The 72089-nt window shown below is 33.3% G+C and overlaps 6 protein-coding genes, 1 long non-coding RNA gene and 1 other non-coding gene across 8 annotated transcripts; 2 read left to right on the top strand and 6 right to left on the bottom strand.

The window, feature by feature from the left end:
• Nucleotides 1-2153: 2153 nt before the first annotated feature.
• Nucleotides 2154-4522, top strand: LOC112012110 (UDP-glucuronate 4-epimerase 4). Its single transcript, XM_065772103.1, has 2 exons — nt 2154-3389; nt 4379-4522. Exons 1-2 carry the CDS (start codon nt 2154-2156, stop codon nt 4520-4522), a joined length of 1380 nt encoding a protein of 459 aa, XP_065628175.1.
• Nucleotides 4523-18254: 13732 nt separating this feature from the next.
• LOC136066961 (uncharacterized) lies at nt 18255-20230 on the bottom strand. The gene is made up of 2 exons (XR_010628486.1): nt 19515-20230; nt 18255-18605 (listed from the first exon to the last, which is right to left on the bottom strand). It is a non-coding gene; the product is annotated as an uncharacterized LOC136066961 (long non-coding RNA).
• A 209-nt stretch (nt 20231-20439) lies between these two features.
• LOC112033422 (uncharacterized) lies at nt 20440-21514 on the bottom strand. The gene is made up of 3 exons (XR_010628485.1): nt 21391-21514; nt 21139-21270; nt 20440-20512 (listed from the first exon to the last, which is right to left on the bottom strand). It is a non-coding gene; the product is annotated as an uncharacterized LOC112033422 (transcript).
• A 2771-nt stretch (nt 21515-24285) lies between these two features.
• Nucleotides 24286-26636, bottom strand: LOC112033410 (small ribosomal subunit protein uS10y). The gene is made up of 4 exons (XM_024066180.2): nt 26507-26636; nt 26276-26417; nt 25688-25801; nt 24286-24595 (listed from the first exon to the last, which is right to left on the bottom strand). The coding sequence occupies exons 2-4, from the start codon at nt 26394-26396 to the stop codon at nt 24453-24455; spliced, it is 378 nt and encodes a 125-aa protein (XP_023921948.1). The 5' UTR covers nt 26397-26417; nt 26507-26636; the 3' UTR covers nt 24286-24452.
• A 15249-nt stretch (nt 26637-41885) lies between these two features.
• Nucleotides 41886-42221, top strand: LOC112033411 (21 kDa protein). The gene has a single exon (XM_024066181.1). The coding sequence runs from the start codon at nt 41886-41888 to the stop codon at nt 42219-42221; it is 336 nt and encodes a 111-aa protein (XP_023921949.1).
• A 1535-nt stretch (nt 42222-43756) lies between these two features.
• LOC112033421 (uncharacterized) lies at nt 43757-47983 on the bottom strand. Its single transcript, XM_024066192.2, has 6 exons — nt 47834-47983; nt 47555-47610; nt 46764-46884; nt 46564-46670; nt 44099-44168; nt 43757-44005 (listed from the first exon to the last, which is right to left on the bottom strand). The coding sequence occupies exons 1-6, from the start codon at nt 47913-47915 to the stop codon at nt 43926-43928; spliced, it is 516 nt and encodes a 171-aa protein (XP_023921960.1). The 5' UTR covers nt 47916-47983; the 3' UTR covers nt 43757-43925.
• Nucleotides 47984-51179: 3196 nt separating this feature from the next.
• On the bottom strand, nt 51180-57538 carry LOC112033412 (chloride conductance regulatory protein ICln). The gene is made up of 11 exons (XM_065772102.1): nt 57228-57538; nt 56321-56444; nt 54882-54996; nt 54656-54715; nt 54450-54509; nt 54225-54367; nt 52714-52849; nt 52488-52547; nt 52282-52341; nt 52114-52199; nt 51180-51422 (listed from the first exon to the last, which is right to left on the bottom strand). The coding sequence occupies exons 1-11, from the start codon at nt 57392-57394 to the stop codon at nt 51351-51353; spliced, it is 1083 nt and encodes a 360-aa protein (XP_065628174.1). The 5' UTR covers nt 57395-57538; the 3' UTR covers nt 51180-51350.
• Nucleotides 57539-60058: 2520 nt separating this feature from the next.
• On the bottom strand, nt 60059-63072 carry LOC112033409 (small ribosomal subunit protein uS15). The gene is made up of 5 exons (XM_065772056.1): nt 62933-63072; nt 62723-62795; nt 62482-62620; nt 61182-61368; nt 60059-60388 (listed from the first exon to the last, which is right to left on the bottom strand). The coding sequence occupies exons 1-5, from the start codon at nt 62953-62955 to the stop codon at nt 60355-60357; spliced, it is 456 nt and encodes a 151-aa protein (XP_065628128.1). The 5' UTR covers nt 62956-63072; the 3' UTR covers nt 60059-60354.
• Nucleotides 63073-72089: the final 9017 nt, after the last annotated feature.

Raw genomic sequence — 72089 nt, 5'->3', positions numbered from 1 at the left:
ATGATGCAGGAAGCATTGGTACTTGAGCAACTTAGTCCCATTGTAGCAGCCACATAGCATAGTTACGATACGGAGACCAAATTGTTACACAATAGTGTATAGACAAGAGTGTAACTGTGCCAAGTACATGAACTAAGCACACAAGAAAGAAAGACCTATTATAATAAATCATGGGTTGTGTTAGCTGCTTGTTAAGAAATTGTTTTATGTTACATTTTTTGGCTTTTAATTTTAAATCTAAAAAGATAGTGCAATTGGTTAAATATTATGTTTCATGAAAATAAATTTCATTGATTCAATTGTACATAGGGGAAAAAAAATTGTACATAGGATGGAAAAGTGTAAATGTCATTAATTTAATTGGAATCAATAGTCTGTTTGGGAACAACTTATTTTGTTGAAACTGAAAACTTTTTACTAAAAGTAATATAGATAAATCTAAAAAGTAGCTGAAATAGTATAGTGAGACATATAAATAGTACCAAAAAGTGAAGATGAATAGTTGCAAAAATAAACTAAATAGTAAAAAAAAGTTGACTTTTTAAGTCAATGCCAAGCATAACTCAAGTATGTAGAGTGGAAAACTATAAGAGCAAGTATGGATTATTATTATTATTATTATTTATTTTTGGGGAAATTACAGTTTTCCCACCTGTAGTTTGCCCGAAAAATACTTTGCCAACCCGTAGTTTAAAAATTAGCACTTTACCCACCTAAGGTTAGCTTGATTTGTCTCCAATTACCCACCTCTGTTAAAAACAGGAGTAAATTTATATTTTTACTAACCTTTTATGTCTCTCTCCTCTCAAAACATAAAAAATTAAAAATTCATGAGAAAAAAAGATCTAAAAGTTAGGTTTTAATTTATAAAATTAAAAATTTTCTGAAGAAATTGGTCGACTCAATAACGTTCTTGAGCTTCTTGAGATATGTATAAACTATAAATGTCTGACGCATTGAGCTAAGGGAAGAGACAAGCTTGGTAGTTGGCTTGGAAGAAGACACACATGAAGTGATCTTACGACTGACCAACCACGGTGAGAATTGCTCTACTGTTTGCATTGTTGGGATGAAGGGCATAGGGTGAGAGCTGGGATTTGTTTACACAAGTGGTGTGCCTTCCTCAACCTGAAATCTCTCCGGACGTTAAAATACAAAAATTGAAAAAAAAAAATTGCAGAAAAAGAGAGAAAAAATCGTTAGTATGAGTTTGCCCTTTAATTTGTCTCTTTTTTTCCCCTTAAGATAAAGAGAAAATGAATCATTTTATAAAGGAATTAGAAGATAATAGAATGGAAGTATTCGGTCATAACCATTTCATTCATTTATACTAAACTTTCAACCAAGTGATAGATGGAATATCCATTCAAACATCTTTTGTTATTCCAAACGGAGATTTTATTTATGTGGAGAAGAATTAATATTTAATGGGGTTTCATTTCATTGAAAGGTGATTGAAAAAAAAAAAAAAAAACGGATATAAAGTAGAATTAATGAAAAAAAAGAAAAAAAGAATGGAAGTAGGAGGATGTGGGTCCTTGCCAAAACCTAGCTTTCAGATCTTTTTTTTCTCTTGATTTTTTAGTTTTTTTATGTTTTGAGATGAGAGATATATAAAATAGTAGCAAAAATACAAATTTATCCCTGTTTTTAATAGAGGTAGGTAATTGGAGACAAATAGGGCTTACCTTAAGTAGGTAAAGTGCCAATTTTTAAACTACAAGTAGGCAAAGTGTTTTTTGAGAAAACCACAGGCGGGCAAAGTGTAATTTCTCCCTTATTTTTTAAAATTTTTTGAGAACGAAGTATGGATCAAATTGATAGTGCCAAATATAAAGCCTTTTAATTCTCCCTCTTAGAAAACTAAGGAATTTCATACTAATCCCAACTCTACACCTTCTTCCTCATCTTCAAGATGAATACCAAAACATAAATATCTCTAAGAGATAAATATAAACACAACACTCAATTATCCCAACACAAATAATGATGATCGGTACAACACTTTTTTTTTAAGTATATCTCTACACCTTCTTCCTGCGCATATATTTTCACCTCCACTGTCGCATACCAAGAAAAACACACAAAACATGGAAAAAGAAAACAAACGCAAACCCAAATTATGGCACCGCTTCTCTGCCAAAAAAGTTACTATGAGTTGTTCAATCCTCGTCGTTTTCATCCTCCTCTTCATCTTTCTCCACAAACCTTCATCTCCCGCCTCCAAGTCCCCAATCCAAAGCATCGTCAAAGAAACTCATTCCACCATTCACTCCAAGCCCTCATCTGCCCCACCCGCGAGCCTAGAGCGTGTTGTTTTCAATACCGAACACATCTGGAAAAACGACGTACTCAACTCCGTCACTCCCAGAGGTTCCATCAGCGACCACCACAAAGTTGTTCTGGTCACCGGTGCAGCTGGTTTCGTTGGCACCCACGTGTCCCTCGCGCTAAAACGGCGCGGAGATAGTGTCGTAGGCCTTGACAACTTCAACAGATACTACGACCCTAAACTCAAACGCAGTCGCCAAGATCTCCTCCTAAACGAAGGCGTTTATGTGGTCGAAGGCGACATAAACGACATGGAGCTCCTTAATCGGCTTTTCGATACTGTTCGGTTCACTCATGTGATGCACCTGGCGGCTCAAGCTGGAGTTCGTTACGCTATGAAAAACCCAAGTTCCTATATTCACAGCAACATTGCTGGGTTCGTTAGTTTACTCGAAGTGTGTAAATCTTTGAATCCAAAACCTGCCATCGTGTGGGCTTCGTCTAGTTCTGTCTATGGTTTAAACACCAAATTGCCGTTTTCAGAAGAAGACCGTACTGACCAACCAGCGAGTGTCTATGCTGCTACAAAGAAAGCTGACGAAGAAATAGCACACAGTTACAATCATATCTACGGGCTTTCATTGACGGGGTTGAGATTTTTCACTGTGTACGGACCATGGGGGAGGCCAGACATGGCATACTTTGAATTCACTAAGAATATATTGAAAGGGAAAAAGATAACTGTGTTTCAAGGGCCTGGAGGTGTTTCTGTAGGCAGAGATTTTACGTACATTGATGATGTTGTGAAGGGTTGCGTGGCTGCATTGGATACCGCTGGGAAAAGCATTGGGAGGGAAGGAAAAAGAAAGGGTTTAAAGGCGCCTTTGAGAGTTTTCAATATAGGGAATACTTCGCCGGAGAGTGTTGAGAAGCTTGTGGGGATTTTGGAGAGGTTGTTGAAGAAAAAAGCGATGAGGGATGTACAAGAAATGCCTAAGAATGGAGATGTGATGTTTACACATGCTAATATAAGCTTGGCAGCAAGGGAGCTTGGCTATATGCCTACTACAGATTTGGAGACCGGGTTGAAAAAATTTGTGGAGTGGTATGTTGATTGGATCCAAAAAGATTAGATATGGTTCTTTATTTACTATTGATTAGGTTTATTAATTAAATTCAAATACATTATTGTATTGACGACACTTTCTATGTTGTATTTGTCAATGCAACTGTGTTTTTTGAATCTAATTGAGAAATCTAAGGTATAGTTTTTAAAGAATCCGTAAAATTTTAATTTTTTTTAATTTTAATTTTATTGGTAATTGAATATTTGGAGGTCGGGGATTTGAACCTTGTACTTACCTTTTGTTGAAAACATAGCTTAAATTTTTTAGGTTTTCTTTATGTGTGGTAGGTTCATTTGGATTGTATTTTTATTAAAATTTTTAATAACAATTTTTATTGAATTTGATGTTCGAGTTTCTTGGATTTATAGAGTTGTTGGAAAAACCTATGCTTGTATAAAACCAGGAATTTATGTTGTTCACAGGTTCTAATGTTGCTCTTTCTCCGGTAAATTAAACACTGATATTGGCAGATATAAATTACGTTTTTATGCTGGCTATTTCTGTAGCATTGGTGCATAAGGAATGCATGAGTATATGGCCACTCAAAATTGGTTTGTGAATCTTACAGATTCAAAGAAGGCCATAGTGGACAAGCGCCAATGACATTAATCGGCTTTAGTTCTATATATGGTTTGGGGTGTATAAGTTTGTTTTTATACTACAGAGTATGTTTAAAGCTGTTTGAGAATATTAATTCCCTATATTAGCATTTTTAGCATTTCAAAACGTATCTAGCAGATCCACTCTTACTGTTTGCCTTTATTTGAGTATTGGATATTGCAGATAGTCTTGGACACCAAAGTTCCAAAGCCATTTGTCATGTCCACAATCATATTGCATTAGATGCTATTTTGTCAAACTTGTTTACATGAGTTGTGATGGAACATTTTATGTTGTCTAATGTTATAATGTATCAATTAAGATTATTACCACTCATCAGAGTTAATGGAATGATTTCTTCTACAAGCAGCCAAGGTGACTTTGGCATTGACTCTCTCTTGCAATGTAGCCCAAAGTCGTTCAATCCACTTTGGTGCACTTTAGAATTGGAACAACACCACATTAATCAACCTGAACGTGAAATAGTTTCAAATGGTGAAACCATTTTTCTCCCCAACAAATGACTAAGGAAGCTCTGAAATTGACATACATTAAACCTGTAAAAACAATCACTTGTCACCACATCAATTTCTTCCAAGAGAAAGAACATCTCAACTTAATAACAAATGGATAAAGTTTAGCTACAAAATTGGTTGTAACCTTAGGCTACAATTGAACTCATTCTCTTTTTATTGGATGTGAATTTTGACAAACCTACCACTGGATTATGTGCCCATTTGTTTGTACTTTCAAATAGCAAAAAACACTTTTTACTTCAAAGTTCAAAATGCTAGGTATTTGGTGGATATTAAAAAGCTGCTTTAGCAAAAAAGTTGCTTTTTAAAAAAGTGCAAGACCCCCAAAAAGTCAAAGGACCTTTAGCTAGATTTTGCAAAAAAACCACTTCAACTTTCAGATCTCATCAGAGTTAATGGAATGATTTCTTCTACAAGCAGCCAAGGTGACTTTGGCATTGACTCTCTCTTGCAATGTAGCCCAAAGTCGTTCAATCCACTTTGGTGCACTTTAGAATTGGAACAACACCACATTAATCAACCTGAACGTGAAATAGTTTCAAATGGTGAAACCATTTTTCTCCCCAACAAATGACTAAGGAAGCTCTGAAATTGACATACATTAAACCTGTAAAAACAATCACTTGTCACCACATCAATTTCTTCCAAGAGAAAGAACATCTCAACTTAATAACAAATGGATAAAGTTTAGCTACAAAATCGGTTGTAACCTTAGGCTACAATTGAACTCATTATCTTTTTATTGGATGTGAATTTTGACAAACCTACCACTGGATTATGTGCCCATTTGTTTGTACTTTCAAATAGCAAAAAACACTTTTTACTTCAAAGTTCAAAATGCTAGGTATTTGGTGGATATTAAAAAGCTGCTTTAGCAAAAAAGTTACTTTTTAAAAAAGTGCAAGACCCCAAAAAAGTCAAAGGACCTTTAGCTAGATTTTGCAAAAAAACCACTTCAACTTTCAGAAATTGTTGGTTCAATTACCAAATTGTCCACCTGTTTTATTAAAAACCTAACTTTACCCTTTGAAACCCTTTTAGACAATCATGCCAAAACATATAACATCATATTCAATAAGACAAAAACATTATTAAAATAGTGATATTGATATTATTGAAAATAGATAACATTAGTAAAGTAAGACAGATAACATACTTGGTTCAAAATTTTTAGAATAACAAATAATTGATGCTAAAAAAAACTAACATTATTAAAATAATACCAATATATAATAGTAATAGTAATAACAAATAATTATCACAATAATATATTTATTATTATTATTGAGTAGCTTTTTTTTTAGTAAGTATTATGAAGTAGTCAATTTGAAAATGAAATAAACTCCTTTATATATACATTATTATTTTTGGTAATTTATCACTCAAACCACCACTTTTATAAGTGTTAGTCAAATACTCAATTTTTTTCAAAAAGCATTTTTTAACAGTTTTTACCAAACATTCAACTTTTTCAAAAAGCTCAGTTTCATACTGCACTTTTTGAAAATTTCACTTTTTGAAAAAACCCAGTTTTAAAAAGCTGAACCAAACTCATCTTACACATTCTTCTTATATACTCTATGCTTACAAAATTTCTAAAAAATTAAAAATAAATAGCTATGTCATTAGTAAATTGTTTAAATTGCAACTTTTTGTAGTTTAAAATTATGCGTAAAATATAAACTTATAAATCATATAGTAAATAATATTCAATTAATACAAAATTTGATACGTGTATTAAAAATGTAAAGAACATGTAATTCAATAATTAAATTTTCAAAATTTGTAGTAATATTTATTTTATTGAATAAGGTTGTAGCTTAAAACTATAATCAGTTTTATAACTAAATTTTGTCCATAACAAATTGTCATTTAAACATCTCAACTACGTGCAACTTCAGAACAAACCCCAAAATCCCTCTTCCCCGATGTCTTTTGATTCAAGAAAATGCAGGAAAAACACACTGCTTTAACACTACAATGTTAATCAAGCTTGGGGTATGTTCCAAGACAACATAAAGTAAATATTTCTAATTAACTAAGGAGATCAGAAAAAGTGATATTTTTAGAATAGGCCACGTTCAAGACTCAAGAGTCGGCAATTGTAACTTCGAGTTCCACGCCAGGTTCAATAATGATGGAGGTAATCTGCTTGACAACATCAGGGGAGCTGAAGAGGTCAATAACTCGTTTGTGGACACACCAAATCTATCCCAAGTGTTGGTACCTGCAAACCCAAAACCAAAACAGTTGAAAATAGTTTTCAATTGAGCAAAATAGACTTTAACAAAAAACATGTTATACAATAAACCTATGATAATTTTTTTTTGACAAGTACATATTAGTTGACCTATGACCATGGTTGTCAAAATCCTGATCTGGATCCTACGATTCTACGATTTTACGATCTCATCTGTCCAAAACGATCTAAGTCTTTCAAGGATCTTAGCAATCGTTCAGAATCGTACGATTCTGACGATTCCAAACAATTTTGGTTTCTTGTAATCTTCTTTAACTTAACAGAAGGTTCAGTTGGACCCAAATGAAAAATAATATTCCAATAGATTAAATTTTGCTATTCTAATGTAGCGAGATAGAGTGTTAGTTGAAAACAAATAAAAAATTACATTCCAATAGAGTGTTACGTTTTGAGATTTTTGACATCTTAAATGATGCTTACAAATTGATGTAATGATGCATGGTAATTACATCAAATGGATGCAAATTTTTGATTTTTTATGAATGTATAATTTTTGTGATTATTTAACATACCAATTTGTTTTTTTTTTTTTTTTCCCTCAAATAATGTAAGATCTTACGATTCACGATCCGATCCTATGATCCATGATCCCACCTACTTTCAACGATCTTATATAGGATCCCGATTTTGACAACCATGCCTATGACAATGAAATTGTTTATTCTATTTTTCTGGGCCACAGTGAAACAAGGTATGGGCTATGGTATGATCAACTATGATATGAAAGCAACAAATACCCATGGAACATACATTTTAGCCACTAGCTCTTCCCTTTCAAAGTATAAATTGAGTTGCTAATCAAACCCAATTCTACAGGTTAACTTCAATTAGTGGTTCAAAACAGAGTGATTCTAATTAGGCTTTCATGATAAATAAGGCTATAGCATCAAAGTTTGTTTTCAATATTCTATGACCTCAACATCAAAGACAAAACAATAAGGGTTCACCATTTTAATGTTATTGAGACAACTGAACCTCAACGCAAACCCTGGATCTCTCCCTGCTGTCTTTGTATTATGATACAAAGGACCCAGAGGATATACAGGTAATAGCAGGCTAAGTAATAAACCAATAGAGAAATACTTAAAATGAATAGAATAGGATTATTATCAAATGAATATTGAAGAATAATGAGGAATATAGCGATTTTTTTTTTTTTATGAAGCCCAGCATCTGAACCCAAAAACAGTAGGATAAAAAGAAATATACCTTCACCACAAGGGGACTTCCCGGTGGTGATGTGCAGAACCTTGGTGGGCAATGCCCACTGGGCATACACTCAGGCTCATAGATACAAGATAGCATGAGAGTTTAAACCCTAAATAAAATCAGAGATTACTCCGAAAACCCATAAAATTAATAAAAAAATACAAAAACAAAGTCATAGTCCCAAAATTTTGGGGTCAATTGTGAATCCTCAACGAACTAGTCAAAGTTCGCCATATGTATTCTTTTTTGCCATTCTATTTTATTAAAAGTTACTCTTTAGTCTCTACCTAAAAATTGTTACTAACATATAACATTGAAAAACCATAAATAAAAATAAAAATAATAAAACCAACAACAAAACTGGTTTTAAACCATAAAATTCACAAATGGGTCATCTCCAGTAGATAAGATAAACCTTAAATTCAAACTCAAACTAACTAAACCCAAATCAATCCTCAGATAAAACTAAAGGAGTGTCTGTCTAATCTCTGAACTTAAATCAAAACAAACTTTGTGGTGGATCATCTCTAACTCTAATAGGGATGATAAACCTTAACTCAAACTGCCAAATCAATCCTAATATCAGAAATTAAATCATTACAAACTTCATCAAATTGGCCATGCTGATTAGAAGTGAAAGATAACAAAAGCAAGAAACAAACTTTGTGGTGGGTCATCTCTAATAGAAAAGATAAACCTTAACTCAAACCAACAAAACCCAAAGATAAACATTCAATGTAGGACAAAGAAACCCAAAAAAAAAAAAAAAAGGGGGAACATAATGATAAAGTTGCATTTGGATTTAAAATTAAAGAATTTGAAAAAAAATTCGAAATGTAAATTGTCTAATATGAATTTAACAGCATATAATGGGTTTAAGTTTTAAGTTTTACGATTTTCCTTTAACGAAAATACTACATTTCAAAATGTCTTCTTACACTTGATAATTTCACATATATGTATTAATAAAATATAAATTTATCTATGAATTTCAATAATAGAAAAAAAATCATTATTTCATAATTTATTCTATTAATTTTTGATAAAATAAAATTGTATGCATTCTCTTTAAATATTTCCATTCACATGATCAAAAATTTTGTAAAAAAGAGAAGCGCATTCAGTTGTTAATAATGGTGACTCAAAATTCATATACTTCTACTTTTACGGTAATGTAGATAACTTTTCCAAACATGTTTGATGAAATGATGGTAGATGTGAAGCTCAACCCTATCTTTTTTTGACAAAATTTAATTAAAAAATTAGTTGTAACCTAAGGTCATGACCTTATTCAACATCATTAACATTACTGCATATTTCGAAAATTTAATCGTTGGATTACATATTCTTTACACTCTTAATACACATGTCAAATTTTGTATTAATCAAATATTATTTACATAGTTATTAATCTTTAATTTTCTAGAAGATATAAGAAAAAAATGTAATCTAATGGTGAATTTATCAAAATTCATCTTCAATAAAAAGATATTGAGTAAGGTTGTAATCTTAAGCTACGATCAATTTTGTAACTAAACTTTGTCCTTTTTTATTGGTTCCCTACCTGTCAAAATATTACTAAATTGCATTACATAATTTAGTTTGCTGATTTTAACAAGAGGTGGTGCCATTTGACATACAATTAAAATAATTTTGAGGGCTTAATTGATTGGAATAATCCATGTACAAAAATGTCAAAGGAACCTTGTCATGCCTTAAAAGAAAAATAAGAATTAAGTAATGAGTAAAATAGTATGTCAAGGCTTCAAATGTTTACAGTTTGACAGTTTTTTATACCTTTTTTTTTTCTTCTCGATAAAAACCAACTTTCATTAAGAGAATACAAGATCTTTCTTACGGTTCAACCCACAGCTAGTATCAAAGATTCAAAACAGTATTTGACATGAGCATGAACTATACCATTTAACTCTCTTCTAACCCAATTAAAAGAGCAAATAGTATTTGTAGAAAGGGAAAATTAAAAAAAAAAAAAAAAAAAAAACCAATCACGCATCAGCATGTGTAAGCGATGACATAAGTAGCCCTACCGTGTAAGCGATGACACAGGCAATCCAATTGGGTGCTAACATGTGTCACCTTGAAAATCAAAATATTTCGGCCAATCAAAAGATGCCACGTGTCTTGGAGAAAAAGTCTTAAAGCTACTCCAATGACAGGCTAATGCTTTAGCTAATTTGGCTACTGCCTTAACATTATCGCAAGAAGAGACAACCAAAGTTTCTATTTCCCAATGGTGGGTGGTACCTCTAGTGGTTGAAGAAGAAGAAGAAGAAGAAGAAGAAGAAGAGCAGGCCAACATTATTTCTGTATGCCTTGTTGAAAAAGAAGATTGGCGACAAGTGATCATTGAGTACCTTCAACATGGAAGACTCTTGGATGATATACGCCACAAGACCGAAATTCGGCGAAGGGCTGCTCAATTAATAATTTCAAAAGAGTGTTCCATTGTATTTGAAATGGGTCAGTGGGACAAAAAGTCATTTGCAAGTATTTGAAATGAATCATATCGGCAGGGGTTAAGTTGAAAGAATTTCAGAGGAGTATTTTGGATCGTTAGCGGCAATCATAGGGTGTAGAAGATGGTGATGAGGTGAGGATGTTGGCTAGATACAGCATACAGACTACAGGGTTAGCCTCGTGTTTTTAAGAACTCCTGGTGAAGTTATATCAGAAGGATATACTTCGAATTACGGAGATGACATATGAGAAAGTGATTGAGTGTGCTTGCGTCATTGTATTGCTCAAGTTAAGTTGAGGTAATTTCAGAAGCTTATGGATTCTGGGTCTACTGGTGGTGGTTGTGAAGAAGATAGAGATGAAGCAAAGTGAATGGGTGAAACATACAACACCATGGAGCTGGCCTTGTACGACGGAGACTTTTTGGTGTAGATGTTTATAAGGACTACACTTTGGAATATGGGAGCGATTGCATGCTGAATGAGGTCTGATGGCAAGTCATCGAATGTGCTTGTGTGATAGGACCATATCGACGAACGTTAAGTTGAAGTAATTTTAGAAGAGTACTTTCTGAATTACTTCAAGCAAAATTTAAGTTGGAGTAATTCCAGAAACATGTGTTTTGGAGTACCAGCAATGATGACCTTTGTGTCCTATTGGGCGTGCCAAAATTTGTAGTCGACTAAATTCCTAGTTTGAGATAAATCAAACAAGTAAAATAGTTATACAAATGCAAATTTGTATTGATGAATATGTGGTACAATTCTCAAAAATTACAAAAGAGTAATCCTCTGATTCGATCTCCTTGAAAGACTTGTTAATTGGAATTGTAATAATGTGATTTTGACTCGAACACCAAAAATCCTTCAATTTGATTGAAGGTTGGATCGAAGACCCTCGAAACAGAATTACAATGAATCTCTGGCTATGAGCTTGTTATAAATTCTTTGCTCTTCGTGTTCTTGGTATGTGGTGGAAGTTCTTCGGTGTTTTAGAGGTTTGAATCCGTAGAGCTTCGTTGATTTATGGTTTGTTGAGGTTTCTAAAAACTTTTGAGCTTGATTCCAGCAAACTTCAAGATCTAGGTTGATAGTTTGAATGGTTTTGTTTCGAATGTTCTTCGGTTTTGAGGTTGAAGTTCTTGAAGGCTTAGAGGCTTGATTCTTGCAAAGTTTTTGTACTTATGAGTGCTTCTGAATCCTCTAGATGGCTTGGTGTGTTGAAATGCATTAGGAATGCTTCTATTTATAGGAGTTTGGGGGTGGGTGAGCGACATGTGGTGAAGCTTGATTGGTGACATGTCTCACAGTTTGATTAGAGGAGCTTTAAGACTTTTTCTCCAACACACGTGGCATCTTTTGATTGGCCGAAATATTTTTAATTTCAAGGTGACACATGTTAGCACCCGATTGGACTGCCTATGTCATTGCTTACAAGCGCAAGGCTGCTTATGCCATCGCTTACACATGCTGATGCGTGATTTTTTTTTTTTTTTGCATGCATGCATGCATGCATTTTATGCCCCTATTTCAATGACACTTGGCAAATTTCTATTGGTTTTTGAGTAGTGTAGCAAAACCTAGTAGCAGTACGTGGCACTTTGTAATTGGCCATATTTTGTGGACTTGGTAGTACGATGTGTTAGCTTGTGATAGGTCGGAAATTTTCTCTTTCTACAAATGCCCCTTCAAGACTCGTTCAAGCACTCAGTTTAGGAGTGTGTTGCAGGAATGAGTTTCAAAAACTGATTTTTACACCTACCTCTTCAAGTGAAGAAGTTGAAGGTGGTGAAACTTTCAGCAGGATGAAGTAATTTTAGAAGGGTAGACCCACCCATATGAAAGGTTCTGATGAGACTGAAAAGTGGTCAGCAATTAGTTGAATGTACCTGCGTGACTGAGCCTTCTCAACAGAGGTTAAGTTGAAGTAATTTTAAAGGAGTGTTCCATGATATTTGAAATGGGTCAATGGGACAAAAGGTCATTTGCAAGTAGTTGAATGTACTTGTGATTGAATCATCTCGGCAGGGGTTAAGTTGAAATAATTTCAGAGGAGTATTTTGGATCTTTGGCGGCGATCACAGGGTGTAGAAGATCGTGATGAGGCGAGGATGCTAGCTGAGTATAGCATGCAGAGCTATGGGGCTAGCCTCATGTTTTTAAGAACTCCCGGTGAAGTTATATTAGAAGGATATACTTCGGATTACGGAGAGGACATGTGGGAAAGTGGTTGAATGTGCTTGCGTCATTGTATTGCTCAAGTTAAGTTGAGGTAATTTCAGAAGCTTATGGATTTTGGGTCTACTAGTGGTGGTTGTGAAGAAGATGGAGATGAAGCAAAGTGAATGGGTGAAACATATAACACCATGGAGTTGGCCTTGTACGTCGAGGACTTTTTGGTGTAGATGTTTCTAGGGAGTATACTTTGGAATATGGGACTAACTACATGCTTAATGAGGTCCCGCAACAAGTCATCAAATGTGCTTGTGTGATGGGACCATACTGATAGACGTTAAGTTGAAGTAATTTCAGAAGAGTACTTTTGGAAATACTTCAAGCAGAATTTAAGTTGGAGTAATTCCAGAAACATGTGTTTTGAAGTACCAGCAACGATGACCTTTATGTCCCGAGCTAGTGGCAACATGGAATATGGCTTTGGTGGAAACACATTCTTAATTGACTGACACCAGATGCTGATTTCTAATGAGATGGGACCTTGGAGATTGTTCTGAGTGTTAGATGGGAGAAAATTTGTAGGACGCCCTAATACCTTTTGTCCCTTAACCAACGAAACTTGTTGAAAGATATGAACAAATCGGGAGGTCGATTGAGAGATATGGAGTTGTGGTCTTGCGACGTGTTGGAAAAGCACAAAAAAATGAAAGATGGAGCTAATTTGTGATCCTAGTTTTAGAAACTAGCCAAGTTGCTATTTGTCTGAACCTCTGCTTATGCTGTAAGACCAAGCAATTAGAGAGAGACTATGGGGTCCTCAAAGCAATTAGGAGGCTCCTTGAGCTTAGAAAATAGGTGATTCAGTTGGCCTTAGATCTCCTTACTAGGTAGATTTGAGACTATAAGGAACAATGATGTGGGCTATGTTACGTGAAATTTTATGGACAAATGTGGTCGTTAAGTAGAGAAATAAAGCTTGTTTGGATCTTAAAATTACAATGATGTTGTGAGGAGGGTTTCTACTGAACCATGAGAAGGTTGAGTTCAAGCTGATTACAAAGCAATATTGGTTGCTAGGTATTGAGAATGATTAAGCTATAGTGAGAAATGGCTCTGAGAATGAGGACTTGAAAATTTGAAAGAAGCAAATCTTCATTTCATGATTTAGTGTGTTTTTCTTGATGAGTTTTCAATGAATTCAACCCTTCTATTTATAGCGGAGAGATGAAGAACGGTAGATGGGTAGTTGAGAATGATGGATGATAATTTTTGGTGAGAATGGTAGGCACTAAGCGAGAATGGTAGGTTGAAGATCGGTAGGCACCGAATAGAAATGGTAGGCTGAAGTAGTGACCCAATGTAATTTCAAGTTTAAGACACACTTGTGAGATTTTATCTGTTCTTTGAAAGGGAAGCTTTGATGAAGTTTGGAGGATAACCTTGAGGGAATCCAAACTAAATGGATGAATCTCAAAATTTGATTTCGGGAGCTTGAGTTTTGGACACTGCTAGTACTTCGGAGAAGTGGGTTAGATTGGTGGTTTCCAAGTCCTAAACAAATAAACAGATTTCAAAATCTAAATCTTCGCGAAAATCTGAGTGGGACAAGTTTTGCTCAGACATCTTGATTCTTAGTCAAAGTTCACATCAAAGTCAACAACTGTAGAATCACATTATCTGAGCACTTTTGGATTCTCAAATGAAGAAATAGATCCCAAAATTGGAATCTATGCGAAAAATTGAGCAAGACAGGTCCTTCTTGAAAATTTTGACTTTTGGTCAAAATTTATGCAAAAGTAAACTTTCTGGAAATCGAACGTTTGTGCAATTTCCGAGTTTTGAATGAAGAAATGGATCCCAAAATCAGAATGTACTCAAAAAACCGAGTGGGATAGGTCCGCTTTGAAAATTTTGACTTTTTGGTCAAAGTCAACCATGCTCAAGGCCTTTTTTCTTTTCTTTTTTTTCTTTTTTTGGAGGTTCGAATTCGAGTCAGGATGAGCAGGTCAAACCGGGTCGGATCTGGACAGGTGGTTTAAACCAAGCCAGGTGACGTCATAAAACTGAGGAGCGTGACAAAGTATGGCGTGTGGATGCGCATAGCGCGTGGGAGCTCGTGATTTGGTGGGGTGGCGCGTGGAGGAGTGTGATACTAGGTTGTGAACGCATGCTTTTTTGGGGGCGCATGGAGGAGCGTGGCTGTTCTCCTTGACCTGAAATTTTCAGGTTTTGTAGATCTTGGGCCGATGGATCTATTGGTGGCATTGGTTTTGTAAAATTTTTTCTCAAATTTGCACAGATTTGAATGAAAAATCTGCTGGTCGTTGGGAATTTGTTGCCACGCGTGGCGGAGCGTTATGCTCCACTACGGACAGCTATTTCGAGTACTGTAGTTCGAAGTCCTTAGAAGATTTTTGTGGGTTGAGTTTTGTGAAATCTTGTCAGAAGTTTTAGAAATCCAGAAGAGAAGACCACAGGCATTGTTGGACTTATTGCCATCTTAGTCTACTTTTGCGGTGGCCATTCTAAGAAGACGGTGCCAGGATTTAGACTTGTGAGGTAGGTAGTGAGTCATCATCTTCTGTCTCCATGGCTGAATATCATCTTTTATTTCAAAATTCGGTGCAGTCTTCTTTGACTTTGAGTGCTGTGAGTTTGCAAAATCTCACTTTGAGCTCTAGTCGTTTTCTGAAATGTGAATATAGTTTTTTTCACTGGCTGGTTGGTGGAACCATTTAATGGTTTGCAGACTTTTTTCATTTTTCTTGTCTAGTTATTTTAGAAGTTTTTTTTATATAAAGGCATGCTATTGCCCTCCTTCATGCTCAACCTTCAGCTTTCTTCTCCTACTTTCAAGATTAACTCATTTGATCTATCACTATAGTGTCGCTCGTTATATTATCAGATAATGGCAAACCATTCTACAATAGATTAATGATAGAGCTATGCGAGAAGTTTCGATTTAAACAATAAAACTCCCCCATGTCTAATGCCCCGTCAAATGGATTAGCTGAAGCATTTAACAAAACACTTGGCAGTTTGTTGAAGAATGTGATATCCAAGACAAAGCGAGACTGGCACGAAAAAATCATAAAAGAATGCACTTGAAAGACGAGCTTGATAACACTCAAGGCCTTGTTGGGCCTCGAGCATTTTCTCATCAAGTGCCTCTAATTCTTGCAATTTGAGCTTGGCATTTTCTTCTTCAGTCAATCCTTCTTGAATGGCAATTCGTAATGATGGGATTTGGCGTTCTAAGGGAAGAACGGCTTCCACTCCATAACAAAAGAATATGGTGTCGCTTGGGTAGGCGTTTGAAATGTTGTTCGATGTGCCCATAATGCTTCTCCAATTCTTTCATGCCAGTCTTGCTTTGTCTTGGATACTACCTTCTTCAACAAATTGCTAAGTGTTTTGTTAAATGCTTCAGCTAGTCTATTTTCCAGGGCATTATACATGGTGGAGTTGTATTGTTTAAATTGAAACTTCTCGCATAGCTCTGTCATCAGCCTATTGTAGAATAGTTTGCCATTATCAGTTATGATATAAAAAGAGACACCATTGTGATAGATCAAATGAGTTCAAATGAAATTGACCACCGTTTTCAAACTAGAAATTTAGTTGTCTACAGAATTATGAACTCTAAAGCATTGCTTAGTAAGTTTGAAATTCACCAAAAGCTCTCTCTGTTAAGGTTGCTCAAGGGTTCAATGCACAACTTTTTGTTTAGCTTAAGCTTATAAGCTTAACTTTTAGCTTTTAGCTTTTACGTACAACTTTTTAAAACCTCATTATTTCTTACTTTTTTTTTTTCATTCTTTTCAAAGTACTAGTATACTTTAGCACACTTTGAGCAAAAATCTAAATAAGTTGTTACCTAACGAACATAGTCTCCTTCCATCACTGGCTCTATAATTTTCTAACAGTGCCAATTACAAAGCCCAGAGAATGGCACTTGTTTATGCCACTAGTGAGTCACTCACAAGAATGCAAATCCTTGCGCATGAATCATTTAACAGCAACATTAACATTTAGCTTAATCATACCTAGAGGGGGCGTTGCTAATGTACATGTTTGATTCGGCCTTGCTCTTGCTTTGGCTCAATTCAATTGACTTGCTCCTCTATCCTCCATTTCAAGTTGTTGATGGTTGAAGCATATTATTCACTTTGGTGCTGTCATGAGCAGTTGCCAATGTACAATTTGCAATACTCAGCTTTTTTTAAAAGGCATAAATGAATTATTTTTTTTTTCTTTTTTCTTTTTAGAATCAGACACATATGTAATTGATGTCACCTCAACAACAAAAACACCAAATGTAAAATGGGTCTACCAAAAACTTTGCTGCAAAAGATATTTATTTATTTAAGTGGGGAGGGGGAATTTAATCCCAAATTCTTCAATATAGGAGAACCGGACAATGCCTTGTATAATTCTTAATATGATATAAAATCCGTATCAAAGGTAAATTATTATTATTATTAAGTGTTGTTTCTTAGGTGTTCTTTTTAATATTCTGCCATGTGAATTTTTTCTCATAAGATTGAAGTGTATTTTTTAGTTAAGTAGCCACATAACTAAATCTTAAAAAATGAATATAAGAATCAGCACCTAAAGTACTGTACCTAAATTTTATCCATAATAATAAAAGTTTTAGCACAATCCAACAAATAATCATTGAAAAATAAAAAGTGTATCTTATTGCTTTGACAATACCTTCATCATCCACAAAATTTCTTGTGTGCGTGTGTGTATATATATATACACCTTCTATAGTAACACATGGCCCGTTCCTAATAATTAAGTTGGTTTTAAAAATGTCCCTAAAAATGAATAAATGTGACCTCACCCCTTAAAATGAAAAAAGAAAAAGAAAAAGTGGGGTTATCGCATAGAACGTGTCAATCACCTTAAGTAGTGTCGTCAACTTGCCTACGAACCACCAATAAATTTATTTGTTTGTTTTGGGGGGTTGATAAAACTAAGATAGAAAATAAATTATATTCTTGGTCCTACATGTTGTGAATGAGATAATGCATATACTAGATCTTACAGATGTACAAACTCCTAATGCAATCTTCCAAGATAATCTTTCTGCGAACTTATGCCCTAGGGGTTTACATCCAGATTCTCAATATGTAAGCTTGAGAAAAGTTTGCACCCAAGGGATCGTGCCATTTTCCCAAACCAATCTCATCTATCATTTGGGGTCTGTTGATTTTTATCCTCAAGTTCAGGGCTATGGCAGTGTCAAATTTACCTGGTGGGAGACATCCAGTGAAAATTTCCTCAAGGTTTGTATGGAGTGACTTTGGAAGTGGAATGGCTTCAATGACGTTCTTTTATAGAGGTGGACAACATCAACTACAAGATAAAGTAAAAGAAAATAAAATCAAAAGAAGCCCATCAAGAAAATAGAGTTGGGATTCTCAAGTATTGTTGGCTACACTCATACAGCCGGATGGATATGGCATTCAATGATTCAAGAAAAAGTTGCAGTGAAACGCTAACATAAAGAGTTAAAACACCACCTGTCAGTGTCACCACATCAATTTCTTACAGATTAGAGATTACTTCCATGCAAATGTAAGACAGCGTCTACTTGAAAAATAAGACTGGATAACATGGAAATAAGTATTCATTCAAATTAATCCACAACTGAAGAATTCTTTCCAACAAAAAAAACAATTAAAATCCTTCCTCTCTCACTTAAAAAATGCGCTAAAAACACACATACTACCACCTAAAGCAAATATTCTGATAAACTAAAGAGTACAGGGATTCAATATTATGAGAGCAGCGCATTTTCAATTATCCGCAATGGTAACCTCAACCTCCACGCCAGGTTCAATTGTAATGGAGGTAATCTGCTTAACAACTTCTGGGGAGCTGAAGAGGTCAATAACTCGCTTGTGGATACGAAGTTCAAATCTATCCCAAGTGTTGGTACCTGCAAAATCAAAACAAAGAGTTAACAATAATTTCAAAAAAAGAATTAAACTTCACCACTAAACATCTTTCTTAATAGCTATGTGACTACGTCTATAATAGCAACTAGCAAATAGGATTCCATCATGAGCACAAGATAGCTGGCCTACAAGGCTACACCTATAAAACAAAATAATTATTTTATTTTCCAGGCAACAATGAAATAAGGTATAGGATTGATCAGAAGCAATAATCCATGGCAAATATATTTGAGCCCCTAGGTCTTTCCTATCAAACTATATATAAAAAGATTATATGATGGGAAAATGTTAAAACGGGTCATAGGTGTGATATAGAGATACTGAAGAGTACAATAAGTTGCACAAAATCCAGCTGAAGATCAGTCTAGGGTTGAGTCACAAGGAACCATAAGCAGCATTTGAATCACATGCTAATTTTATAGGTAAACTTCAATTAGTTTCATGGAGAAAGTATTAATGGTATAGCTTCAAAGCTTGTCACCAGTTTGTTCTCTACAAGCCTCAAAATCAAAGGCAAAAAAATAAGGATCATTTTTTTTGGATAAGTAGTAAGGATTATTATTATTATTTTTATTTTTTACATACATCATGAGACACACTACTCAACCCAAACCTTACAAGGGTTAACCTTTGGATCTCTACCTGATGCCTTTTGATTTTGATACAAAACCCCTATGGAATGCCACTAACAATTTCACCCTTCTTTCAATTCTAATGCCCACCTTCCTTAAAAGTTCTTGCAAGGGGCACTAGCTAATATACCAACTTAAAATATAAGAATGCTTAAAATTGAATTACATAGGATTATCAAATGAATATTGGTAAACAATGGCGATGATATATTTGTCAAGGCAATCAACTGAATACTACAGTAAGATATAGAAATATACCTTCACCGCAAGGGGACTTCCTGGTGGTGATGTGCAGAACCTTAGTGGGGATTCTCACTGGGCCCTTAACCCTCAACATCTTGTCCTTGGCACCACGAACCAAATCCGTACAAACTATCAATAAAAAAATAAAATAGAATAAAAGGTCATACCATCAGCTTAGTACTCTTGTTCCAACTTCAAACATACCCAAGATGCTAAACAGGTTTAAACTCTCACATAAAAACCAAACAAAATCAGCTTAGAACTGACTCAAAAGTTAAACCCAAATAAAAAAAATCATGGCCAAAAACAGATACTAACATACAAGGTATTAAAATTACAAGGACTGATAACATTCAATAATAAAATGCCAAATGGGTCATATCAGTATAACAATTACAAAACAAATTCATTTCAAAACACATACTACATGAAACTAAACCAATCAAATAAAACAGAATTAACTCAGAAAACCCAATTAAAAAAAAAATTAAAAAATTAAAAAAGCTAAAACCTGATACTAACATATAAGATCATAAAAACTCAAATATATCATATATCAGTACAAGAATTATAAACATATTCATCTCAAAACACTAAGAATGTTTCATCTCTGAAACTAAACCGTTGCCATAACCATATTAGTATTATTATTATTGTCTAATCACCATTTTCATCATATGGGTCAAAGCAGATTAGAACTAAAAAAACAAAAACAAAATAAATGCAAAAAAAAAAAAAAATAGTTCTTGCAAGGGGCACTAGCTAATATACCAACTTAAAATATAAGAATGCTTAAAATTGAATTACATAGGATTATCAAATGAATATTGGTAAACAATGGCGATGATATATTTGTCAAGGCAATCAACTGAATACTACAGTAAGATATAGAAATATACCTTCACCGCAAGGGGACTTCCTGGTGGTGATGTGCAGAACCTTAGTGGGGATTCTCACTGGGCCCTTAACCCTCAACATCTTGTCCTTGGCACCACGAACCAAATCCGTACAAACTATCAATAAAAAAATAAAATAGAATAAAAGGTCATACCATCAGCTTAGTACTCTTGTTCCAACTTCAAACATACCCAAGATGCTAAACAGGTTTAAACTCTCACATAAAAACCAAACAAAATCAGCTTAGAACTGACTCAAAAGTTAAACCCAAATAAAAAAAATCATGGCCAAAAACAGATACTAACATACAAGGTATTAAAATTACAAGGACTGATAACATTCAATAATAAAATGCCAAATGGGTCATATCAGTATAACAATTACAAAACAAATTCATTTCAAAACACATACTACATGAAACTAAACCAATCAAATAAAACAGAATTAACTCAGAAAACCCAATTAAAAAAAAAATTAAAAAATTAAAAAAGCTAAAACCTGATACTAACATATAAGATCATAAAAACTCAAATATATCATATATCAGTACAAGAATTATAAACATATTCATCTCAAAACACTAAGAATGTTTCATCTCTGAAACTAAACCGTTGCCATAACCATATTAGTATTATTATTATTGTCTAATCACCATTTTCATCATATGGGTCAAAGCAGATTAGAACTAAAAAAACAAAAACAAAATAAATGCAAAAAAAAAAAAAAAGGTTTTTTGGGGTACCCTTCTCGAGATTCTTGACACTTTTTGAGGTCAGGGTTATCCTGATCTTGTGAATTTGTTCCGGACCTTCATCCGCACCCAACTGCTTCGCCGGCTTCAATGCGTACGCCATTGTTTCTTTGCTTCCTTTCCCTGAAAAACAAATACCAATAAAAAAAAAAGACTTATTTCTCATCATCTTTCATCGATTCAAAAGCATCATCATCGCATCACGGTAGAAATAAATCTAACCCAAGAGGCTCTTTTTGATACCTTGAGCTGAGCGTGGAGGCTGGAAGTAGGGGCGGCCGGCCTCTATAGCTCTTTCTCAGAGAACAGGAACAGGAAGGAAGTGGAAATCGATGTGTAACTCTTTCTTATAAGCGGGTTAGGTTCAATGGGCTTTTTAACCCAGCCCAAAGGCAAATTTTTAATGGTTAGATTTTTTTTTTTTTTAGATGATTTAAACATTAAAGGTCTAAATTAAAAATAACAAAAAATGTCACTTTAGGTACAAACCTCTTGCAGTTTTCTAATGGATTTGCAAGAGGTTTAGAGGTTGTTTGGATTTGTGGGTTTTTATCACTTGTCTACCAAAATAAGTGGGTCCCATGGAGAAGGTCTTGTTTGGATGGGTTTTGAGGTTTTGTTTCCATCATTCAATTCTCTCCAAACTGGGTAATGAATTATTAAAAACAAAAACAAGTTTTAGGTGTTTTTGAGTTACAAAAACAAAGTAATGGGTGGCAATTTCTTAAATACCCTTACATCAGCAAGCTCCACAGTCAAAGAAGAGTCAAATTCGCAACTCCTTTTCGTACTCCCCACGATCATTTATTCTTTCTTTCTTTCTTTTGATAATCTAGGTGATGTGTGATGCTCAAAGAGCTATTTATTTTAATTTATTAGTATTTAATTTTGCAAGGTAATTGTATTTTTGGTCAATTGTATATTGTTTTTAGGTCCTAGTATTTAAGTAGGTTTATTATCAGTATTTTTGTTAAAATCAGGGTTATTTTTTGTAATTCATTAAGTAATATTTCGTTCAGTTTGAATTAAGGTTTTGTAGTCTATACGAGCACAATAATGTACTCCTATCAAAGGAATATTATTTTGATAAATAAAATTTATGTTGAAATTGTCTTTATGGTCTAGTGTCAATTCTAACCTTAGGTGGTGTGTTTTTTTTTTTTTTTGCTTGGTGATTTATTTTCCTATTACAAAATTCTGGCTTGTCCTACATCAAATTTTGTACCCCAGTAAAAATTGGGTCCATTTGAAGCTATTGAAGCATTGCTGGTCAAGCCAAAACCAGAAAAGATTAAAAGTAAAAAAAAAAAACCCTTTGCCCCATTGTTTTTCTACCACAAAAACAACAGAGAGAGAGAAGAGCCTGCCACTGTCATTCACACCACACTGCCGCCAGCAACCCATCAACAACCTGCACAGCCTGATCCACCAAAAGGTCAGGTCGCTTACCTCTGATGACCTTAGTTGAAAATTTCAAGCTCCTCAAAGCCACCGCCACACACTGCTGTTGTACAAGCGTCCATAGTGAGGCCAATTGACACAAAAAAGTCCTTCAGTTCCCATTGTCCCTTCTCGATGCTGTGCCACAGACTTGCCCCCTGTTGTGCCACTGCAATCCCACTAGCAGCTTTTGGTCTTGCACAACACCGCCAAGCCATGGAGGAAATCTCAGAAGGAAATTGATAGCACACCCCATTTGAGTGCCTCCTGCCTCTTTAGCATATGACGAGTTCTGGTTTTGTACCGGCGTAATTTAAATTTTAGGAGTAAAGCTTTAATTTATTTATTATATAAGTGTATTTATTATGAGAGAATTAAATTTGTAGTTAAAAGAGCTGCTTGGAGGTATGCATGATTGTTCAATCTAGGTTGGGTCAATCTAGGTTGGGTCCTATCCTCTTGACAATCCATATCACACAGTTTTCTTCTATGAGTTAGTACACTATCATTTTTTGTTAGTTATGAATTCATGTAAAAGTGTGATTGCAATTATCATATTATTAATTATTTTAAAATATTTATTATTTATTAAAATTTTAAATTTATTAAAAAAAAAAAAAAAAAAGCTTCGATTTTTTTTTAACCATTTCATTTTTCTTATCCATTCAACTAGGTATTAGTATGGTACACATACTATACGTACACAAACGTTAAATCAAAAGACTTGCTGCTATTGATTTCCCTAGATTTCACATTAAGAACCAAACAGGATTCCATCTAATAACACCTAGAGCGAAATTTTCAGATATATTTCTAGTAGCACCTAGCAAACTTTGCAGATATATTTCTAGTAATACACTAATACCTAGTAAACAATATATATTTCGGTATTCATTAGAGGGAAAGAATTAGATGGTCCCCTAATGAAACCTAGCGAACCTCACAGCGAACTTTGCAGGATTCCCCCTTATTAGCAAGATATATTTCAGCTGCAAAGTTTGCTTTAGGTTATAATTTAAACTGCAACAACCATAGTTACCAATGGATACTGAGAGCACCCACACTAGATGTGGGATATGTGCCAAATGCTAAATATTTGGCACATATCCCACACCAAACTCAATTTTAGCCCATTTAATAGACGTGAAATATGTTATTTTTTTTGCAACATTAAACAATACCGTGGCAAAGGTACGGAATGCATGGGGTAAAATTTTTTTTCTTTTAATGTGTAGATTGTGTTGATGAGTTGTAATAAATATTATTTTAATATATAATAAATATTATTTTAATGTATATAATTGAATTATAAAATATCTGATAAATGAGATGTTATAAAATGATGTGGTAAAATAATAAAGTAAGCCATTGGTGTGGTAAAATAGCATAATTTTTAGTAGAACATCTGCTTCGAATGCTCTGATATCTGATTCTGACGTGAGCAAAACTATAAAAATTATAACAGCAAAATATTGGGAAGGAATCACAGCCTCTGCAACAAAACAAAACATACTTAGGACAAGGTAAGGTTCTTACGCATCTCAAATTGGACAACTCTTTCAAAATAACCCCATTTTCAAACGCTGAAAAATAAGTTATATATCAAACGGGCACATATATATAAAGTTATAGCACACAAGCTAAATGGTATTTAGAATCAAATATGTCAATAAACATTCAAACATCACAACTGAATAATGACAATAAAAAACCCCTCTTCTCTTTTACTTCAAAATTGTGCTAAAAAACAGACTGCCACCAATCAAAGTTGAGGCATATGTTCTGGGATAACAGTGCAACATAAGACAAATATTTCTACCAAACTAACGATATTAGAAAAGCAATAACATTGAAGTATGCCATGTTTAAGAGTCGGCAATAGTTACTTCCACCTCCACACCAGGCTCAATCGTAATGGAGGTAATCTGCTTAACAACATCTGGGGAGCTAAACAGGTCGATAACACGCTTGTGGATACGAAGTTCAAATCTATCCCAAGTGTTGGTACCTACAAACCAGAAACGAAAAGAATTCACAATAATATTCATACAAGGAAATGAACGCCACAAAAACATCTTTCATAATAGATACATTTCTAATAACACCTAGCAAACAAGATTCCATCTGCTATTCAGATTTATTATGCATGTGCACGACATATCAGGCCTACAGCCATTAAATTGTTCATTTAATTCATTCAGGCAACAATGAAACAAGGTATAGTATGATTGAAACGCAACAACCCATGGCATTCTTAAGGGAAAGCATTAAAAGGGGTGATAAGTGTGATATACAGACACTGAAGAATACAATGAGTTGGCGCAAAATCCAACTGAAGATTAATCCAGAATTAAGTCACAAGGAACCTTGGCATACCACTTAAACATAAATATAACCAACACCTGTAGATCAATGACATAAATTGTTAAATTACAGACTAATTTTATAGGTTGACTTCAATTTTTAGTTCAAAATGAAAACAACAATTAGGGGCATTCAGTTGTGTGGCATGCTGAGTATTGAGGCTATAGCTTCAAACTTTCGAAGTATGTTTTTTCAGTTTATTCTATACAAGATTCAAAATCAAAGAGATAAGGACAGACAAACACATTTTATGTACATCAAGAGAATACTCAACCCAAACCCCACAAGAGTTAACTTTCCAACCTCTCCCTGCTGCCTTAAGATTCTGGTACAAAACCAATATGGGACACCACTAACAATTTCATTTTCTTTCGATTCCAATGCTCACATTCATTACAGGTTCACTAAGGAACTAGCTAAAACATAGGATTATCAATTGAATAAAAGTACAGTAAGAAATTAAAAATTGGGATCATTTTTTTATTTTTACGTACATCTTGAGACAGACAACTCAACCCAAACCATACAAAGGTTAACTTTTGGATCTCTACCTGCTCCCTTTTGATTGTGACATAAAACCCCTATGGAACACCACTAGCTAATATACCAACCTAAAATATAGGCATGCTTAAAATTGAATTGGATAGGATTATCAAATGAATATTGGTAAACAATGGTGATGATATATTTGTGAAGGCAATCAATTGAATCCTACATTAAGACATAGAAAATATACCTTCACCACAAGGGGACTTCCTGGTGGTGATGTGCAGAACCTTGGTGGGGATTCTCACTGGGCCCTTAACCCTCAACATCTTATCCTTGGCGCCGCGAACCAAATCAGCACAAACTATCAATAAAACATAAAAAATAAAAACCATCAGTCAAAATGTTGCGTTATTATTCTTGTTCTAAACAGATCTAAGATGCTAAAAAGGTTTAAAACCTCATATATAAACCAATTAAAATCAAATCAGAACTGACTAAGAAAAAAAATCATAGCTAAAAACTGATACAAACATATAACACTGAAAATCATTAATAATACCATTTGTGAAACTAAACCATTTCCATAAACAACTAAACAAATCAGATTTGACTCAGAAAACGCACGCTAAAAAAATGAAAATACCTGATACTAACATACAAGATTTAACAAAAATTCACACATACTCTAAGAATGTTTCATCTCTGAAACTAAACCATACTCAGATCCACATTATAATTGTTTAATCACCATTTTCATCATATGGGTCTACGCAGATTAGAACCAAAAATCCAAAACAAAAAAACAAAAGCAAGAAAGAAAGTAATTTGGAGGTACCCTTTTCAATGTTTTTAACATTCTTTGAAGTGAGAGTGATCCTGATTTTGTGAATTTGTTCCTCGCCACCATCTGGACCCAGCTGCTTCGCGGGTTTCACAGCATAAGGAGGAGCAGCCATCTTTCAGAGCTTTTTTTTTCTCTGCAAAATACCAATCACAAATAAACAAAAAGAGCTAAACCCATATTTGATATTGCACAGAGAGAGAGAGAGAGAGAGAGAGAGCGAACTTGAGAGTTGAGAGAGCTGGAGATGGCGGCGGCTCTTTTCACAGAGAATGCAAAATGGGGATTCGAAGAAACATACGGTTATACTTATATATGTGTGTGAGAGTTTGTTAGGTTTAGGGTTTTAAGGTTTTTTTTTTTTTTTTTGGGTGGGTTGGGTTTTTAGAAGGCTGGGCTGTTTTTAGCTAGCTAGCTAGCCCAAATAATTGATGAGGTGGGTTTAAAACATAAATTGGATTTTTTTTTTCCTTTTTTTTTTTTTTTTTTTTTTTGGAGGGAGGAAAATAAATTTGTTTTGAGAAAGCAAAAATGTTTCGGAAAACCTATAAATAAAGGTAAGATTTCGAAATGAAGTTGTTGTAATTAGTAGTATTTTTTGAAACTTTTTATTGTTGGTAAAGATATTTCAAAATTTCTTTAGGAAAGCATAAATGAGCATGTTATGAAAGTGTAAGTAATATGCAATGCATGTATACAAATATTTTATTACAAATATATATACTTTATCAAACACAAACTTGATGCTTCAGTTTTGAGTTGTTGGTGTTACAGCATGTAAGCTATCAATGATAGTTCATTTGAGTTGATAGAGGCTGTTAGAAATAAAAACTTGCAGCGGAATATAAGTAATCAGTTTTTTGGCATACCTCTTTTGGCCTAAACCGATAATTACACAAGAGTTTTAAGATTGTTCTACGTTGTCTAGAGCTAGCCTCCACGCAAACCAACTATTCAAACATGTTCTAAATTTCAATTTGTATAATCCACAAACCAAAAACATTTCTTCAACGGTGTTACACACTGCTAGAGTGATGCAAACATAACCCACAACCTAAGAGCCTCACAACACTCTGTAAACACAATGAGAAATGTAGAATTCGTTCACTGTTCAATGGGTATCACTCTTGGTGTTTATATACACACTACTCCATTAATACTGAGTGGGATAGTCGACTTAGTGAGATAGAGTAACGGTCCAAACCATTACTCCACAACTCTTGAATGTTACAATTGTCCTAAAGTATACAGAAGGACATGCCCACTTTAGGTGTCCATCCATATTCTTTTCAATTTCTAACATCTCCCACTCATCCACTGTAGGCATAGCCCTATTATACATCTCTCAATATGTTTCTCAGTGCATTCATACTGGCAAATAGGTTGTGCGACCGTCGAGCACACCTGAAAAAACATATTTGGGAGTACTATACTAAATCTTATACCAAGACCAGCTTAGCAACATCCCTAAAGTGTCTCGTTATGCCCTAGACATATATTAACACATCAAATCAAGCGTCTCTTACCCCTTTTGAGTTTAATACTCAGACTTCTGCTTGATCATCATAACTATCTAGATGTACTCACGATTATTTCGCTACCTTAAGCACTATAACCTATCGACAATGAGTACAAATATAAGGATGTGTTAAAAAAAAAAATAGTCTTCCCTTTGCACTTATGTCCTTTAACTTTGGTCTAATCGCTTTCCCAGCAATGTTCCTTTAGACCGAATCCAACATGGCCACAGGTAACATGCCAAAGTAGTAGACATCAAAACCTCAGGTTCATGACATAGTCAAAAGTAACAATGGCATAAGTATGATCTTAATGAAAGATCTATAGGACTCACACAGTGAAGAAGCAAGGATTTATTCTCTCACCTCTACTTTTGGTCAAGCAAGCACATATAGTATGAAATATATGCTACAGGGGAGTTCTCTTAAGTAAGAGCATATGTCTTAACTCAATACACTGTACAAATCTTAGTATAGTCGCTACTCAAGTGCCTAATTCGAGTCCTTTATTTGCTTGCCACCTTAAGCATCAAATTAAGATCTCACATTTGGCTAACCACAGGCTACATGGATCATGGGCTTTCCATGTACAGTCTAATTAAAATAAATATATTCTATACCTCATCTTAGTTCCAACTAAGGCAACATATGTTTGTTTCAACCATCTATATATGTTAAAAAAATAGTCTTCCCTTTGCACTTATGTCCTTTAACTTTGGTCCAATCGCTTTCCCAGCAATGTCCCTTTAGACAAAATCCAACATGGCCATAGGTAACATGCCAAAGTAGTAGACATCAAAACCTCAGGTTCATGACATAGTCAAAAGTAACAAGGGCATAAGTAGGATCTTAATGAAAGATTTGTAGGACTCACACGGTGAAGAAGCAAGGATTTATTCTCTCACCTCTACTTTTGGTTGAGCAAGCACATGTAGTATGAAATACATGCTACGGGGGAGTTCTCTTAAGTAAGAGCGTATGTTTTAACTCAATACACCATACAAATCTTAGTATAGTCGCTACTCAAGTGCCTAATTCGAGTCCTTTATTTGCTTGCCATCTTAAGCATCAAATTAAGGTCTCGCATCTAGCTAACCACAAGCTACATGGATCATAGGCTTTCCATGTACAGTCTAATTAAAATAAATATATTCTATACCTCATCTTAGTTCCAACTAAGGCGACATCTGTTTGTTTCAACCATCTATATATGCTACGTATGTTAAGATTAGTGCCCTTAAATCCTATTGTATGATGTTATATATGTTATTATATATGACTTAATGTTATGATTAATAAGTTGCTTTATTAATATCTAAAATGATGGTAATATGAATATTTTGACATTATCATATAGTCCATGAGATGCATAGTATGTGATTTATGTGAAAAATCACAAAAGATATAAATCACAAGTTCTTTGTAAACTTAGAATTTTAATTCATAGTCAGTGATAAAATTGGGTATTTCTTTTGTGAAGACTATAACATATCAATTAAGATGATTTGTCTTGATCATGGAAGTGGAAACTTCTAGTTGATATGTTGATATGTTTTAAGAGTTAAGACATATTGAACTGGACCACTGTGAGATTTATTATTCTCCTAACAACTGTCAATTGAATAATAAATCTCACGACTTATATTTACATGAACTCTTAATACTGAGAGAATAATTGACCTGATCATGAAGTGTAGGTTACTTTGATATATCAGGAGAGAGATCTAAAGTAACGGTCAAAACTTTAGTATGTTGGGCAGCCACATTTAGTATTAATAGAACATATATTCTCAAGATGGAATTCATAATATCTTAACGGAGATACAAAATATTCCCTTAAGATAAGTTTAATGAGTTTGTTATTCAAAATGTTAGGCCTAACTACTTTAGTAAATAGTTACTAAAGTATATATTTATGAAATTAGATTTCATAAATATATGATGAATAACTTAAAGGATTAAACCAAGTACTCAAGGATTAAGATGTAATAATCTACAGAATGGTAGTCTACATTTATGACTTTGTGTTACTACGAATATTTTATGAAAGGGTTGCATGTACAATAAAGTTATGGGATATAATTTATTAATAAGGCTTAGAGTACAATTATATTTATATAGTGGTATTAAATATAATTAATGGTAACTTTGGACTTGTCAAGAGTTAAGAGAAAAGTCCAAGGCTCATTGGAGCTAGTATTTTATTTGTTTCCTTTTGGTCCCACTCCAAGCCACATATTAGAGCCCAATTAAAAAGGTCTAAAAGACTAGTCCAATTAGATAATCAGTTATAAGGAGAAAAAAACATATAGAATTTAGAAAAGAACATGAAATAGTATGTATGTGAGGGTTAGACACTTTCTCATTCTCTCTTGAACAAATTCATATAACTGATTGAGAGATCACACTTCTTGGGCATTGGTGGAATTGAAGTGAAAATTAAAAGTATTCCTAAGTACTTCTAATATTTGTTTTGAAATTCATCACACTAAGGTACACTATTTTATTCTTGTATTCTAAAATTTACATAGTACAAGTTATCAATGGCAAACGAAGTAAATCCATTAATTTTTCACTGCGTATGTTTTGTATGCGATACAAACATGTATTTTTCCATCAACATAAGTATTAAATGACACAATGTCTCATCTCTGCTCACTACTCAAGTGCCAAAGGCGATCACTTGTGTAAGTGAGCTGACCTAAGTCTGCCGACATACCTTTCATATCACAGAACTCATCATATGGTATATGTGTGTGTAAATATACATATAATTAAATAAATAACATCATATGTATTTAAAACAAAATATCCCAAAAAGTACAATAAATGGTAACTAAAAACAACATATCATCATATTCTACGTAGCCCTAAACTCCTAACATGAGCCTGAAAGACATCCATTCCTATAGGCTTTGTTAGTGGATTAGCAATCATGAGGCTTGTAAAAATGTGTTTTAGAATCACTTTATTATGAGAAACCATGTCTCAAATGTAATGATATCGTATATCAATATGTTTGGTTCTACCATGATACTTAGAGTTTTTAGCATAGGCAAGTGCTGTCATGCTATTACAATGTACCGTAACGGGATCCGAGGCATCCTTCACAACCTCAAGATTCTAAAAGAACCTCCTCAACCAAACTGCTTCTTGAACAGCTACTAAACATGCTACATACTTTGCTTCCATAGTTGATAATGCTATATAGGGTTGTTTCTTGCTACTCCAAGTGATGGCGCCATTATTTAGCAAGAAAGCATACCCAGATGTAGATTTGCGTTCATCTAGGTTACTACCTCAATCAGTAACAAGATCACATTGGTGTTGTTCAGTGCTTCCCTCATTGGGTTTACTCAACGAATGAGTTAGAGTTTCTAGGACTTCTTGCTCATTCAGCACATACTAGATTTTGTGGTGCCAAATATTGTAATTTTCACTATCCAGTTTCTCTCATTTATTGAGATCAGCAACTATATCTTTGGAAGCTATTTCACTACAAAATTTCACAAATGGGACATTACACACACATTTCAAAAATTTTGGCGTTCGATCTAAAATAAACTTAGATAATCAGCACATGTTGCAAGATCGAAAATTTACTAAGCTTCTTAATCATCTCTTGCGCCACTAATGTTTATTACTAAGCTTAATTTTAATCTATTCGTGCAAAATTATGTATGGGAGATAACGCAACTCAACCATACTCCCACTATTCTATATTTCATATTTACAAAAAATATGTATTAAAAACAATTCACCAATTTTATCATTAACTATTAAGCCAAACATGCTATTACAATTTAAACTCATGAGAACAATTCATATAGGCATCTCATTATTTCACTAAGAAATAATTATTTCTTTGTCGCGTTAAATATAATATTTAACGTTGTGTAAATATACCATATTTCACTAAGAAATAATAATGGAATTAAATAATTTACAAAATTAAATCAATTCCATATCATTGAAGCATATACCTTTTATGTTTCATGAGAAATAAATGCTAGGCTTGTATAGTATACGTTTCAATGAAATGGGTTGTACTCTACCCGTAGTGGATACCACCGGTTGGTTGGTATAGAGAGAAATTTGAATCCATCCTACTCAAATCCATAGATTACACACAGATTATGGAAGAGTATTTGGGGATTACAAACTCCTCAAAAGGTCAAGCATTTGATATGGAGCGCAACACATGATGCTATACCTACTTTATGTAATTTATGGAAAAGAAAGGGGGTGAACTTTACTCAATGCCTAAGGTGTCAAACAGACAGTGAAGATACAGTGCATGCCCTATGGAGTTGCCCAGCTTTGTATGCCTTATGGGAGGGTAGTACGATTCTGAGGTACAAGTTCAACTCTTTCAGTGACTTAATAGGGATGCTGTGTATGTTGAAAGAATAGGTAGATTTGAATTTATTGGCAATAATGTTCTGGCTGATTTGGTGTAAAAGAAATGCAGATAGATGTGGAGAAAAATCTTTGGAGACTTTAGGCATTAGGGACTGAGCTAATACTATTTTGCTGGAGTTCTTGGCAGCACAACGCCCTTAGAATGGCCCCAACACGGCCTCAGCCAGAGCAGTGAGATGGATACTACCCATTCTGCATCACTATAAAACTAATTTTGATGGAGCTTACTTTAAGGCCGAAGGAACAGCGGGTCTCGGAGTGGTGATCTAGGATAATGCAGGTGCAGTCCTACATGCTTTAGCACAAAGAATAGATATGCCCATCTCAGTAGCAACAGTGGAGGCAATGGCATGTCGTCGAGCTATGATCTTTGCCAAAGAAGTAGGTGTTCTGAACTGCATTTTTGAGGGAGACACAGAGGTAATCATTAGAGCAATTCAAACTTCAGATTCATCACATCCGGAGAATGGACATGTGATTGAAGTCATCCTCTAGCTATTTGATGATTTTTATTCTTGTATTTTCTCTCATGTAAAGCGAATAGGCAATTCAGTTGCCCATTATCTTGCTAGATCATCAAAGATAGGTAGTGAAGTGCAGGTTTGGCACTATTCAATTCCTGATGATATAGCCCCCCTGGTTACACGAGACTCTTTGTAGTTTTTTGCCTTCTTATTCAATAGTACAAGACCTCATGGTCTATTTCCTCCAAAAAAAAAAAAAAAAATGAAATAATTGGATGGATTAAATACAATTTTAATCCAAATAAATTATTGCAAATATATCACTGACCATGATATGGAATTGGTCATGTACTTACGTGTTTTTTTTTTTTTTTAATAAATAATGGTGAAACAGATGCAGTAGGATTAGGCATAAAACAAAAAAATTCACAGGAAACAAGGATCCCAAAAGTGGCACATGGACCCATTGTACAGTGCATGCTAAAAGTAACTGAGTAAATACAAACAATATTTAGGTAATAAACTATTGCGGGACCCCTTTTTGTTTTTATTTTATTTGCTACCACTCTAGCTCTTTCGGCAAGAGAAAGACACGTGATGTGTAGGTTGTCTTCAACCTTCATCCTTTCGACTTCTTTCAGTAAAAAACAAGTTTTAGACTGAAACGTTAAAAATTTATATCTTTTTTCATTTCAAATCCGTTTTTGACATACCATATACCGAATTAAAGCTTATAACATATAGATTCATAATATGAAATCATATTTTTCAAATAAAAAACATATAAGAGCAGTTTTGTCCTTAAAGTTTCAGTGTTCTAAGTTTTGTTAAACTATATCTCATGGCACACTTAGAGATTTGCTATGAAACTTAAGGTAAACAACATATATTAATTTCAAGGCATGAAATGCTCAAAGTCAAAACTTGCCATTGAAGACCATGTGAAGTGCATAGAAATTCATAGCATATCTCAGAAGAATAAAATGCATTAAGAACTAATCATATATGCCTATGACATCGAGAACAACAACAAATGCTCTGATACCAATGTTAGAAATAGAAACTTGCAACGGAATATAAGTAATCAGTTTTTCGGCATACCTTTCTTGGCCTAAACCGATGATCACACAAGAGATTTGAGATTGTTCTACGCTGTCTAGAGCCAGCCTCCACGCAAACCAGTTATTCAAACACATTCTAAATTCCAGTTTGTATAATCCACAAACCAAAAACGTTTCTCCGACAGTATTGCACACTACTAGAGTGATGCAAACATAACTCACAACCTTAAGAGCCTCACAGCACTCTGTAAACACTATGAGAAATGTAGAATTCGATCACTGTTCAATGGGTACCACTCTTGATGTTTATATACACACCACTCCATTAATATTGAGTGGGATAGTGGACTTAGAGGGGTAGAGTAACGGTCCAAACCATTACTCCATAACTCTTGAATGTTACAATTGTTTTGAGGTATATAGAAGGACATGCCCACTTTGGGTGTCTATCCATATTCTTTTCAGTTTCTAACAGAAGCACTACACATTTCACATGAGAGCAAAAGGAGGTTTCTGGAATTATTTAAAATAACAAGTTTATGTAATTGAGTAAATAGACTAATAATAATAATATCAACAACAACGAGGTTATGTTAATTTTTTTATAAAAAAAATTTATCATTGAGTTAAAATATATTAAATATAAACCATGATGTTATAGGTAGAGTTCGACTTTATCAAAAGTGAGCATGAACTATCACCAAATGTTGTAGGTCATCAAAACCAACGTACATAGTAGATTGTTTGGCACCTAATTTTGCGTGTGCGCACACTTATTGGCTTTCCAATATATGTGATCAAAGCTTTATTGAAGAAGGTCCTCAAGAGACTCCTATTTTTTTTTTTTTTTTGACAAAGATGATAGAAGGTCCTCAAGAGACGTGGTCCACCATTCCACTAAGGGCACGCTTGGTAGACTGTAATAGACACTGTAATGTAATAGATATTTCTATGACATAACTATTCGGCTGTTTGGTTATATTTTTATTACAATGAATAGTTATTCCTTATGAATAGCTATTCTTCAAAATGAGGAATAACTATTCTTTATCAAAAGTACTGAATATCTATTCCTTCACCTTATGTAATACTTTTAAATTTTTTTTTTCTTTCTAAAAAGCCATTAGTTGCCACACCTTCAAAATGAAAGAAAATAAAATTTCTTTGTTGTTAATTATTAGCTTTATTTTAAACACCCTAAAATAAGTGTATTTTAGGAAATTTGACTTAAAAATGATTTAATTACACATTCTTTTTATACTCTATTAAATTATGGATGCATATTTGATCGGTGCAAAACTGCAAGTGCACAGTATTGTAGTTTTATAGTAAAGTGATGAGAAGAGTATCGTCCTCAGGGATTGGTAACTTACTTTTGACAAATACCAAAATTATGCTAATCTCGATTTTATCTAGAGAAGTCACTAAGTTTTTTTTTGGTAATTGGAATTTAAAATAAAATCAATTTAAAGAAAATACGCAGAGGAAAAAAAAATGTTGCTCAAAAATCAAATTAATGGGAAGAAAACTTCTAGGAAATCAATTTCACCTAATCCCTCACTATGCTTTACTCATCTAGCTAATTGAATTTAATTCTCTCTGTTTGTTAGCAATCTCTAAACTCATCCAAAAGCCTCTTTCGATAATCAATTGGAAACATTCTTGTTCATCATTATACACAAGAGTATGCACTTTAATAAAGTAAGAAAGCATTAAGACTAACGATTTAAATACTACATAGGTTTATACAAGTCTTTCGATCTCTATATTTACCTATGCTGAAGTATTCAAGATCTATCCTATAATGCCCTCTTTCAACAGCAAATCACAAGATCAAAATCATCTAATTAATGGTCAGTTAGTTAGAAGCAATAAGCTTAGAATAAGTCAGACAAACATGAAGAGAATTAATTCAAATTAACATAGAAAAGCAAGCATAGTTCAGAACTAGATTACATCATTTTCCTAGAATAAAGAAAATTTAGTTCATGCTAAAAATTAAATTCAACATAAACGAATTCACCATAATTTTTCTGAGAAGATTGGAAGGAAAATGAACGCTAAAAATCTCCTTTCAGTCTCCGCACCTTCAACTTCTCCACTTCTTCTTCAACGTCCTTTTTCATGTTTTTTTTCTCCCTGCGTTTTTAAAGGCTAGCCCAAAACTTGTTGCAGCCGAAAAGCCCACTTAATCTCTCCGTTTCGTGCGTGCCTCTGTCAAGATGAAGTCAAACCGCCTGCCTCAAAACCAAGAGGGAGCCGCTTTTCATGCCAATTCTGAAGCCAAAAAGAAATCTTCCTTCAGCCTCCATTCATCCAAAACCCAATATTCTCTCTAGCTGCTTCACGTCTTTTCTATTTGAATAAATCTTCATTTAAATTTGAGAGTTCTTAGATGATATGCTTCTAAAATTTTGGATCTTCATTTTCTTCAAATTTGCAATAAAATTTAAATAACAATAATGAAGTCTAAAATCAGCAAAAATAAATAAAATTTGACTAAAGTTTAAAGTTGAGAAGTGATAAATTATATTAAATTATGCAAGTCATTAATATTCAGAATTCTATTCCTAAATGGTCGCCAAACTAATGAATAGTAATATTTATTATATTCTAACTTAATGTATTCCTTGTAATACTTATTCTCATTCCCGTGTAATAATCATTACAGTGTACCAAACATGCCCTAAAAGACTCCCATCTATTTGAAATTGCTAAGTTAAATTTTTTTTTAAAACATAAATTAACTATTAACTCAGCAATTTTAAACAAATGAGAGCCTTTTAGTAGAATGATAGGCAAATGACATAATCCACCAAAGGACTATATAATTTTTCCCTCAAGAGACTCCTACTACTACTACTACTATTATTATTACTAATCGCTAACCCGTGCGATGCACGAGATAGTTAAATAAAAGAACAATTAACCAACATCACGTTAAGGTAAAAGAATTAGTGAGAGACTGATTTGCCCACTAAGAATTTTAAAGAAAAAAAGATTGATATAATAAAATCTAAGAAATTTAGTAATAGAAAATTGGGTTAATAATATGCATATTATAGACATTTTGCTAGTAAGGGTTTTAAAAAAAAAAAAAATAGATCTATCATAATTAAATAAAATACAATTATATTTTTCTATAGTTTAGAAGTGTTGTCTAACGTAGAATGTTATCGGGTTGTAAAAAAGATTTTTATAAAATGTTAATACCATATATACATATATATATATATATATGCTTATATTGTCAATGTCTCTGCATTGTAGGTGCATAATTACTGAAACCTACAAAGTAATTTACAATTCTTAAATTAATAAAGCAAAATTCTCAAAAGTAATATATATATGCACACACTCAAAACTGATATAAACTACAAAGATATAAACAAATCTTATTTAGTTGTAGTAATAACAATATAAATAATTCAAAACATGGAACATTATTAAATTGATAACACGTAATTCCATTATCTTATCTTTTACATTGAATCCAAACAAATAATTAATTGAAATTAATCCAAACAAATAATTAATCAACCAAAAATCAAAGCTTTAATTAAGAAAACAAAAAATCACATGAACCCAAATAAAAATTCTCAATAAAGTAAAAACATATAAGGTAAAGAATTAAAATCAAACTACTAAGACGCAAATACCAAAAACCCAAAAACATAAAGCTTCCAAATTTTATAGAATCCCCAAATTCTACTTCAGAACCAAACAAAACCCTTCAAATTCAAAAAATTTATATATAATATACCTAATAAAAATTTACCATACCTTGGGCTGGAAAACATAGGTTGCAGCTTTGATTTTTCTTCAAAAAATAGAGATGCTTCCTCTGCCATATACAATACAAAATAATTATTAGAAATTTCAACCCAAAAACTTTTTAAACCCACAAAAACACTATCAAAATATAGAGATTAGCCCAAATACTTAGAAGAAAATAAATTCTAAACATAACAAAATAATAAGATAGAATGAAAAATTCAGGCACATATGAAAGCAAATAAAAAAGACAAAACCTGCGTTTTTTTTTTTTTTTTTTTTTTTTTTTTTTACGTGAGTCTCTCTCCTTCTTATTTATTTATTTTTTTTTAATTTTAAAGTGAAGTTAAATTTAGGGTTTTGAGATGGTAATTGCTAGGGTTTTCAGGAGAGAAGAGAGAGTCCTACCAGGAGTCTTAACAATATAAACAATTCAAAACATGGAATATTATCAAATTTATAACACCAAATTCCATTATCTTTTACGTTGAATCCAAACAAATAATTAATTGAAATTAATCCAAACAAATAATTAATCAACCAAAAATCAAAACTTTAATTAATAAAAAAAAATCACATGAACCCAAATAAAAATTCTTAATAAAGCAAGAACATATAAGGTAAAGAATTAAGATCAATCTACTGAGACGCAAATACCAAAAACCCCAAAACTTGAAACTTCCAAATTTTATAGAATCCCCAAATTCTACTTCAAAACCAAACAAAACCCTTCAAATTCAAAAAATTCATATATAATATACCAAATAAAAATTTACCACAACTTAAGCTGGAAGACATAGGTTGCAGTTTTGATTTTTCTCCAAAAAATAGAGATACTTCATCTGCCATATACAATATAAAATAATTATTAGAAATTTCAACCCAAAACCAAACCCATAAAAACACTATCAAAGTATAGAGATTAACCCAAATACTTAGAAGAAAATCAATTCTAAACATAATAAAACAATAAGATAGAATGAAAATTTCAGGCACATATGAAAGCAAATAAAAAAGTCAAAACTTACGTTTTTTTTTATTTTTTTTATTTTTACGTGAGTCTCTCTCCTTATTTTTTTAATCTTAAAGTGAAGTTAAGTTTAGGATTTTGAGATGGTAATTGCTAGGGTTTTAAGGAGAGAAGAGAGAGTCCTACCAGGAGTCTCTCTCTTTTTTCTTAATTCTAAAGTTTTTTTTTTTTTTTTTTTTTTTTTTTTTATGTGAGTTTTTTTTTTTTTTTTTTTGGGAAACCTAAAGTGAGTCATTTTTTTTAAAAAAAATTCTAACGTGAGGTTCAATTTTAAATTATATATAGATATTAATAATGATGTGATAAGCTTTGGAGAGGCCAACAAAATATATCTAATAGAGTTTTACTTAAACTAAACTATTGTAACACTAATAAATATAAGAAGATATAAAACCTAGAATAAAAAGAATCTAAAATAAAAAGAAAAAGAAAATAATGGTGACGTGAAAAATTGTGGGAGCTTTAAAGGCTTCAATTTTTATATATATATATATATATATTTTTTTTTTAATTCTAACGTGTTATGTGAGTTTTTTTTTTTTTTGAAACCTAAAGTGAGTCATTTTTAAAAAAAAAAAAAATTCTAACTTGAGGTTCAATTTTAAATTATATATAGATAATAATAATGATGTGATAAGCTTTTGAGAGACCAACAAAATATATCTAATAGAGTTTTACTTAAACTAAACTATTGTAACACTAATAAATATAAGAAGATATAAAACCTAGAATAAAAAGAATCTAAAATAAAAAGAAAAAGAAAATAATTGTGACATGAAAAATTGTGAGAGCTTTAAAAGCTTCGGTTTTATATATATATATATTATTATTATTTTGTTTCTTTTATAGTCTTTTCTATGTTTAAATAAAACTTCCATTCAATGCTTTTATGTATTAGATGAGACACTAAACTAATTCATGATTATTTTAAGATACATGTCATACACTAGTGTACATTGAGGCGATACCCTATTATCATTATTATCCAAAATGACAGAAGAGAAGAAAAAAAAATTATCATTGGATACAGCATGTTACTATTCTATTTAAGCACGTTATAATTTAGCATGGAAAAATTAATAACAATTATTAGAAAAATTATAAAATTACATGTGAGTTACCTTGATTTGAAAATTAAGTATTACGCGGATCTCTAGAGATCCGCGTAATAGAGGTACGGTACCCTGCACATAAATGTAAATATTTTAAAATATTCCTATCATTTTTGATTTTTTTTAGTCCTTCGTTATATTATTTTATCATTCGCAAAGCTATTGATAAAAATAAATAAATAATCGTAATCATTAGTTAAAAAAATAAATAAAAAGACATTATTATTACCATTATCATCAAGATTTAATATTCAATGCTTTCTACCTATTCAGTCAAAAAAAAAAAAAAAAATCAATGCCAAAGTCCCCTCTTTAATCCCATTAAATTAAAAAATTAAAAAAGCCAAAATCCCCTCTTCGGACCCAAGAATAATTTATTCCCCCGAAATACAAAAGGAGAAAAAAAAAGAAAAGAAACTCAACATCAAACTATAGCTGTCCTCTTTGATAGTTCTGCTCTCACGATGGCATTGTTAAAACAATGTCATTTTATTATTCAATTAACAAATTTACCAGTCACTCTGAATTTTCAATCAATTATTTTTAAGTAACAAAATCTCATAAAGAGGGGCAATCGCATGAGTGTAAGATTTTAAAAAGATTTTACGTAACCCACATTTAAGTGATAAATAAAAACTTATGTTTTAAAAATTTTATTTGTGAAAGATGTTATGGTGAATAACAATTTTAGGTAACTCTAAATTAATATAATCCATTTGATTAATAAATACCTTGAAGTTACAAGTTTTAAACTCCTTGATAGAAGGAGGGTTATTGAACAAATCTTAATTTAAAAGAATTTCTAGTCTGGCCTATGTATATTGTCTTCATCAAAAGGAAATATGTGAGATAAATGTCATAAACTAGAAGACATCTTTTATAGATACACTATCATACCGTAAGTCTTCTTTTTCCTATACACTTAGACAATTATAGCTGAGGTATATTTATTTTCTTCCATTGCTCTCTAAATTTTATTCTTATATTTGGTATTAGGGCCACCCTTCATGCTATGTTGTTTAGTGATTTTAATTTCAGAAATTTCTATTATTTCCAATTGTCGTATATTTGTACAGTAAAATTTTGTTTGCACTAATTTAATTTTGGGATGAAATTTAAGTTGTCCTCAATGCAAATATAGAGCATATGTACTCTAAATCCTAGAGAACGAATTACCATTGAGTTTAATTTTGAGATTGGAAGTATCAATTTGAAATCCATAGCATTATTATCTATATAGAACTAGATAGGTTCAAAGGTAGATATGTTGTATCTATTTGTTTCTTCATTACTTGTGTGACTCAAGGACTTTGTTTTCTCTAATCTTAAATTGTTCACATATAGTATTTTACAATATGCTAATGTGGACTAGTGGGTAATTCAACTAAAATACATGCCAAGGCACTTAAAGTTTTTGTAAATTTGATTTTGATTTTGATATTGATCAAGTACTCATCCAAGTATTTATGTTTGTTTCCTGGATATAAAATCTTAATTATTTGGAAAATAATTTGTGACAATATGGTGGCTCATATGACAAACATGCCACAATAATTTGTATAATTTTCAATTGTGAATTGCTTTAGAGACTATTTTTGTGGATCAATATATTTGGCATGATAATACAAATGATCCTTATGTTTTGGAAACCATAATGTTTTACAATAAATTATAGGGATAAATGTGTTGTATGTAAGTTTGCAATTATTTCATAAAGTTTATTGTTACGTATGAGATTTGGATCATTGAAGTGAGTAATTTATTTAAGTGCATTTTAGGTTTCTTTGCCCTTATCATGCTATGAAATATTATTTCATATCAATTTTGGGGGTATAATGTCATGATCAACGTAAGGATTTGTCGATCTTTATGATTCTTTTTGAAGTAACGAATATCAAAAATGACATGGGAGTGGCCATACAGGGCCGGCCCTTCCACTAGGCCAATAAGGCCCTTGCCTAAGGCCCCGAAGTGAAAAGGGAGCCCCAAAATTTTGGAAAAAGAAAGGTAGTAGGAAAAAAAAATTAATTTCAAATGAAACTCAAAAAATCTGGTAGATCTAGGGCCGGCCCTTCCACTAGGCCAATTAGGCCATTGCCTAAGGCCCCCAAGTGGAAGGGGGCCCCAAAATTTTGGAAAATGAGTGGTAGGGGGAAAAAAAAAGTTTCAGATGAAACTCAAAAAATCTGGTACATGATCATCAGCTAAATCAACCTCTACCATGATGGTGAATATCTCAAAAAGCCAGGGAATGAATCCTAAAGTTGTTGCTTCTATGAAGGACTGTGTGGAGGAGCTTAGTGATTCAGTGTACGAGCTGAACAAGTCTATAAGAGAGATGAACAATGTTAAGGGCTCTAACTTTCAGCTTATGATAAATGATATACAGACTAGGGTTAGTGCGGCTTTGACGGATGAGACTACGTGCACTGATGGGTTTCAAGGGAAAGCCATGAATGGGAACGTGAAGACCCTTGTGAGGGGTAGAATTGTAAACGTTGCACAATTGACTAGCAATGCCTTGGCTTTGATTAATCGATATGCCTCTCTTCATGGTTAATTAGCTTACCTTAAGTGTGATTATATCATTTTACTTTTGCATAATATAGACCCAAAAAAACAAAAAACCAAAAACCATAGGACTCGATGCCTATGCAATATCATTTTGGTGTTGTACCCACGTATGAAATTGGTTGATGTATAGTGTAAGTTGTGATCCGTGGAGCTAAGAGCTTGAAATTATTTGTGTTAGAAAGTTGCATTAAAATAGTGACTAGTGAGTTCTTCTCTGCTTATTATCTGTGAACAAGTTGCAAATTGCGACTTTTGCTATTGTAAAATGCAAAATCCAGTAATGGAGATTCCTTTGTACAATTGATCATAGAGGACAGGAAAAGCAGACATTTCACATGCTCTGCCCAAGAATATGCAAATGGGGATCTTTTGGCCCAAAAAAAATGGGGATCTTTGGTAATTTATATTTCTTCAATGAAACCATGTAAAATTATCCAAAGGGCTTCACATTTATATTATTTTTCAATTGATTTTTCGTTTGATAAGACCACTCATCTTGACTTGTGCCAAACTGTTTAATTCCCTACTAGGCGTTTACATCTTTTTAAAATAGGTTGAGGAAGGCAAATGTTGGATGTGGCTCTCTTAAAGCAATGCTAATGTACCTTCATTTTCATTTACCATTTAAGTTTATAGCTTGCAAGGATAATGCCAATTATTGATAATAATGTGCCAATTGCAAATTGCTAGTATAGTGTTGATTGGTGCCATGTTCTTATGGTGCAATGCAGTTGCTAATAAATAGACTGACAAAACAATGGTGGCCTAATTGAACCCTTTTCCTAGAATATATTAGGGCTACACACACATCACTAGGAAATATAACAGGAGGTCCCTAATTTATGTTAATCAATACAATGGAGCTAAAGTCATTATTACATTCTGAACCTGAAACATATACATTTTTGTTTCCTAGCTAGCTCTGCTCTTGGTCCCAAAATATTCCAACTTCATTAGTTAAGTAAAATAGTCCTAGCATCATCATGATTATTACTATCAAAGAGCTTTTCAACATTTGACTTGTATTCATGTCGAGATCTCTAGGTAGCAAGTACCACACCCTGCAACAAGGTGCAAACAAGGTTGGTTGCCTGCAATTGCAGTCACTGTCATATTCCCCCTAGGTGCATAACACTTTTAGGATTTTGAATAATAAAGCATTAAATATATCTTAAATTGAAATGTTGACAAAGTCCATAATATATTAATCCTGAACAACAAAGTGTTTTAACTTGACCTTGATGGCTATACTGCCACCACTACTATTTTCCATTAAGCTCTTAGGCCAAAAACAAAATGGAATCAAGGATAAACACAATGAAGAGGAATCAGGCCGCTAGACAAGTTAAGATGTTTTAGCCCATTATCAAGATAGGGGCTACACTTGGCCCGTGGCCTAGGGTACTTAAACCTACTACCATACCCACATGAGTGTATGGCATCACTTATTAAGGGTTTATCCCATTACCTACCAATAGGATTCAGATTAGTTGACTATGCCAATACCTTGAGCATAAGCTATGAAATGAAATATTCATTCTAATTATGGGGCTCAGCAGGCTAATAATCAAGAAAGTAAAATGAAGGAATCAGACTTTCTTAATTTATATAATTTATGAAGCACTTAAAAAAAAAAAAAAAAAATTCTTTTAGCCGTTGACATGGAGAGTTTGTTCTAGGTAAGAAGCGGTTAAGAGGCCCTTTTGGGAGGAGACATGTTACTGATAAGAGAAATTGTTGTTCCAATTGTAAATATTTGTATCAGCAATCCTGTGAAAGTTCAAAGAAAGGAGATTAAACATGCAATCCAAATGTAAAATAAACATCACACTTACAATCAGCGTAAAAAGATAAATAACTCACCAATTAGAATGCGAGCAGTCTCCAAAAGTTCAAACTTATATTTTTCCCAGTTACTTGGATCTTGGATAACCTACTCAGTAATTAAAAATAACAATCAAGAAAATTTCATAGGAATAATATGGAAGCTCCAAGAGTAAGTAATTGGTTCCCACTGCATATATAAAATCCTGTAAGGACACCCATCATTGAGTTCTTGTGCTTAGTAACTATTTTACAAGTGATTTAATGCCTGGACATACGAGAAGGGAAGATTTTACCACAGGATAGACCTGATAAGTCACAAGTCAAGTTTGAATAGATTCTATACAATTACAAAATATTAGCATCTTGGAAACATGACAACATGCAGCACATGTCTTATACATATTTTGTTAATAGTAATACAATCATTAAAGTAAAATTAAATATAAAGTACAACTACTGGAATTTATACACACTAACACATATCTAAGATTCTAAGTAATTAAGTAGTAACTGGCACATTGCAAACAGACATCAAGCATCTAAAATAAGATGAAACAGTCATGTATTCAATTACAAAAAAAGTTATAATGATAAATGAGTTGCAGCAGTTTGAGTTTCTTGCTTTAAGAATTTCATATTTACAGGAGAAATTCAAATAGGAAAGAATTATATTAAGGTAAGAGAGACAGGGCTTGCTCAAGTTATATGGGGTTTGTAGGGCATAACATGGAGAGGATTTATCTACATTATGACCGAGTAGACAACCACTTGGTCGGTGACTGAGGTCAATCAAACTAGAATTACTTTAGTTTAGCTGATTGAAGAAAAGTACAGAAATATGGGGTTATCTACCATTAGCTTCAATTTCCTTTGTTGACCTCAAAAATTCAGATAATGAAACAGTTATTTAGTGTTGACAAGAAGTATATTTGTTTAAACACACACGACAAGGACTTTGACTAAAAGCTAATCCTAAAAAGAAGACTTCCTTCAATCTATAAGTAGATTAAAAATGGAATAGTTGAATTTTTTTTTTTTAATTATTTATAATTCCCCAAGCAAACTTTGAAGACCTACACAACATCACTAACAGCTACATTAAGGCAATGTTTACAGGATGAAAGACTATGACTACGAACACATTCTCCATTATACAAGAAAAGAGGCTGCACAATACTAGCAGGGTCTACTTGCTTCAGCAAACAACCTGTGGGTGGGATCAGCTAGGGTTCTTCCAGCTCAATTGGAGTCCACTCCATTGGGGATTTCCTTTTAATACCTCGCCCCAAAAACAGAGAGTAGGGTTGGGGGAAGAAAAACTATTTGATGCTGCAATATATAGATCAATCATAGGCACTAACAGAAGAAGAGGAAGAGAAGTGAGCCAGTCAAATGACTTGGAAGCATTCAGAATATGAGAAGCTTGAGATAGGTGAAAGTCACATAAACTAAAGAAAAAGTTGATAGGAAGAAAACAAAGAGGTGAAGATGGGGATCATTACAGAATTGGCACTTAAAGAAAAAATTATCATTTTAACTGTATTATGTGTTACATTATAAGCATGAGAGGATGCACAAGTTGAAGCATTCATTTTCTTTTTAATAAGTAAGAGAATTTATTGAGATAGAGGAGATGTTATGCACACAAGGTGTACACATATACTCCTAAAAAATAAAAACAAAATTTGAAGCTTTCATGACCAAAGGATATTTAATAGCTAAGTACTTTAATTAGATTCACTGGCTCAAATCTAAAATCTCCTTGAGCTAAATGGTATTCAGACAGCGTGATGAAGAGCCTGATTTTCAGCAAAGCTCTAATCATTAACACTCAAGTTTAGCAACTAAAATAAGTCATGTAGCTTTTAGTAAATAGAAACAAGAACATCTACCAAATCACTTTGTTCCTATCTAGCACCAACTAGATCTGGTGAAATTATCAACTATAAACACTCAACACAACTATCCTCAGAAATAACAAACTGCAGAAGACTTTCAGCAATATAGGGATTTTTTTTCCTTAAGCGATACTGGGTGAAACGAAAAGGTATAATTTTAGGAAAAAAAAATTCTAAATTTGTTAAACATATATTGTGGAGTCAATTTTAGCAAAGGAATTAATTGTTGTCTGTAGTTCCTCTTCAAACAAGTTCAGTTTTTTGCAACAAGACATGTAAGTATATAATATGTGTTATCTATAAATCCACTATGAACTTGGATTTCTATGCCAATGACTTCAGGAATTATTAACTTTTTTTTTTTTTTATGAATTACTCAAGGTTTTAATTAAAGAACTTCATCAGACCATCAAACACTCGTTTGCAATTTTTTAGGGTGTCTCTATCTTGTTTCTCTAAGCTTATTTTGCTTATTTTTTTAAAATATTATCTTTTTTTTTTTTTTTTTTTTTTTAGAATCAAATATTCTTATTTATCTTCCATGATTGCTTTTGAAGTTCTCAATGATAATCAACATTGAAAAAAAAAATTCAACCATCTTACCTCTAATGCAAAATTGCTCTTAGCTACATAAGCAATCCAGAGAAGTGTTGCTGCAGTAGATCCAACAATGTATACTTTTAAGAAACTCACTCGGCTACGTCTTCGACCTTCAAAACAACAAGGACATAGATACAGTATTTGGAAACAGATGCACAAGTACACAGTAGCTCGAAAAAGATGCATAGAGTTTGATTAGATACCTAATTCCCCTATTATGAAAGAAAGAAAACCAATGACGATAGTTGAAATAGCAAGTCTATCAGGACCCTCCTTTAATGTTGTCAGAAATGTGTATACAGCTCCAATTGAATGAATGACCGCCTGTAGTAAACATTGCAAAATATAAAACATCAACATAAATTACAACAGAAACCACTTGAGATAAAAGCTGTTGGATACAAAACTATACTTCATGAAAGAAAATGATAAAAGTTATCATGGCCAATGAGCTCTAGCTCAAATGGCACCTCCTCCCCTTGCAATCACTTACATATTGGGCTATTTTGATTTACACTACTACTATTATCTGTACCATCTAAATTGAAATAACCCCGAAAATCATGCTTTGCTAATCTAACAATTCTAAATGTCTTAAAACCTAGACAACCTGAACAGATCCATTCTTTACCAACATTCCACCAGTCAGAACTTTCCCCAACTCAAATTTTACTAGTCAGCAGCAATAACTAAACACAACTTTGGTGACAATGTTCATTTACCACAATAGACTATGTCAAACTCTCTACTATCTTAAGTAACAATTTTTTCCAGTAAAAAACCGATTCTACTAGAGCAACCACTACCTTATAACTCGCATCGAGCAGGATAGAAAGGAAAAACAGCTTAAAATAGAGTTCGAAAATATCATCTTTTCTTGCTTAGATAAGTTCAAACATATAATCTTATAATTGACTAACTATTAGTTCTTTAAAAATGGTAATTGGATATATATATATATATATTTGAGACAGAGAGAGAGAAATGTACGAACCTGAATGAAAATCAGAGCGTAGAGACGAGACTTCCCTTTTGCTACCTTTTGATACCCTAAAATTTAAGGAAGAAAAGCATTAGGGTGAAGAACCCTAATACTCTGTGTTTGGTCGCAGAGAAAATGCAAGAGAAAGTAGAGTTCAAGAGAATTTTCAAATCTTAAAGACACTAATTTCCTTTCCATGACCTTCTCGGGAACCAAACAGAGAATAGGAAAAAAAAAGAAAAAAGAAAAAAAAAAGGAATTTGAGGAAATTGAATTGAGAGTGAAGCTTACGTGAATCGACGACCATACGATAGGAGAAATCTGAGCCGTCCGTCCCAGAAGGTCTTCCAAATGCTGATTTTCTCTGCTGCATCTTATTCTAATCTGAACCTCTTCTTCTTCTTCGAATTTTCCTTTTTTTTAGTCCACCGCTCAGCTGTGAAATCTTTCAGATTTATGGGGCATTAAAATCTAACAAATATGCAAATCTAGCTGGCCCAGTCAGAGCTTGCCACGTCAACTAAAAATTTTGCTAGCCCCCTAGTCATCCATTTTTGACCCAAAATAAATAAATAAATAAATATATATACACATTTTCTCTCTCCTAAGAGCATTCTCATCAAGGTTTCTAAAAAATTTAACATTTACCATTTCAAAACCTATTTTTATAACATATAACACACCATTTTACAATATCTCTTACATCAAAATTTCTATTTTTTTAACACTTCATTTAAATATTCTTTCTTTATTATTTTTTATTATTTCTCACTCTCCCTCTGTCACTCTCTCCCGCTGTCTCTCCATCTTTCAATCCGGTCTAGAAGCTTCTCCTTCCTTTTGATATTTGCTCTCAAAACCTCTATGTCAAGCTCATCACTGATAAACCATGGCCACAGCCACCACCACCAACCACAACCTTAACCCCCAACCACCGAAAAAAAAAACCCACGGCACAAACCAAGAAGCTTCTGCCTTTCTCTGCTATTTGCTCTCATAACCTTCACGCCCTGAGCTTTTCAAGCTCATCACCGATAAACCACGGCCACAACCACCAACCACAACCTCAACCCCCAACCCACAAAAAAAAAAAAAAAAAAACCCCATGGCACAAACTAAGAAGCTTCTCCCTCTCTACTATTTGCTCTCAAAACCTCCATGGGAGCTTTTCAAGCTCATCACCTCTAACCACGACCACAACCACAGCCACCACCACTAACCACAACCTCAATCCACAACCACCAAAATTTTAAATAAAAAAATAATAATAATAATAAAAAAAAACCCCACGACACAAACCGCAGCGAAAACCTACAACAAAACCGCCACAAAACCCACCACCCCAGCAACCCCAATCCTCACCTCAATCCCGATCCCAAATCCTCAACTCAACCCACGGTCTCAACCAACCCTAACCACCGTCAAACCCAGACCCACTTGCAGTCATCGAGACCCATCAGACCCACTAGAGGGAGAATCTAAGAAAGAGAGATGAGAGAGAACAAGAAAGAGAGAGATGTGGGAGACGGAGAGCTGGAGAGAGAGAGAGAGAGAGAGAGAGAGAGAGAGAATAAATAAATTAATAGAATATTATACAATCTTGTTACAGTGCGCTCTCAAAAATAAGAGTGCACTGTAGCAGTATTGCAAATTTTATAACATTTACCATGTTTGATGGAGTGGATTTTTGGGTTAAAAATGCTAAAAGATAGCATTTATAGCATATACAAGGCTTGATAAGGATGCTCTAACAAAAGATATCATCATATGCTATACTAGTAGTTAATATGTGCGATACACCGAAAAGCTATAATGTATGAAGATGTAAACAAACTATCTGCCTGTATTTTAAACACTTAATGTAATTATTTTGCAATAGTGGCAAAGTCCTCATGTTTGTGTAAGTGATGACCATAAAATAAACGTAGTTTGAATGATAGATAAATAAGCCAAATTCAAGTTTTTTTTTTTTGGGATAGGTAAGACAAATTCAAGTAAATTTAGTTAGTTGGACTGCTAGAGCTCTAAGTTACATGGTTGGAGTATCACAACTGCCAGTGAGCCAAGTTGAGATGTAAGAATTATGCTCTAAGTTAAATTTTATTTTATTTATTTATTTTTTTTTTAAGTAAGGTTTAGACCCAAGGAAGGGGGAGGGGAGATTTAAACTTCTGACCTCACTTCAAGAGGGTTCCCAATAGATTGTGGTATCCCTTGGGGTTTACTCACTATCAAAGAGGGGAGGGGAGATTTAAACTTCTAACCTCACTTCAAGAGGGTTCCCAACCGATTGTGGTATCCCTTGGGGTTTACTCACTATCAAAGATCTAATTATAAACTCATCAAATAATTACCTACCTAAAGGTGTTTACAATCACTATAATTATCTCAAACAATCAAAATCAGCATCGGATCTAAGGGAAATAATGCCAGAATCTAAAAAACTAGCATCAAAATCTAGGTTTTTTCGCCGAATTTTGGAAAATTTTGGCTGCGATTTGGAAATTTTGGCCGGAATCTGGAAATCTTTTGGTTGGTTCTAGGGGAGATTTAAACTTCTAACCTCACTTCAAGAGGGTTCCCAACCGATTGTGGTATCCCTTGGGGTTTACTCACTATCAAAGATCTAATTATAAACTCATCAAATAATTACCTACCTAAAGGTGTTTACAATCACTATAATTATCTCAAACAATCAAAATCAGCATCGGATCTAAGGGAAATAATGCCAGAATCTAAAAAACTAGCATCAAAATCTAGGTTTTTTCGCCGAATTTTGGAAAATTTTGGCTGCGATTTGGAAATTTTGGCCGGAATCTGGAAATCTTTTGGTTGGTTCGGGTTTTTCGGGTTTTAAGGGAGGAAAACCAAAACCCAACCCGCCAGAATCGATTTCTGGTTATGAAGACCCGCTGGAGTAATCGGGTTAGCCGGTTTCAGGTTGGATTCGGTCGGTTCTTTGGGTTGGTCGGGTTATCGGATGAATCTGGACAGCCCTAAGTAATATCATGATCATATTAAAGTGAATATCACTTATCAAGTTATTTAAATATCACGTGGGCCAAGTGGGAGAATGTAAGATTTTAAAAGGACTTTATGTGGCTCACATTTAAATAATAAATGAAAATTCATTACTTAAAGATTTTATTTGTGAAAGATGCTATGGTGGATAAAAAATTTTAGGTAAGTATAATCCATTTGGTTAATAAATATCTTGAAGTTATAAGTTTTAAACTCCTTGATGGAAGGAGAGTTATAGAACAAAACTTAATTTAAAAAGGTCACTATTCTAACCTATATATATATAGCTTGTCTCCGTCAAAAGGAAATATGTGAAGTAAAAGGCCATAGACTAGAAGACCTTTTTTACATATAAACTATTATATAGCGAGTTTTTTTTTTCTCAAAACACTTAAACAATTATGATTGAAAGTATGTTTATGTTTGTTTTGTTTGCACCGCACTCTAAATTTTATTATTCTTACAATGAGGTCCAAAATTCGAATTTATAGTCACTACTAAATACAAGGGATAGTGTTAGCTAATCATTAAAGGTTTCAAAAATCTCATGATTTGCATGTTAAATCCTTGCTTCTAGTCACTCTGAAAATTGGATTCCACAAAACCTTAGAGAAAGTAAACAGAAAATAGTGTAACATTGCTGCTCTTTTGTCAGGAAGTTTATTTTAGATATACCTCCAATGATGGTTCACATATACAGCAAGACTCTAGGTACAGGACAAGAAATGGTACATAGCATAAGAAGAAAGAAAACTCTAGAAACTGCAACATAGGAAGAAATAGAAGCTCAATGATGGCCCCTTTCATGGTCATCATCCATCTCATCAGCATCCTCAAATCGTTGATCGTTGATTTGAAGCTGTAGTGGAATAAAATAAAAATCAATCAAACATGTTTTAAAAGTGTAAAAGTAACCAGGATTGGAAGATACTGCAAATATTCAGATTTTCAGAGGCAACCAGATAGATATATACAGTATATCATCAAATCATCATTACTGCATTAGCCAAACTTACCAGCAATAAAGAACCAATAAACAATATCAAAACAAATTATAAATGACATAGTCGACTAAATGAAAGATCTGGACAAAATATGAGGTTTCTCAATGATCATGATATTAAATGCACATATCTACCTATCAATTTGTTGAGAATAAAAAATATATCTTCAGAATATACTGTTGCCCCACCCCCCCAAAAAAAAAAAAAAAATCAATTACCAAGTTCTTGCAAAGCCTTCAGAAGATTCTTGCACTCAAACAACAGCCTAAGATACTAACCACATTGCACATTGCATCATTCGATCTACAGTCTCACAAGTTTTTATCTAGCCCCCACCAGTTAAAGGCCTACCCAGATCATATGAAACTCTAATCCTCAATCTCACACAAAAAATTTGAAGAAATCAAGTACATATTGAGAGAGAGAGAGAGAGAGAGAGAACTCATGAATATCATAGGACATACAATGGTGAATATCACTATTATTTCATATGGCACTAAATGTAGGAGCACCAAGACAACATAAAAGGTTCACCAACAGGCCTACCTCAAGCACTGTACGAGCTAGGTCATGATCCCCATTTGAATGACCAATTGAGTTGGTTGGATCTTGAGAGAAATCATCGCCTTCCTCTGAAAATACAAACATGTTAAAAAGGTGTATATTAATAACAAACAAACACACAAGCATCAATTTTAATTGTCCACCCAATACCTGCTACTTCATCTACCATTTGATCAGCACTAAAAATCCAATTGTGCTCCTCTTCATCTCCTGAAAAAAGCATACACGAAAGTTTAAAGGGTATGCAGCTAAAGAAGAAAACGTAATTAATACAACATAAAAATAAATAAATAAATAAATAAATAAATCAGAAATTCAAAACAATGTCCAATTCAGTATAAAAGAATGATACTCACCTTCAATTGGTTCAGGATTGAGCTCAGCACATTCACAGAATATATCGAACAGAGTATCCACTATCACACAAGCAACATGATATTAGTTACCCTTTACCAATATCAAGAAGAAAAATACAACTGTAAAATGTAAAATGGCATTATTGTTCTCACAAAAAAAGAAAAAGGGCATTGCAGTTATTTTAGTATTAAGCTGCAGGACGAAATAGAGAAGATGGAAGAATACATTGGCTTGGATCTGATGGAATGAGCCTCATCTCTGTGATCTTGGATAAATCCAAGGTATCGCTACTTTCTGAATCTGAGCCCTCAGACTCGTCTTCATCAGCTTCCGTTTCAATCTTCAAACAAAACAACAGGCAATGTCATAAACCAAAAGGGGATAAAGTTGAAAATTTCTATATGGAGAAAGACAAATGGAGGTCTAGTAATTTTAGAAGGGACAGAATTGATGCAAAGATTGACTCAATGTACACAAGTAACACAACTATACTGAGAAATTCTTACTAAAAAAGAAAAAAATATATGGAAAAGTTTAGATGTGCCCAATATATAGGGAAACATTCCAGATATGATTTGCTTATGGGAATTGATTAGCATATAACCTGTATGTTAATTTATGAATTTCATTATTGATCAGAATTATCTCTTTGCATCGAAGCTCAATGACATGACAACCAGAACTGATTTGAAATTTCTTTTTTGATACAAAGTTTTTTTGACATTAAAGATTGTTTGGGTTTTATTGAAGAAAAGGAATATGGGCACGACTTGAGAGTTATTTTGAGATCTTCTTGGAACCTTAGAGAGTCTTAGGTGTGCCCTTTTTTTTGGTGCTAGACAGATTGGGTTCAGTTTGAGTTAGGGGAAACTCCTAAACCCTTGTCTGTGTGAAATAGATCTAGTGCATATTAAAAAATGCAACCTAATTTGATGGTCATTTAGTAAACTCAGTATATCTATTAGTAGTGTGATGTCATGATGCGGACTCATTACAATCCCAAGGAAAGAAGGCTTAGAATAGCCAAGCTCTTGATTACCGAGATACTGTAGAATAATTTTAAACAGATAAAGTTCTATCTCGTAGGTCAAAAAAGTAGCGGAGATCATAGGTCAGCTGAACTTGGGTTGAGAGTCAACCTATCACTTGACCAGAACATATTGGATGAAGGGAGCCGACAACAGATGCCCACCAACACGTTTGGAGAAGTTGACCTTAGATATGGTGCATAATCAACTCATGATCAACATCCTATCAAATATGGATCATGAGTTCAAGAAAAGATGTAAGCTCTAAACTCTAAGCCAAGAGTCACTAGCATATGCAAAGCTGAAATGCTTCAGAGTTTAATACAATTTAAAAGACAGTTTGATGTTTCACCCAAAAAGGAGAGCATTGGCAATAAAGCCTGAAATGCTTAGTTTCAAAGCTATATTGTAAAAAAAAAAAAAAATCAATTACCAAGTTCTTGCAAAGCCTTCAGAAGATTCTTGCACTCAAACAACAGCCTAAGATACTAACCACATTGCACATTGCATCATTCGATCTACAGTCTCACAAGTTTTTATCTAGCCCCCACCAGTTAAAGGCCTACCCAGATCATATGGAACTCTAATCCTCAATCTCACACAAAAAATTTGAAGAAATCAAGTACATATTGAGAGAGAGAGAGAGAGAGAGAGAGAGAACTCATGAATATCATAGGACATACAATGGTGAATATCACTATTATTTCATATGGCACTAAATGTAGGAGCACCAAGACAACATAAAAGGTTCACCAACAGGCCTACCTCAAGCACTGTACGAGCTAGGTCATGATCCCCATTTGAATGACCAATTGAGTTGGTTGGATCTTGAGAGAAATCATCGCCTTCCTCTGAAAATACAAACATGTTAAAAAGGTGTATATTAATAACAAACAAACACACAAGCATCAATTTTAATTGTCCACCCAATACCTGCTACTTCATCTACCATTTGATCAGCACTAAAAATCCAATTGTGCTCCTCTTCATCTCCTGAAAAAAGCATACACGAAAGTTTAAAGGGTATGCAGCTAAAGAAGAAAACGTAATTAATACAACATAAAAATAAATAAATAAATAAATAAATAAATCAGAAATTCAAAACAATGTCCAATTCAGTATAAAAGAATGATACTCACCTTCAATTGGTTCAGGATTGAGCTCAGCACATTCACAGAATATATCGAACAGAGTATCCACTATCACACAAGCAACATGATATTAGTTACCCTTTACCAATATCAAGAAGAAAAATACAACTGTAAAATGTAAAATGGCATTATTGTTCTCACAAAAAAAGAAAAAGGGCATTGCAGTTATTTTAGTATTAAGCTGCAGGACGAAATAGAGAAGATGGAAGAATACATTGGCTTGGATCTGATGGAATGAGCCTCATCTCTGTGATCTTGGATAAATCCAAGGTATCGCTACTTTCTGAATCTGAGCCCTCAGACTCGTCTTCATCAGCTTCCGTTTCAATCTTCAAACAAAACAACAGGCAATGTCATAAACCAAAAGGGGATAAAGTTGAAAATTTCTATATGGAGAAAGACAAATGGAGGTCTAGTAATTTTAGAAGGGACAGAATTGATGCAAAGATTGACTCAATGTACACAAGTAACACAACTATACTGAGAAATTCTTACTAAAAAAGAAAAAAATATATGGAAAAGTTTAGATGTGCCCAATATATAGGGAAACATTCCAGATATGATTTGCTTATGGGAATTGATTAGCATATAACCTGTATGTTAATTTATGAATTTCATTATTGATCAGAATTATCTCTTTGCATCGAAGCTCAATGACATGACAACCAGAACTGATTTGAAATTTCTTTTTTGATACAAAGTTTTTTTGACATTAAAGATTGTTTGGGTTTTATTGAAGAAAAGGAATATGGGCACGACTTGAGAGTTATTTTGAGATCTTCTTGGAACCTTAGAGAATCTTAGGTGTGCCCTTTTTTTTGGTGCTAGACAGATTGGGTTCAGTTTGAGTTAGGGGAAACTCCTAAACCCTTGTCTGTGTGAAATAGATCTAGTGCATATTAAAAAATGCAACCTAATTTGATGGTCATTTAGTAAACTCAGTATATCTATTAGTAGTGTGATGTCATGATGCGGACTCATTACAATCCCAAGGAAAGAAGGCTTAGAATAGCCAAGCTCTTGATTACCGAGATACTGTAGAATAATTTTAAACAGATAAAGTTCTATCTCGTAGGTCAAAAAAGTAGCGGAGATCATAGGTCAGCTGAACTTGGGTTGAGAGTCAACCTATCACTTGACCAGAACATATTGGATGAAGGGAGCCGACAACAGATGCCCACCAACACGTTTGGAGAAGTTGACCTTAGATATGGTGCATAATCAACTCATGATCAACATCCTATCAAATATGGATCATGAGTTCAAGAAAAGATGTAAGCTCTAAACTCTAAGCCAAGAGTCACTAGCATATGCAAAGCTGAAATGCTTCAGAGTTTAATACAATTTAAAAGACAGTTTGATGTTTCACCCAAAAAGGAGAGCATTGGCAATAAAGCCTGAAATGCTTAGTTTCAAAGCTATATTGGGCTATAGTCATGGTACATCATGATCAATAATCAATTGTTGAATTTTAAAAATTGGTAACTACATTCCCCAAAATTCAAAACATAAAACAATAATTTTTTTAACCCAATTTATTGACAATAAACATTTTAACCCAGATAAGACATTTTGAACAAGATAAACCCAAAACAAAATCATTAAATAATCATTGATGACTCAGTAAATTGATGGATTTAAACAATATCATACCTGAGTATATATGCAAGGAGAGGGATAGGCCTCAGGGTCCCTTGAAACCGCATGCAACGACAGAGACAAGAAATCAACTGCATAACCTTTGGTCTTATCCACATCACTCAACCACACAACTTGCCTGCAAAAGCCCATCAACACATTGAAGCATTGAACACACTGCATAAAATCTTTTCATTAACACAAGCAAGTAGAACACCCTACCTACTACCTAAGCCAACCAAAGACTACCACTAGGCCTACATTTGTTTCAGTGATTCTCCTTTTAGACTCTATTGATTGGCAAAATTGAGGAAATTTTATCACGTATCATCAACTAGCTTAGCACCTCCACATCAAGAATGATACTAAGGGCAAGGTCATGGGTTCAAGAGCATTGTAAACTAAGAAGCGAGGAAGCACGAATATTTCATTTAGGTGCCATACCCATGCCATACCAATGTTATAACGGCCAATTCATGTTATAATTTTTAAAAAATTGCTTGTGTTGGCATGCCATACCATGCCCGTGTCCGTGCTTCCTAGCTAAGAAGCACAAACACTCTAAAATCCAATGTCAAACACACTCGGGACAGTTTTTTTATTTATTTATTTTATATATATGTTTTGAAAAGATTTTGATAGTTATTATTTATTATTTATTATTTAAAAAAAAAAAAAAGTGTATCCCAACGTATTTCAAAAATTGCAGTGTCCATGCTTCATAGATTGCAGCTCACCCATACTCATGAAATCCTAAGTGACTTACATCAAAATTAGTGTTTTTTGTTGTCCAATAGGAACATATAAAATCCTCAATTTTCTTCTCTATCCCCACTTTCATTTTACTAGTGCAAAAAGGAGTGGATTCACACAACATATATACATACATATTCAGAGAGAGAGAGAGAGAGAGAGAGAGTACTTGGTGGAGATGTAGAGAGTGCCAGGGGAAACAGGAACGCGATTCCCGAGAACGATGGCGACAGAGTGCTGTACGTGCATGAGCTCCTCGCCGTTATCGGAGTCCAGAACGGGTTCTCCGGCACCGTCTCCGACTCTCTCTGTGAATTCTCTTAGCCCTAACACCATTTTCGCTTTTTTCCTCTCTCTCTCTCTCTGTGAATATGGGCTAGGGTTAGTTAGTGGAGTGGTGGTTCAGTTCTGGTTCTGGGTTTCCTAGGGTTTTTGGGGGTTTTGGTAAAAGCGCCAAATTGTATTGCAAAACGTATGAAGGCGAAGACGACCATATGGGCTTCAAGTGGACCGTCTGTGTGTGAAAAGCCCAATTCCAAAGCATGACGACCCAAAGCGCCGCGTATTTACTTTTTTATTTATTTATTTTTATAACTCATAATAATAATAATAATATTATGGTAGCTGGTTAAGAGACAGTTAACGAGGTATAGAAGATTACTTGAAGACATAGACTAGAACGGAAGATTAGATAAAATAAACTAATTGGATATTATTAGATTGAACAAGTATTTTACATATGACAAAGAGAAGCTAAGTTATGTCTTCCTTAAACATTGAGTGGCTATTTAGAGGTCATGGAACTTAAACGAAATTCAACAGTTTTGGTCAACTAGTGGCTTTATAGGTAGTCGGTAGGGGCTTGGCTGTTGATGGTATGGACACAGTTTCGGCAGAGAATAATATAAGTTTCTGACGAATATAGACAAGGAAGGTAAAAGCTTAAAGATCCCAACATTCCTAATTCATATTAAAAGCAAAAAATCGCCCACAGATTTTTTCATAATTTGTTCCAATTTATTAAGGCCAAGTTGTTATCGAAGTAACTTTACTTTTATGTACTTTTACATTATGCTTTTTACATGATGCTATCAGAAATACTCTTCCCTTTACTAGTCAACAATGAAAACTACCATGTTAATATATATATATATATATATATTTAGAGAGTTTCAACCTATGAGTTGTTCTTAAAATAAATAAATAAATATGTGAATATATATATATATATATGAGATGAGTTCAAATTACACTTGATATAAATACACATTTTTTAAATCATTGGATTTAAATAGATCTAACGGATAAAAAAAAATCATCATTATTACAAATATTTTTATAAGAATTTCATTAATTATCCTCGTTTATTACATTCTAAACCTATCTCTAAACCCAATGAAAGAAAACATCTGATCTCTCTCTCTCTCTCTCTCTCTCTCTCTCTCTCTCTCTCTCTCTCTCTCTCTCTCCACTATTGTTCCACATCCACAGGTTGCCGGCAAAAAAAAAAAAAAAAAAAAAAGAAGAAGGCCAAACTGTGTTCTATTTGTGAGTACTCTATTTCTATTTTTCCTTTCTTTTCTGTTGTGAGTACTCTGTTTTTTTTCCCCTTTTCTGGTCTGACTCTTTCTAGAACTCTACGTTTCTTTTCTAGTATGTTCTTTTTTGGTCTTACATTTTTCTTTGGTGATGGTTTTTTTTTTTTTTTAATATATTAAAAAAAATGCATTCTATGTGTATGATCAAATGTCGCTTACAAGTTCTTATCTTTCTTTTCCTATACTAATGTTGTATTCCATATGGGTTTTCTACGTGTTTTTATGTAGTGTCTCTAATGAAGCTATGCTGTTCTAATGCATAAAAAATAAATTTATAGATCGAATGATAAATAACATCCGATAAGTATGAAAATTAGCATGTATGTTAAGAACAAATAGAATACGTAATCCAACGGTAAAATTGTCAAAATATAAATTTATTAATAAGTTATTAGGTGGTATAAGATTACTTAGAGTTACACTAGGTATAACTTGAACTCAACTCTCTCTCTCTCTCTCTCTCTATATATATATATATATATATATTCAAAGTTACTCTATGAAACTACTGGGCATAGTTAGACTCTTTTTTTATGTGGTATCAAATTATCATTTATGCGATGGATTTAAGTTATATAGTGTTGAACTTCTATAACTTGTATTTGATTGACATTATCCACTTCTTCTCTAGAAGAGAACTTGATTTCGAGTTCCTATTCCACTTAGCTTGATTTCAAATTTTATCCAATGATCATTTGCAAAACTACCAGAACAAGCTTGCCAATTAGATGGGCTCAAGTCATTATATAAGCCATCCGAACCCACCTCTAGTTGCTAAAACAATCCAGTTATAAGTTTCATTAACCAAGAAAAAATAGAGCGCAGACAAATTAGGGCTTTCAAAATTGCGATTCTTTTCCTTCAAACAAAATTTACCCAAAAAAAATAAAAATAAAAACCAATAAATTAAATATTTTAATTCAATTTTTAACCTTTTAAAGGTGTATTAAAATGGTCCCTAAATCGATTCCTCAGACACCAGAATTACGCACTGAAAATGGAACAAATGTTCAACTAGCCCAAAATTTATAGGGATTCAATAAGATGACACCTATTTTGCGTGGTATAATACTCTAAAAAAAAAAATCCGAAGATATAGGGGGTGTTTGGTAGAGTAGTTTGAAAATTGTTGTTTATAATTTTTTGAAATACGTGTGAGTGAAAAAGTGTGTTAAAATGTGTGAAATACTGTTTAAAAACTAAAAAATATTGTTTGAAATGACAAACCGAACGGGGCCATAATATTCCAATGGCCCAATTTATAACTTCAGCCATGGAAATATTCTACGAAAAATAGCCAGTATGTATGCCTTAACAGATGGCCTAACAGATAATTTTAAGTTAAAATTTAAGCCTTCAGCTCTGTTTCACAGAGAAACTAACAAATAATTGTAAATCAAAATTGAAGCAAAATTAAGGATTTATATATCTCTAAAACCAAAAGGTTTAGAATTAAAAACTACTAGACCACAAAGTTAAAAATGGAAGTACAAAAACACAACTAAATAAACAACGAAATCCAAACACAAAATCTTTGGTTCAAATTTCACTACTATTATAGAAGAAGCACAACAAAATCTTCTGATAGTTATAAAATTGTCTGGACAAATCTTTCTGGAATTTGAAGACCCATCTGGCCAACACAGAATACCCGCACCTTCAAGGATAACTAAAAATATGCTGAGCTACATACTTCATTTAAGCAACAAGGGTACTGGCGGTGGTTGACTCGCTGCATAAATAAAAGGTTGGTTAGTGATGCAGTTCTTTAGGTCCACAAGAAAAAACCAGCAGGGAAGATGGAGTTAAATAAGAAAACACAACTGTGCACTGGATTCACATCCAACCAATATGCAATTTCAATCCACATTAAGAATAGGCTCAATAAAATCTGATGGCAGGTAACACACTAAAATCACAATATCTAATTTCTAATAATCTTTCGTTGGGCAACTTGAACAAAGTCAACAGAGTTAAAATTCCACTAGCTATAAATATGTTTTAATCTTTCCCCAAAGGAAAACCAATAAAAAAATCACCACGACACCACCACCTAATGAACGACATCACAGCCATAGGCAGCATATTCATACATGATACACCTATAATTTCTCAAGACCGCACCTCTACCCAAACCAAGCCCTTCAACCGCACAAAATAATAAGGAAATAAATGCATTAGAACATACAACAACAATACAAGATTTCAATTTCTTTTATGCACAAGCCTTCAATGATAACCTTTGCAATAAGATTCATACAATTTGAAGCTCCCAATGCACAGATCAGATCTCCAACATAAGAAGCCATAGAGTAAATTAAAAAAAAAAAGAAGAAAATTTTCAGTAATTTTAGCTTTCAATTAAATTAAAGACTCAAAGAACAGAAAAAACCCAAAATATAAAAACCCTAATTAAAATATGTAAATGCAAAGCAACAAGATATTCAATTACTCACTTATAAATTAATCATTAAACTATACCCCAAGTATCTAGAGAAATGTTGACATATTACAAGAAGACTTACTATTTCCAGACTGGAGGAAGTTTCTTTGTCTTCTTGTAGTAGCGAGCAAGCCTGTGAATCCTGCTCTCAACCAGAATCAACCTGAACTTTGAATCCTTATCCTTCCTATTCCTCTCCAAATGCTTACGAATTGACACGGCCTTCTTGATGAGATGGTACAGGTCCTCTGGAATTTCTGGTGCAAGACCTAACCAAAATGAAAGAAAAAAACCATTTAAAACCCACAAAAACCAAACCTCAACATTTCAAAGTAGAGATGGTATCTTGTATAACAGTATATTCACCATCACTTTCACATGCATGAAGGATCCACAAACGAGGGACCCACTTATATGTGAGAAGATCAGTACAAAATACCAATTATTTGAAAGAATTTATTGCCTGAAACTTGAATCAAATGACAAATGCTACATACATTTTAATTCACAAACTCAACAAGTAATTAAAAAATCCATTGATAGCTAGCTCATATTAGATTCCAACATCTGGGGTTCATCAAATAGTTTCTTTAAATTCCAAGATAACCATTTTTGAACTGAATAAGTATTAAAAAAATTATATCCTCATCTCGAGCTAGCCCAATTTCAATTCCAACATATGGGGTTCATCAATTAATTACTTATAACCTCAGCATTTTCACATACAAACACCAACAGTCAATGAATAAAAAAACCCACTAATGCGATCTCAATATTCTGGGGTTCATCTAATAACCCCTTTTCTTCAACTACATAAATACAGAAAACACATAAAACTCTTCCACTCTCCACATATAGTTACGATTTTTATTTTTATTTTTTATTTTTAATTCGGCTAATAAATAGCAGCGATATCTATCAATAACCATGTTCTTATATAGATCAATGATAACTTCTCTTTGGTGTTCAGCTACTCATTTGCTTAAATACTATAATCGGAATTCTGTTTCTTTCATTCTACGGTGCACATATTATCACAGTACCTAATGGTGTCACACCACATATTCTCTCCTAAACCAAACAAAATTTTCTCAGAATTCTAACACAAGCATCATAGCAAACAATTTTTTCTCAGAACCCAAACAGCACCTAATCGTAACTGTTGATCTTTTATTATAAAATATATGTGAAGGAAAAAAAAAAAAAACCGAATGCGTGTACCATATAATTTCTCCTCTTATTCACAATGACAACTACCTATCTATCATTTCTCAATCAAATTGTAGCACACTACATTTTCTCACCTAAACCAAACGAAAATTTCTCAGAATCTAAACACAGCTCAAATATTACACCAAAAAATAGGAAAATAAAAAACGCACCGTGAGCCTTGAGAACACGGAGGATCTTGCTTCCGGTGACGCTCTTAACCTGAGCGATACCATGAGAGTCACGAAGAATCACACCGATCTGTGATGGTGTCAAACCCTTCTTGGCGAACTTGCATATGTTCTCCTCCACCTATATATTTCCACCACCATTAACACTCGAACAGAAATGACACACAAATACACAAATCACAGAGAGAGAGAGAGAGTGAGAATTAGGGTTTTGAAAAAGTACATCTTGAGGAGAGATCTTGAGCCAACTCGGTGGAGTTCTCTTGTACGGCAATGCTGAGGCTGAAATACCCTTACTGAAAAATCACAGAAACCACAAATCACATTCAAATCCAAACACACACATGTAGAGAGAGAGAGAGAGAGAGAGAGAGAGAGAGAGAGAGAGAGAGAGAGAGACAGAGACAGAGACAGAGAGAGAGAGAGAGGGTACCCGCGGCTGTGCATGCGACCCATGGTGGCGTGGCGGCGGCGGGAGGAAGTGGAGCTCTGTGAGGTCCTTCTGGTGAGGTGAGCAGCGTGCGGAAACCCTAGGCTTCTTAGTTTGAAGGAAGATGAGGATTGCTAGGGTTTATATAGTGAGTTTAGATTATGGTTTTTGTCCTTAACATTTTATATATTGACGGAGGTATCCTTGGGCGAATGCATTTTGGGCTGGGGCAACGGTTCGGTTCGGCCCATGTGAATTTGGATTAATTTTACAATGTGTAATGCATGCATATATTGAGTTACTTGGCGCAAGCACGATATGTGATGTGTAAATTGTACTATATTAAAAATAAAAATGAAATATATAGTTAAAATAGTTAGAATAAAATATTAATTTTTGTTTTAATTTATTGTAAACTTTTTGTAATAAAATTTTAAAAATTTTGGTAATAGAGTTTTATGAAATCTAATTTAAAATTTCATGAAACTTTATAAGTAAAATTTTATTTCAGTATATATTGGCATAAAGTATATTTGTGTAAAATAAAAATAATAATAATAAGAGTGTTACACACTTGTCTCTTAGAGAAAATAGTCATTTGGTGCAGCCATGACATCTTGGACTCAACTTTTATTATATTTGCTTCTCAGAAAAGAAAAGAAAAAAAAAAACTTTTATTATATTTGTTACGATATATTATGAATGCATATTTTTTGAGAATCAAATACAGGCTTATGAAAGTTATTTAATATAATAGTTTTCTCCAAACCAAACAATCATTTCTTTTTTTCCTTACGTAATGAAAGGTTTCTTAGAAGAAATTTGTAGTTTGTTATTATATTTTTTATAATATAATGTGAGATGCATATTTTGTTGAGATTCCAAACTTAGGCTTACAAACGCTATTTAAGTAAATTTTTTCCTTTTATGCTTCATTAAGAGTTTTCTCGAACCTAACAATAAATTGGTTTTTTTTAGAAGAATAGATTTTTTATTTATCTTATAGATCAATTTTTGGGGGTGGGGGGTTTTTACTCTAAATGTCTCTATTTGAAATACCGAGTGGTGCTTAACTAGTTGAAGTACAAAACTCTGTCTTTTTAGGAATAACTTAATAATGAAAGGTTTTTAGAAGACTCTTGGTAAGGAGTGTTGAGTTCAAAAGTAATGGTTAACCCTTAGGGTTTGTTATTTTAACTAAAAATGTTAACTTATTTTTATTGCCAATTTATTTATAAATTTTTAAGATAAAATTATGCTTTTTGCAAGACTTAATTTTAAAAAAAAAATAAGTTATGATAATAACTCATCTAAAAACAATGTAGTTGAGATATGTTTGAATCATACTGAGAGGTCCACTAGAGATCGAGAATTGTTGAAAAAAGAACAAGATGTTTCTTTGTAACTTCCAAGCTATTGGAAAATAAAGAAATAGTTAATATATTCAAGGTAATTACTTATTTAAAAAATATCATCTCAATTCATCCTAGTTCACTTGATTTGAGATGTGATATAGTTTTGAAGGATGAGCTGGAAATGGATAATTCCAATAAGATTTAATTTTTGAACAAATCCAATTTTTGATTTATTTCGTGATTGAAACAAGAAAGGGTACATGTTACACCAGATTTTTAATCAGAAGAGTAATTTCAAGAAATGGAGAATATATTCACTCTACCAATAACCAAGCCAAATCTATTGTATCATAAGGGATTTACCTTTTCTATTTATTCCTGTGAATTGCTTTTTTTGGTAATTCAAGAGGAAAAAGAAGAAGAACAAATGATGAAAAAAGAAATTGCTATGGTAATTTGAACAACGGAAAAATAGAGGATGTGATATAGTTTCAAAAGGTGAACTAGATATGGACAATTCCAATAAGATTTCTCTTTGAACAAAAATCAATTTTCTAATTTATTTTGTGATCAGAAATAGGAATGAGACATTACATACAATATTGAATCAAAAGAGAGATTTTAATAAACAATAGACATATTTATTCTATCAATAATTGAGTCGGATCTATCGTATCTAAGGAATTTTACATTTTCTATTGATTCCTACAGATTCATTTTTTTGGTAATTTGAGCAAGAATAAAAAGAGCAACAAATGACAAAAGGGGGAAAGAAAAAAGAACAAATGAAAAAAGGGAACCAAATTATTGGTAATTCGAATAAGGGGGGGGGAAATATATATATATATATAACATTGGTAATTGAAAAAGGGAAATATATATATATATATATACAACAGATTATAAAGAAGAGAGAGAAAAAGAAAAAAAAAGAGAGGAACAATTGATGTTGTGCAAGTATCTATAGGACCTAAATTGTCAATGGGCTCTCCAAGCAGTTGAAAATTCTCCTAAAGTTGCTCCGCCGACCGAATGCTTAAAGGAGCTCTGGTGTCAATCACTTCCATTCCTCTCATTAGACCATCTGTAGCACTCATAGTTACACTCTAACTCGATTATTTCCTAATAATTGTTTACTTCACAAGTCACATTAATTTGTTGACCGGATATCTCAACCTTAACTACTTAAGCGTTGTAAATATTAGGCATTTTTCGAGGGGGAAGGGGTGGGGGAAAGTTACATCCAGTATCGACCAATGATTTGAGCTATAATCCCTTCTTTTTTTTTTTTTTTTTTTTTTTTTTTCATTTCAAGTGTGGAAACCCTAATTAGAAGTAGTAGGATTTATTCTTATAATAAAATATAATATGTAGAAATTTTTTTGTGAAAATTATTGAAATAAAAAAAATGTTCGATAGAAAAGCAAGTTGATTGTTAATTCAATAATAATTCCATAATAAATGGGGTTTCTCACTGCACTAGATTTGTTGGTACCATCCAATCCAATTCAATTGTTTATTTATTCAATTGTTTGCCTCCTTTGGGAAACTTCAATTCCTCAATCATTGGATATATCATCGATTAAAAGATTGAAAAAGTTAGGGGTTGAATTTATGGGAATAGAAGAATCGAAGAGAAGGAGAAAGGCGATATAATAATAACACTATTCCCAAATTTGATATCTCTCGAATTTGGGGATTTGGATGAATGGGAAGAATGAAATGGGATTGGAGGAGGAGAAGAAGAAGAAGAGTGTAAAGATTCACTATAATGCCACGTCTTCAATATTTGAGAATCTGGGAATGCCCAAAGTTAAAGTCGCTATCGAACTTTCTTCGTACAACTCCATTCAGAAATTGGAGATCTATTTTTCGTACAATCTCTTAGAACGCTGCAAAGAGGGACAGGAGAGGAGTGGCCCAAGATTTCCCACATCCCTAACATCATTCTTAATTCTATCTATGTGCAAATAGATGGTCAAGAGATTCTTTCAACCTTGTTAGATGACAAAGACAGTGAAGAGGATACAAAGAAGAGCACACCATTGGCGGTCCACATGGAGTTCAGGGTGGACACAGATCACCCTGACCTGGCCAAAAAAATTAATTATTATATATAAATTTTAAAAATTTTATGATTTTATTATCCTTAAAAAATATTTGTGACCACCATAAAATTTTTTATCAACATAATTAATTTTTGGACAAAATTTGGCAACAAACTTAATTGTAGACTAAAACTACAACTCCAATCAATTTTTTTTAATAGATGTGAATTTTAGATTACATTTTCTTCTAATATCCTCCATATTTGCAAAATTTCAAGAAGGTAAAAGATTAATAGTTATGTCATTAATCAAATCTTTAAATTTTGAGCTTTTGTAGTCTAAAATTACAAAAAAAATTTAAGTTTATAAATCAAATAATAAATAACATCCGATTGACGTGAAATTTGACATTTGTTTTAAAAACATAAAAAACATACAATTCAACAGTTAGATTTTCAAAATATAAAGTCATGTTAACTTGTTTAGTGAGAATTGTAATCTTAAACTACAACTAAGTTTGTAGTCAAACTTTTTCTTTAAATTTTGGTCCATTTAATAGTATACTAGGTCCTTACAAATAAAAAGAAAACTCCCAATAAATTTTTTATCTAACTAAATTTTTGAAAGAAATGTAACTTGCAACATTGATAATAAAACTATTATGCAAAGATTTCAAAATAAGAAAATTCCTAGAAGAAAATTGTCAAACTGTGTGTATGTGTGTTTTGATCAATATATGAAATTCTCTTTATATTAAATTTTGGTCAATAACGACCACCTAGAAATATTCCTGGAGCCACCACTGAGCACGCTGAAGAAGAGGACCTATGATTTCTGTGTTTCTAGGTTCAAGTAGATATTTTTGGATGGCAATGGTGAAAGATGATTTGTAGGCATGGGCAAAGTTCATTCTTGGCTTGATTGGGTGATGCAAGTCTAGTCCATACATGGGTTGCAGTTTTTAGTTTTCCAATGTGTCACTGGTTGAAAGGTTCTGGTCTCTTCATAATCATTGTTCATAAATTTAGCTACAAGTTCAGATTTTTGGATGATGATGATGAAAAATTATGTGTTTGTGCGTGTGTCAGCAAAGTTCAGAATTGTCTTGATTAGGCTTTGCAATTCTGATCCAGTCATGGGGATGTACATTTTGTGATGAATCAAATTTTCACACATGGATGCACATTTGAGAAAGGGCCACAGAAGCAGGTCCTCTCTCATTTCATAATGGAAGCAAGGATGTGCATCATGGAACATATCATGTGCAATCCATATTATATGGTGGCAGATGAAAGTGTTACAAATTTAGCTGATTGATGAATACAAAGGCGTGCGGATTTCTTGTATTAGTGATTGAAGAGTTTTGTGTCAAGGAAGTGGGGGAATAGTGCGATGTTACCATCAAGAGTGAGGGGATGAGATTATAAATGCTTGCTTTTCTTTTTGCCATTGCTGGTCGTCCAATTTGAAATGACATTAAAAAATAGAAATACCTGAATTAGTCACCAATATGTGCAAGGAATAAAGAAGAAGAAGGCAATGAAGCCATTTACCATTGTTTGCTCTGGGCAGTTCAATTCTGATTCACATATAGAGTGCAAAGAGGGGGAAGCAAATTACAAATACTTTGGATGAAGTAACATTACAGAACAACAATCTTGTTTGGTTTATTTCCTTCAAGATGTAGGAATCCGATCAAGAGTGCAAGTCTGCTTTATTTGGGCCTATGGCTAAAAACTAAAATGAAGATATTGCATAAACAGACAATTTTGTTACGTACATTAATGTAAGTTTTACTTAATGGGAGTAGACATAGATCAAGAGCAGCTTTTGTGGTTTATGAGAGTTTAAACTTATTGGAGAAGCATAGTTTATCCTGGTGAAAATCATTAAGCAAGGATGCCCCACTGTGGTCATGTCTTACATTCTTGTGCAAGATAGCTAATTAAGAAAGCTATATAGGCAGAATGACAAAGCTCTATAGAGCAAAGCAACAAAACTCCCTTTTCTCTCCTCCCTGAAGCTTTGTTCTAGTTTACAGAGCTCTATACTTAATTCATAGACACAGGAAGAAGACTCCCTTGCCCGGAATTCTCTCAATAAGCTGATCAGACACAGCCCTGGACTTCCCTTCACTACCAACCCCTACCCTTAAGATTCCTCACTGCCTGGGTTCAACTCAAAAATCTAGTCCATATGGGTAGGCACAGCTTGCTTAAGAGGGAATTGTTATGCAAATGACTGAAATTTTATTTTATGGCCCCATAAGTGGGAGAACAGGAGAGGTCAGCGGCACCTTTGAAACTGTCTACAGCATTCACGATCCGTTTTTGCTTAAATGGGAGTAGACAAAGCTCAAGAGTGGCTTTTGAGGTTTATGAGATTATTTATGAAAGAAGAGGAAGAAGATCAATCTCAAAAAAAAAAAAATTCAATACATATAACACGAATTCGAATATATAATAAGAAAAGCTGGTGGTGGAGAGAGGGAGTAGAGCAACAGGCCCGGCCCGATGGACCAGCGGGGCTCGTGAGACTTTAGTGTGCCACCAACGGACACTCGTTGCTCTGATAAGCCAACAAGATCGACGCCTCCCACCCCGCAACATTTGGAATGAGCGACCGTTCGCAGAGGAATCTTAACATCTCTGCGCCCCCGTCCAATTTACACACTTCAACATCGCACCCCAGAAGACAGGTACGGCATCGCACCCCAACACGGGGTACGGTAGAAGCCCACGATGCGCGTCGACACCCTCCTGATCTTTGGGCCTAACAAAGGCAGTTGCGAGCTCCAGAGCCCAATCTCTCCCAACAGCTTAATGCCCCCACTTGGGTTACAAGCCCGCGTAACAGAGCTCGGCGGTGTTGTATTTTGTGTGAGAGTATATTAATAGCCAATCTCATTCCTACGCAACCGGTGTGGGACTAAATATTACAGCATTTTCAAGGCTCACTCACACGACCTGGACAATGGAAAAACCATGATCATCAAAGAATAAAGATAATTAGCAAATATTAAAGTAATTAAGTCTATACTTTTGATTAAAAATAGAGCTCGACTATATATCGTTGAGATATACATAATCTGGGTGTGACCAATTACAAACACAGAGTAAGAAAAAAGGAAATCATGGTAAGCTAAACATTTTATGACTATGTATAGTGTAAGTGATAACAAAACCTGTAGATATATATGATATACACACATGCAATAAGGATAAGTTTATTGCAACCAGAATGGGAATTTCAAATATTTGATAGTCAAATTATCTCATAAATAAATATATAAATAATTGAAAGATTACATCAAACTGCAAACATCAGAACTCTAGCTTCAACTTTGGCCAGGAAGATTTATATTCTTCGATTGTTAAGTCTAGGCGTGAACCAAATTTGATGAAATCCTAGATTAGCCATTCCAGAGGGTAGTGGTTTAATGCTTCCGTCTTTGAGTGAAAAGAAAACTTTACAATCATACCAGCTGCTGCCAGTATAGACTATAGTATGTAAACTATATATGACTCTCTTTTAGTCCTAGATAATTTCGCATTGCAAGACATAAAGAACAACCTTAAGAAAATACATACAATCGACCACTTCAGCAATAGTAAAATTGTCACTCACAATCAAGTCAACCTCTTCAGAAATAGTAAAATTTATTGTGAAAAAAAGTTGTGTCCATAGTATTATTGTTTTAATTTTCATTTTTCAACATGGCACACAAATAATTGCTCTTTGGTATTTGAACATACATAAAATAAGAGAAAAATAAGAACCAAATTAGTATTACTCTTTTGGTATTACAAATGGGGAAAGGAAAACAAAAACAGAAACTGTTTTAATTTCAACATGGCACGGAGAACCAAATTGGTGGTTGTTTTGTTCAGCATCAATCTTGATAAGTTGAGATTAGCGATTCTCAATCAATTGGGCTAGTATCGAGAATGTAGATACTCCAATTCTTCTTGAGCTTTAAACTTGATTTTGTCTTGGACTTGAAATAGACTTCAAAGTTCAAACACTCAAAACATACAAAGACACTTATAACATGATTACATTTGTTCACAATTTGCCAAACAAATATACTATAAACTCAATAAAATTTATCTAGTGTGGGTTGGATGATTTTCATAGAATATCAACTTTGGGCAAACTCTAACAATAGTGAAATTTATTTCGCTGGAATTTCAGATGAGGTTATTAGGAAAATTCTTTACTTATGAAGTTCAAAGAAGGATCATTTCCTATCTAATACCTCTGACTCTGAGTGCCTTCTTGTCAATGCTGCTTTAAGTGTTCAAGTGGGTAAACCTTTGTTAGAAAGAATTTCTGCTAATTTTTAAACTTTTGGACAACTAGGTTTTGTTATCATCTGTTAGAAGTGTTCACTTGATTAAATCAATATAGTTTGAATTCTAGTTTATAAGACTAGTATGCTCATATTACCTTCTAAAATCATCAAACAAATTGGAAGTCTCTTCTGAAAAAGGGGAATTTTTTTTTTTTGGAAAGTCTATTAGAATTTAGAATAGATTTTGCATTGGGAGAATAGGTAGGCCATGTTTGCGAATTTATGATTCTTTTGGTTAATTCTGCGTATGTCAGCAAATAACCATCATTAGTGATGCAATTTTGGTTACACCCAATTCTCATATCAAAATCACTATGGGCATGTATGTCAGAAAATTGGTTGTGTGTGATGCTCTCTTCGTATTGGTTATATAAAATTTAATTTCCTTTATATACATATGTTAAAAATAAAATAAAAAATTATTTACTTGGCTTTCAAGATATTATTCTAAAATTATAAACCAATAAATGAATAGAAGATAGTGGAAAATATTCCGAAGAATACTCCTTGTTGAGGCTGAATTCAATACTCTCTCTCTCTCTCTCTCTCTCTCTCCCCTAACGAAAGTACACATAACTTAAAGGAACAAAAATTAAACGAAAAAAAAGTAGTTTTTATTATTTCAATTTCAAGGATTCTCTTTTGCTTAAAACAAGAGAAATGAACAAAGACTACAAAGTGTAACCATATTAATTACAAAAGCCTATATATATATATAGAGAGAGAGAGAGAGATCAATTAGAATTTGAAATTAGAATCCAATTTTGCGCCATGTGTTTAAATTTATGTGGAGACCACACCATAATTATTCATTTAAGTTTGTGTTATGTGTCAACTTAAATTTTTTAATCTTTGTGTCAAGTGAGTAAATGAGTGCAAAATATTAAGAATCTAATATTAATGAACTATAAAAATAAAAATTAAAAAAACCAATCAAATATACTCAATAAAAATCACCACACAACAAAGATCACCATACATTCTATCTTATTAAAAATTAGAAAAAAAAATGATCATAAGTAATATTAAATTTAGGTAAGAATTTTAATATGTGACTAATTACGTTTACTTTAAAAAAATATTGACTAATTGTTTATATTTTTATGATAAAAATTGTGTTTAATTTTAAATGTATCTATAGTATGCATGTGTTACCTGCTATTTTTTTTAATAATTTGATTAATTATTTATATTTTTATAATAAAATTTTTGTTTAATTTAAAATGCATCCATGCATTTGCATGGGTTACATGCTAGTTTGTAATAACATCTCTTTCTCTGTCTCTCTTTCCCCTAATGATAGCACACGAATAACTTAGATGAATAAAGAAACAAAAATTAGATGAAAAACAAATTTAATTATTTCAATTTCAAGGATTCTATTTTGCTTAAAACAAAAGGGA

Source organism: Quercus suber, unplaced genomic scaffold (assembly GCF_002906115.3).
Source record: "Quercus suber isolate HL8 unplaced genomic scaffold, Cork oak 2.0 scaffold_53, whole genome shotgun sequence".
In the NCBI taxonomy this organism is placed as follows: domain Eukaryota; kingdom Viridiplantae; phylum Streptophyta; class Magnoliopsida; order Fagales; family Fagaceae; genus Quercus; species Quercus suber.
Note: the sequence above shows the minus strand (reverse complement) of the source record. Positions and strands in the feature narration are given on the sequence as shown.

What these genes read in the sequence shown, in the direction of transcription:
- LOC112012110 (XM_065772103.1), top strand. Translation starts at nt 2,154, where the DNA reads ATGAGTTGTTCAATCCTCGTCGTTTTCATCCTCCTCTTCATCTTTCTC. An exon ending in TGGAGTGGTATGTTGATTGG is followed by an intron (nt 3,390 to 4,378) that starts ATCCAAAAAGAT and finishes AGCCAAGGTGAC; the next exon opens with TTTGGCATTGACTCTCTCTT.
- LOC112033410 (XM_024066180.2), bottom strand. Translation starts at nt 26,396, where the DNA reads ATGGCTGCTCCTCCTTATGCTGTGAAACCCGCGAAGCAGCTGGGTCCA. An exon ending in TGTTAAAAACATTGAAAAGG is followed by an intron (nt 25,802 to 26,275) that starts GTACCTCCAAAT and finishes TTTTATTGATAG; the next exon opens with TTTGTGCTGATTTGGTTCGC. An exon ending in GAAGTCCCCTTGTGGTGAAG is followed by an intron (nt 24,596 to 25,687) that starts GTATATTTTCTA and finishes TCTGGTTTGTAG; the next exon opens with GTACCAACACTTGGGATAGA.
- LOC112033411 (XM_024066181.1), top strand. Translation starts at nt 41,886, where the DNA reads ATGGTGAATATCTCAAAAAGCCAGGGAATGAATCCTAAAGTTGTTGCT.
- LOC112033421 (XM_024066192.2), bottom strand. Translation starts at nt 47,915, where the DNA reads ATGCAGCAGAGAAAATCAGCATTTGGAAGACCTTCTGGGACGGACGGC. An exon ending in ACGCTCTGATTTTCATTCAG is followed by an intron (nt 46,885 to 47,554) that starts GTTCGTACATTT and finishes TGTTTACTACAG; the next exon opens with GCGGTCATTCATTCAATTGG. An exon ending in TTTCATAATAGGGGAATTAG is followed by an intron (nt 46,671 to 46,763) that starts GTATCTAATCAA and finishes GTTGTTTTGAAG; the next exon opens with GTCGAAGACGTAGCCGAGTG.
- LOC112033412 (XM_065772102.1), bottom strand. Translation starts at nt 57,394, where the DNA reads ATGGTGTTAGGGCTAAGAGAATTCACAGAGAGAGTCGGAGACGGTGCC. An exon ending in TCCATCAGATCCAAGCCAAT is followed by an intron (nt 54,716 to 54,881) that starts GTATTCTTCCAT and finishes CTTGTGTGATAG; the next exon opens with TGGATACTCTGTTCGATATA. An exon ending in AATGGTAGATGAAGTAGCAG is followed by an intron (nt 52,200 to 52,281) that starts GTATTGGGTGGA and finishes TTGTATTTTCAG; the next exon opens with AGGAAGGCGATGATTTCTCT.
- LOC112033409 (XM_065772056.1), bottom strand. Translation starts at nt 62,955, where the DNA reads ATGGGTCGCATGCACAGCCGCGG. An exon ending in GGTCGCATGCACAGCCGCGG is followed by an intron (nt 62,796 to 62,932) that starts GTACCCTCTCTC and finishes GTGATTTTTCAG; the next exon opens with TAAGGGTATTTCAGCCTCAG. An exon ending in TCAAGATCTCTCCTCAAGAT is followed by an intron (nt 62,621 to 62,722) that starts GTACTTTTTCAA and finishes GGAAATATATAG; the next exon opens with GTGGAGGAGAACATATGCAA.